This window comes from Pterocles gutturalis, unplaced genomic scaffold (genome assembly GCF_000699245.1).
Source record: "Pterocles gutturalis isolate BGI_N339 unplaced genomic scaffold, ASM69924v1 scaffold23462, whole genome shotgun sequence".
In the NCBI taxonomy this organism is placed as follows: domain Eukaryota; kingdom Metazoa; phylum Chordata; class Aves; order Pterocliformes; family Pteroclidae; genus Pterocles; species Pterocles gutturalis.
Genome location: NW_010110891.1, coordinates 34508 through 97183, shown reverse-complemented (window position 1 = coordinate 97183; position 62676 = coordinate 34508). Strand labels below are relative to the sequence as shown.

General features: G+C 37.6%; 1 protein-coding gene across 1 annotated transcript; it reads left to right on the top strand.

Moving 5' to 3' along the window:
- The first annotated feature begins 9274 nt into the window (after positions 1-9274).
- On the top strand, positions 9275-50784 carry PHF3 (PHD finger protein 3). The gene is made up of 15 exons (XM_010073575.1): positions 9275-9569; positions 19557-19718; positions 20895-22689; positions 33427-33754; positions 34785-34962; positions 37390-37540; positions 37666-37822; positions 38341-38457; positions 40706-40837; positions 41279-41411; positions 41881-42076; positions 44347-44494; positions 45907-45996; positions 47236-47431; positions 48608-50784. Exons 1-15 carry the CDS (start codon positions 9275-9277, stop codon positions 50782-50784), a joined length of 6255 nt encoding a protein of 2084 aa, XP_010071877.1.
- Positions 50785-62676: the final 11892 nt, after the last annotated feature.

The following is a 62676-nucleotide window of genomic DNA, read 5'->3' as shown; positions in this document are numbered from 1 at the left end:
TGCGGCGGCCTCTCCTGTCCCCGCCCCGGTGTGCTTGCGGGACCCTGCCGCAGGCTGCCCACCCGGGCCCATGCTGCTGCTCGCTTTTCCGCACCGCCTAACCTGCCCCGCGTTTACTAGGTCTTTCCCCTTCTTGGCAGTGCTCGTCCCTTCCCACCCCTCGAGCCGCTGGTGCCTTCTTGCCCCGTACAAACTTGAGGAACAAACACCAGTTTAGACCCGGCCGTTCTGCCTGCTATTGGTCTGACCTGTTCGGGCTCCTCCTCCCGTCTCTCCAGCTTAGCATCGTCAACAATTTTTGTGTTTAACTCTTGTGTATAATACCCACTGTAGGGAGTGCAGGAGAACATGTGGTCGTTGGCGGTACCTGGGGCGTTCAGTGGCCTGGTGGTGTTTCCAGATCCGATGTTTGGATTAGATAGCTGTACTTTCTGAGGCAGCGTGTCTATGCTTCTTTCTCACTGCTGGAGTGCAAATAACCCCTATCTATAAGGCTTTAGAAGAGCCATCGCTCATATGATTGTGAGTGTGCTTTCTGTATGGTCTGCACAGTGGAGACCTGTTGTACCCATGAGATAGGGGACTGGAAGGAGCACTCAGTGCAGTGTAGGTTGAGTTAGTAGAGCCAGCCTGCAGAGTGAAGCATAAGAGTAGGGAAGGGAAGACAGGAACATGCGATGACAACAGCTGTACCATACAAATTGTAATTGTGGTGTTGTCTTTGATGTGGCTGTTAATCCATTATGTAATTTCCATACGTTTGCCTTTATAGAAATGGATTATAACGTTGCTAAACAGTGGAAATGTTGTAGGATTACGTGTGAGGATGGTAAACGTGGCATCTCTTGAAAGCCACTAGTTTGTGGTTTGTTTTGCTTAATAAATTAATCTGTTGAGGTTCAGAACAAACGATAAGGCAGATCTTAAAAAACTGTATTTTGTATTTCTTGGAATAATTTAACTTTGAATGGTCTTTACACTTAGTGTGTAGCCCACAGTGAAACTCCTACTCAGCTTTCTTTTTGTTTTACCAAGTAGCTTCTGCTTTTCTTTTCTGTAGTTGGCTTTGGAGATTATACATATAAATTCAGAGTTCTGAACCCCTAGATTTTTTTCAGCTGCCATTGCCTGTTATTCAGTCATTCAGTTTTTATGTGTATTTTACATTTGCAAACCCTCAGGAATTTCAAGCAGCTGAAAGGGCACCTACTAACCATGTTGGCTAGATCTCATTCAGTATAGTTAACTGAAGTAATTCAACAGTGGTAAGGTGTTTGGAAGAATGCAAAAGTTCTAAAAAGTTTATAATTACCATCTGCCATACTTGTGTGACCTCCTCGTTTCAGAAGGCTTAGCTCTACCTCATGGAGTGAATACTACTCACATTGTGCAAAGAGCTGAGCTGGTGCATGCTGTATGAATTTTTTTAATCTGTTGTTTTGTTTTAATGGAAGTTTGTATTTAAAAAAAATATTATTCCCTCATCATCTTCAATATTGTTAAATCCTAGTCTTAAAAATACCAAGGGGGAACAAATTATTTGTAGGAAATAATAAACTTTAATTGTGTAATTATATTATTTGGGCATATTACGTCAAACTTTTTTTTTTTACAGCAAGGGAATATTTTTCAAAGGTAATATTATGAAGTAGTGATGACAAAGTCCACTGAATTGGGATATGAGTGTTCACTATGTAGCAGCAAAAAGTGAAAAGTATGGACAGCTTGTGACATTTGCCATAGTGGTGTCAGTGTAGCTACATGATGGATGGTATATTTTTGTGGAAAACTTCATGAGGCTTAGTGATTAAGCTTCTAACTATTTCTGAAAAAAACCCTAATTCTAATGTGTGTTTCTAAGTGAGTCTTTATCAGAGAGATACTGACAAATTCAAAAAGTATTACAAATGAAATTATTGTGTCTGGGGTGACTGACAAATAATCAGTGTAACGTGTTGCACAGTTTAGCATTCATACTGTGTTGAAGCTGAAAATACTTGAAACAATTATTGAGGAACTTGAGGGTGGAAAAGAAGAGCGTAGCAATAGTGATGGAGAAATGAGCCATCCTCATCTTTTTCTTTTCAGGGAAATGTCTCTTGGTAGTGACCTTACAAATTCTAGAGGTATATGTAGTGATGGAGAGATTAATAAAATTATATCTAATCTTTGATTATGCTTAATTTTTGTGGGATTGAAGAGTAGTCATTGATGGGAGAGTCCAGGAAAAGAAAACAGTGTACTTTCCAAAATACGTTTGAAAGATTTCACAATTGAAAGATATTTTTGTGACAGAGTACAACTTCTGATGCATCACTATGTGCCTCTTCTAGCTGTAAAGTGAGGGTAAGGAATGTATTTTTTTTTGAAAAGGTAATTGTAAGTTGATTTTCTGTGATATAGTAATTTGATCTCATATGATTAAGAAGATATTTCTCTGTACTTTTTCTGCATTTCTTTGTCTTCTAATTGAATCCTTTGTTTGAAATTTAGTTTTCTTTCCTGTTCACTGAAATGAGCTACAGTTCTGGCTAGCGACTCTAATTCTTTTGGATAGTGAAGGTTTAATAAAGAAAATATCTTGAGCTGTCTGCCCTTATTTAAAATACTGTGATGACAAGTAGTAAGGGATCTGCTGTGTCAGGGAGGGGAGCAGCAAATACCTTCAGATTATAGATAGATTTTGGGATGTGGTGGTCGTTTGTTGTGTCAGACTATTGAGATTTCAGTAGCAGGGTGATAAGATTCAGGTCAAGTGGTGTCTGAAGCCATGAGGGTGAGGAGAAACACAAAAATAGTATAGAAGAGCTGGTTAAGAATGAATGAAATGCTCAGGTGTACGTTTATTTGAGCTGTGACAGGGCTTTGATTTTGGTGCCACTAAAAGATCTTTAATTTTAAATGATGGATTAAAATAATAATAAGTAATAAATATGGGATTTAAATAAGGGAACAGGTGGCATGTGGATACTTGTGGGTTGATGTTTCTGCTGTACAACTTTGTCAGTGTACCTGGGCCTCCTTTACTGCAATACTAGTGCTTCAAATAAACATATTGCACATGTTGCTGTTAGGCAGGTCTTTGACAGGTCTTGACAGGTCCTGTTTGATGGGAGATGGCTGAACATGAAAGATCAAATCTGATTATTCTCAAAGGCCAAAACTCATCAAGCCATATTCCATGCAAGTGTTACATCTCTTTTGAGAGAGGACTCTGAAATTTTCTTTAACAGTTCTGAACACATTTTTGTGGCTATATTGCAGTTCATATGCTCATAAATCAGATTGCTTTGTCCTGTCAAAAATGTTTTGTCAGTTAATTTAATTCTTGAAGACTGCCCTAGATGATGGGATTTGAGACAATGTGAATACATTGGCACGAGAGTTGTAAAGGTGAGGTTTTCTGACCAACTCTGCCACTGATGCACTGTCTGGTATTGATTTCCTTTTTTATCCCATGATGCGTTTAGACTGTGAGCTCTGGCCAAAATCTGTTACTACAGAGGACTTAGGTCTCAGTTCTTGCTTTTGGTGCTGTAATATCCATAAATATAAGAATATTCGAATGCAGCTTCTAGTGCTTAAAACATGGACACATGGCAACTTAGAATGAATTTAGTTAGGTGCTTGTGACCTTAAAGTTTTGTATACAAGAAAGTGGCAGGATGATAGTAAAACTTGCCTGTGCTCAGCATCAGCACTTTGAAGCAACATGGATTGGTCGGTGGGTTGTAGATGTCAGGGTATCAGTGAGCACGTGGAGTGGCCAGACATCACAGCTCTGGTGAACAAAGATAGACATTTGATACCTTGAATGATGTTTTTGGGTACAGTAGTTACCAAAAGACTTGGGGGAGGGATTTTTTTTTTTTTTAATTGCCTGTGTTGTCAGCTAATGTCATGTCCATTAAGGTGCACTTCTTTTCCTGAAAAGTTGTTGTCAGTTACTGTTACTTACTGATTCCTCTGTGACAGTGCTCAGTCAGCTTTCCCCATTTGTTTTGACATCTAAGATGCTATTCATCCAGTAGCTCTGTTCCTTTTGTATACTTTTCTGAACAGCATTTACTACTACTACTTGAAGAAATAAATATAGTGTGAATTTTTTTTATGGAGTCTATTACTGTTGTTGTGACTAGGCCTTGCTCTCAGTCATTTGGTGTGTGTAAGCTGAAGGAAAGTGTTTACAGGACAAGAGATAAGCCTTTTATTTTGGGTGTTGCAATGTTTCCAACACAGTCCAGTTAATAACTAGATTTACAAAAGCTTTTAAAAGCACTAGACAGATTCAGTGAATTGGAAGCAACAGACACTATTCAGAAAGGTACATAAATGAAATGGAATAAATTTTAATGTTACTGTGCTATCTTCAGCAGCTTTGGACTCACTGATTCAGGCAGGTCAATAAAGTAGATAGGATCTTCAACATCTAGGATTTTTAGTGTCCTAAATAAGCAGTGTGAGCTTTTTTCCTTTTTTTTTTTTTTTTATTAGGTACCTTCTGATTTTTTCCCCCTTGCTCCCCATTTAGGCAATTTGTTTTGTTAAATTTCTTTGTTGAAATATTTTTCTGAAGTCCAGCTTATGACGACTTTCATAAATAATATTTCTTTTTAAATTGATGATCAATAAACATACAGGAACTTCTATTTTGTATGCTTAAGTTTAAAATATAGGCTAATATATGAAAGTCAGTTTAAAATGTAAGCTAGTATATGAAAGTCACCCTCTGGGCTTAGAGGGAAGGAGAGAAAGTAGTTATAGTGAATGTTATTTAAAAGTGTGAAACCCAACTTTTCGTTATTAAAATAAATGGTGTAGGAATACTGTTGAAACTGAATAAAACATATGTAAAGGAAAATATTAAAGTATCAAGACAAATATGTCTAATGAAAATCCAAAAATGTATTTGGAAAATTAAACACTTGAACATACCTGGTGTTTGATTTAGAATGCAGTCAAAGACAGAGTATACTTGGCTTGTATGTCAGATACGAAACACTCAGGACTTCTAGTGGTAGATAAAATTTGTGATTGCCTCTGCTTTAAGTGGATTTTTAGATAAGATGGTAGAGACATGCTGATGCAGTCGGATATCTCGATGAAACTGCTTTACTCTGTTCTGATAAGAAAATATAGTATAACAGGAACTGAAGTAATTTTTAACCTCGTTCACAGACAAGCTGAACAATGAGAAGCCTTAAAGATGTACAACATCTCTTGTCCAGATATTAGTCTTCCTTCCCCTGTAGGATTAGTCTGAAAGGATATGCTTGTTTGAGATCTCAGTTTCTTTCCTTAGCAAGTGATCATTCTGGCTATTTATCTTTGGATTTTTGAAAGTCATTTAAAGGAGCTTCTAGAGATGTAGTGAAAAAGTAGTAAATGGGGACAAGATAAAAAATCTGCCATGTCAGATCCTACGGCGTGTTTATTTCATGCCAGTATTTGTTGGGATTTGAGGCAATATTATGACATACCTAACAAACTAATTCAACAACTGAAGAAATGAGTTTTTAAACTCATTTTAGCTTTAACCAGAAGACTCAGACTGAAAAAGAAAATGACGTTGAGAGCATGAAGAGATTTTATGATAAACATAATGTGGGAGAAATTCTCTAAGTCATGTTTAACTGCCATGCCTTTTCTCTTTAAGAGGGTTGGTTTTAGTGATGGATCACTTAATGGAAGTTTTTAGTTGGTTGGTTACTTCTGTGGATACCTATTGTTGCAGTGGGGGGCTGATTGAAACAGTCTCAAAAGTATAATGTACTTTATTTAAGGAATTGATATAGGTAAGATAGGAGAATGCTCGCTCTACCTATCTCATTAGCTTTTCTGGGTGGTCAGATCTCATTGCACTCACACTCCTGTATCTTGCTGTGCTGTCTGCTGTAGCAGTCTCAGTACATGCCCTGATGCTTCAGGAGCCGGTGGGTGGGAGAAGTTTCATGTCTGGCCAGACTGAACCTGTCTGGGACTTCCTCCTCTGTCATTTACTCCTTTACCTTGTTCATGAACTCTCCTCACTGGTTCTCCATACATGAAACTCTTCATATTCTGTTCCTTCTGATTACCCAGTGGGAAGACACTTTGGAATTACTGTGTGATCAGAGTACACTTGGTATGCTCACTTCTGCTGTGAGGGATGCCAAGCCACTGGCCTTTAGGGTTCAAGGGGAGGACACAGCTGTGTTCCAGGGGAACAATGCATTCCTCCCTGGAGCTGTTAGAATTATCTTTGGACATAAGTGCCCATGAAAAACTTCACTGTGTTCTTACCTGTACCTTAGGCTTTGTTTCCTGGTGTTCAAAGTGTTTAAAATACAAAATCATTCAAAATTCATGCACTTCAGGTATTGTGTAAGGGAATTTTTTTTTGGTAGCAAATATTTCTAACAATTGGCTGTATAGCAAGAAGCGTCTTTTTCATTGTCAGTCGCCATAGATTTTACACTTCTTATGATAGCTAATGTAGTAGTGCTAGAAATAATTTTCTAAACTTGGTACTGTACAAGCTATGCAAGGAATTGAATAGTGGTTTCTTGAACCAGGTAAAGCAAAATTTTAATTTCATACACTTTACTGGGATAACCAAACTGTTTTAAAAATTGTAGAAAAAACTCTTTAATCTTAGATTTTGTGGTGGTAGGATTTTTATGCAAAACCACTTTGTTTAAATCCTTACAATGATTTTTGATGCAAAATATGGATAGAACTTGTACTTGATCATAGACTCATGCTCCAGAAACAAAGCTTTCAATAAAATTCCTCTTGAATTTTCTCTAATAGCTAGTTAGGTGTCATTGAAGGTGACTGTGGCCAGTGCATGTATAGTTGCTTTGATAGTTATTTTGCAGTGCTTTTAGTGTTCTGAATGGCTGCATGGTAGTCTTGCAGAACTGTAGGTATTCTTTTTTCCTCACCTTGCTGAAGACAGAGATTAATCTCTGTCAGCGGCTGTTTTTTGTAGCAAGAGCTCGAGGTTTACTACATAACACTGCTTGTAATGAAGTGGTCAGCACTGCTCTGGTAACAGCAATGTTTGAGTAACAGTTACCTAAGTGTTCTACTCCTATCCCCAAAAAAAACTTGAGATGTATTGTTGTAAATGTGTTCAAAGCCCCTGCCACTGTTTAATTTTGGGTACAATAGGTTTCTTAAAGTAATTCACAGGTGTTGTATTGCACTGTCATTGACACTTGTTAGTGTCAGGGTTCACCATCCTTTTATCCTGAGTCTGTTGCTCTTGTGCTTGTGTGATGCTAATATGAAGAAAACCCCTGTCATTACAGGAAGGTGTTTTAAAGTGCTGGATTGGGGCATTTATCATTGTTTTCTTACTTTGAGCCACTGCAGCTCATGTAGTTTATCCTCTGTAGTATCAGATTAGTTTAACTACATGGCGTGATAAAAATAGATCATGTAGTGCATCATAGCACTTCCTTTGTTAGTTTGCTGTTTTATTTGTTGCCAGATTTGGAAATTATTTTGACAGCTGTGAAAAGGATGTGGACTGCTGTAGGTGCTAGTTGGCATGGTGTGTGTGTAGATGCACTGCATTGCTTGATAAAATAGTCCATTTTTTTGATGTAGAGAGCTTTCAAATTGTAACATAGTTGCTGCTGTAGTACTGTTTTGTACTTGCACATACACCTGAGTTGGCCTGACCTCCTGCTGGTTATTTGGTCAGTAGGGTGCTGGGTATTAGACTGTTTTGCCATGGTTAGTGTGTGGACACTGTAAAGACACCACGCTGTGCAAAGGCACAGTGCCATACCTGACCATTGTCTTCTTCAGAGCTGCCCTGTGAGGGAAGGAAGAAAGACTGTCACAGTTTAAAAAAAAAAATAAAGAATTCATGCTCACCTGCAGTTTTTGTAAATTTGTGAAATTAAATAAATTGGATAAATAGGGTTGAAATTGTAGCAGAACTCTTACATGTGTATGGCTAGGGTTTTACCTATTGATTGCTAAAATAGAAATGTCCCGTTAATGTGTAAAAGGAAGTATACTTACTGTTCTAGCATGAGTAGGTACTGGATGTGTTCAGTGGCAAGTTACTGGAATAGGGATTTAGAAAGCCGTTCAAGTACTACAAACTCTAAATATCTCACTTCTCCTTTTTCTTTAATTACTGTGCTCATTCAAAAAAAAAAAAAAAATCCAACCTAGTGTGTGGGAGGAGGATGATGAAGGAAGGAGCAGAAGAGAATGTATGTCCTTTTTCTGTTCCCAGAAGCTCAAACAGCTTTGTGTGCCTAAACTAGTCTCCCAGAGTTTCCTATGTGCCAAATTAAGCACTACGGCACTGCTCCATTTTCCTTGTCACTGTGACCATATTTATTATAATTATGTCTCTCTACTCTATGTTTATGCTAAACTTCTAAAGAAACAGTTTGCTGACTTTTTTCCATTCTGTCGTGTAGTTATATGTTCTTATCAGTTCAATCTCTGCTGCAATAGTTACACTTCTGCTATACCTCAAAGAAGTGATCTTGCAAATAGGGAATCCCTTCTTGTAAAATGTAGTGGCCATCCTTGAATACCATTTCTTAAGCTTTACTTAAGCTTCTTCAAAATCAAAGTTTCCCAAAGGCTCCTGGCCCTTTTGAAGACAGCTCAGAATTCCCATGTACTTGATTGAGGTCAGATTTTCATATATAATTTCAGTAATTTTATTCAGTGTAATGATAGGTGAAAAATAATAGAGATGAGGCCTTGCTGCTTAAAAGTAGTTACTTGCTGTGACCTGCTGGGTAGTTCCTCTGTGAACAGAGATACAGTCCTTCTCAGTTTTGGGCCTAGTATGGCAGGCTCCTGAGCTTTCTCAGCTCCATTGATGGTAGAGGAAGCTGACCTTACATTTGTACATGGAAGAGTAAAGAAAGATGTGTGATCAAAGTGCTCTTAACCCAGTTCACTTGTTCTTGACTTCCTCCTCTCTCTGGTGTCCCACCCCCTTGGGTTGCCTAAGGTTTAAACAAATTTTAGAAAGGAGGTGTTTTAGTTAACCGTCGTTACATGCCATCTGTAGAAGTGGCAGCACTCTGCTGCTACTAGTGGAGTTAATATAAACTTAGCATGGGATTTCTTTTAAAAATAATCAGTCAGAGAATTGATTTTTTAGATATGCAGTGGGCCATACTAAGCCATAAGCAAATTTTTTTTTTTGTTATGGTTCTAAAATATCTTAAGCATTCTTTATAAAACACAACAGCCAAAACAATTTGCTGGTTTCCTAGGTGTTTTACAATTTGTAGCTTATTTTCTTATGGTATTTTTCTTGTCTTTCTATAGGGCTGAAAGACACACAGGAGTCTTCATGGATATAGTTGATACATTTAACCATTTAATTCCTACTGAACACTTAGATGATGCCCTATTTCTAGAATCCAACCTGGAGAATGAAGTCTGTGAGGATTTTAGTACAAGTCAAAATGTCTTAGAGGATTCGCTGAAGAACATGCTCAGCGATAAGGATCCTATGCTAGGATCTGCAAGTGCCCAGTTCTGTTTGCCTGTTTTGGATAGCAATGATCCCAATTGCCAGATGCCTTGTTCAACAGGTAAATGTTACAATTTTTTAAGATTGTAATTTAAAATACAGTTATACTCTAGTACCAACCCTTTTTCATAATGTAGAAATAATAATTTGAGATTTCTGTCTCCTTCCTGCCCTTTTTGTTGCGCTGCTTACATGCCTGGCATGTAAACCATGTGCAGTTCTTTTTAGCTTTGTCCCATAACAATAGAGGAAGGCTGCTAATCTGGATCAAAGTAATTCAGGATTTGTCTTCAGTATATGTAAATTATTCCCAATTAAAGTCTTGATGTGTTTAGTGTAAGTACTGTGTCTAATCAGTGAAGTTGCTAGTTGTCTTCAAAAACCGTAATAATTCTGGATTGGTGGTAGGCGTGTGGGAGTTGTACGGATTACTGCTCGGACCTCAGGGTTGTTCTGTTAGTGCTAGGCCTTCTAGTACTGGGCTGATACTGGATTCTGGGTGTTCTTTGCTTTGCTTCAGACAAAAGCCTGGAATGATAATACAGGGGTTTTTTTACTGTTTTGAAACAACTGATTTGGAAGCAATTTAGAGCAAAGTTTTAAATAAAAATAATCTTAGGAGTTGTGGAGTAGTTTTGGAAGGTCAAAATATAAAAAAAAAAGGTGATCCAGTCCCTAAAATTATTTATGTTGATGAATTGTTGGAATAATTACACTGAATTTGGTGTAAGAGACAAAAATATACTCTCTGCTTAATAGATTCTTTTTATTTGATTGGAAGTTTAAAATAGAAGTTTTTAGGTTCATTACTGAAAAATGTTGTAGATTACTGCATATAACTGATTGTATCAACATTTTTTTTTTAGTAACTTTTAGGAATGGTTTCTGAAAATCTTGATGATTTCCTGATATAATATGTGTTTTGTTTCTTCTGATAGACTAAATTTTCACCTTCACTAAATTAAGTGATATTACAGTATGGAAAATTGTAACTCAAAGGTGATATTGACAGAGACAATGAAAAAGTGAGATACAAAGCCAAAACAAGATATTTGATCTTTTTACTACTTTAGTAGAACATTATTTGAGGCCATCCTTAATGTTTTTGTTTGTTCTTGCTGTAGTCAGTATCCTAATACATTTTTGTCTCTAGCCCACCAAACAAAATTATGTCACTCTTGATGTGCATAAGACGGTACAGTGTACACAACTAAACCAAATTCCTCCCCTCTAAATTTTTTATTTCCTTTCAGTAAGACAGTGCTGCAGATTGTTGTTTCACACTGCGTGCTGTGCATCCTTCAGTAAACCTGTACTGCATTTAAAGTTTTTTCGTTAACTCATAGGGTACAGCTGGATATTTTGGAAATTATGGGAAGACTCCTGGGGGCTTTTAGGCACTTTTTTGTTTCTCCTAAAAGCGATAAGCAGTGCAATGATTAATACTACTGGTACTTAAATAATCACAGTTAATTTTTAAGATTACTGTCCATTAAAATAAGTGAGCTAACTCATGTACTTGGTGGCTACTATTTCAGGCTGCTTGCAGAGTAAGGGAATCAAAACTGATTTGATTTATGCTGTGTTAATGGATTTAATGTTTTGGTTTTTTTTAAATCTGAAAGCAAGAGCAGAGCCACATTTCAGTAAGTTAAAACATGCAATTTTGAATTAATGGAGTAGGTATGCAAAAGGACATGAAGTGTTCTTGCTGTTGTTTGTTCTTTGTAGGTCTTGATAAGAACTGTCCTTATTCTGAGATGGTAGGACCGCAGTATGTATTTACAGTTTTTAAGTTGAGAGCAATTATCAGTTTGAAGCAAAGTTTCTTTGTTTTTTTTTTTTCTTCCTTGAGTATTCGTATAGCTCATGATTTATTTTATTTGTCTGAGACTGTTGGTGATCTAACACAGCTTAGGTAGACTTTTGGTAAGAATGCAGTCGTGCAAGATGATAATACCCTTGTGAAGAATTACCCATATGAAGGCTGTTTTTTCCATAGAGTGTGTGAAAGCTCATCTCTACACCAACATCAATTTGCTGAAAAGGAAGAAAAGCATAGCTCTCACCACAAAACTTGCCTTACTTACATCCTTAGAGCTACAACAACATTGGTGTATCATACAGAATGATAGTTTACTGTATTCTGATCCTTCCATTTATTTTTTTTCCCCCCTCTGTGCAGGATATCACTATGGATCTATTCTGTAGTGCATTAAGCAGTATGGTGACAGAATGATTGGGTATTGGCTCTTCTCTTTACTTTTCACTAGGGCTAGAAGTGTACCTAGAAAATGTACTTTCAGTAAGGTTTTATGAGGTGCATTTGTTTTTAGGTACATTTGTTGTTATCTATTTATGTTAGGCAGGGCAAGACCTGGGAAATAGTGAAATGGCGGATGGTGGTGTTTCTGTGCTCTTGATTTCATTCCTGAAGAGTTAATTTTTTCCAGAGGCACAAATTTATTTACCACAGTTTATTTTAGACTTTCAAACAGTATTTTGCATAACCCATGCTTAGACCATGGAACAGTTTAAGAAAAGGAACAAAATGCTCATGGGAGTTAGTTCAGAGGGCCAGCAAAGGACAGATTTATCATGCTGCTTCATGAGTAACTGGAACATACTCTATTCTATCCACTTTTTAAAGTGGTGAAGATATCATGCTGCAGCTTATTTAATTGCTGTGAGCAAGCTGAAGAAATAAAGGTAAAAATAGTTGGAGGAGGTCATTTGACTAAAATGGTATTAGGTCTCATGGATAAAATGGAGGAGCAGAAAGCATGGCTCACTAATACTTCTTTGAAGGCCTTATTTGAGCAGAATTCAAGAGTATTTGTAAACCTGGGCATAAACCAAGATACTATCTTTCTATGCCTTCAACCCAAAGGACCCTGTTCTAAATACGAAATTTCTTATGGGAGCATGAGTATGTGTGAGTGGCAGAAGCTGTGAGAAATGCTATTTTCAGGCCTGCTTACCCACATACCAAGTTTCTGAGGATTGTGACATTTTCCCTGCTTTACTTCAGAGATCAGGTCTTTTTGTCTTAAGAACCTCTTGTCTCTTGCTCTTAAGTTGGTTTTGAGTATGGATTTGTTTTCCATTCTTTTTCTTACTGCTGCATGGACATTAGTTCTTGTTGGGTGTTATTTACAGGCCTAATCCAAAGTTACTACTCATCAACATTGCATCTGTCTTGCTCAGGTTTAGGGTGTTATAATTTATTATATTTAAGTCTATGTAATATATATAATATATATATTTAACCCTATATAAAGTTAAAAATATTGCACATGACTCACCATGAACTAAGCTTTTTGTTAATACTAAGTTATTTTTATAGTGAGTTACCAGTTATCTGACTGTATGTGATGGATACTAGTAGGAATTGGTTGTATGTCCTTTAAACAGTTCGAGTACTTGGCTATAAGACAGAAATGTAGATTTTTGTGAGTTTAAGTTCGATTTCCAATCACTGCTTTAACAAGGCATCTACCCAGAAAATGTAAGTTTTGTAAGTTGATTATAAATGCTTCTGTTGGGGAGGATAGTAGCATAAAACCATAGAATGGTTTGGGTTGGAAGAGACCTTTAAAAAGGTCATCTAGTCCAGCCACCCTGCAGTGAGCAGGGACATCTTCAACTAGATCAGGTTCCTCAGAGCCCCATCTAACCTGACCTTGAATGTTTCCAGGGATGGATCATTGACCACCTCTCTGGGCAACCTGCTCCAATGTTTCACCATCCTCATAGTAAAAAAATGTCATCTTTAATCTGAATCTACCCTCTTTTAGTTCAAAGCCATTACCCCTTGTCCTGTTGTTACAGGCTCTACTAAAAGTCTGTCCTTATCTTTCTTATATGCCCCCTTTAAAGTACTGAAAGGCCTCAATAAGGTCTCCCTGGAGCCTTCTCTTCTCCAAGCTGAAACAACCCCAACCTTTCTTTGTAGGAGAGGTGTTCTATCCCTCTGATCGTTTTTGTGGCCCTCCTCTGGACTTGCTCCAACAGGTCCATGTTAGTCTTGTACTGAGCGTCTCATAGTCACCAGTACTGGTATATGACAAATAGCAAGGAGCATGGGAATGGATGTCTGTTTCCTACCTGTTTATAGGAAGAACTATATCAGTACCAGGAAAGCAGTCTCATGTTCATGACTTGGCTGGAATCCACTGTGTGCTGGGTTTAACTGGTCTCTTCAGTTAGAGGACATAGTTGGTCTTTGTCTACTCAGTGAGCTTGCTCTGTAGTTGCCACTGAGTAATAGAATGGGGTTGTCGTGTTCAGCTTTGATTGAACAGTTACATGTTTGGAGAAGACGAGAAGATTCTTTCCAGGTGATCCTGGTAATGGCTTTGAGAAGAGGTAGAAGTAACTCTTTATGCCTCTCACAAGCTGGAAAGGGTATGGCTCAAATTAACAGATGTTATGCTGAAATCCTTTTAGGATGTGTTTGTGGAGTGGCTGCTAAACTGTAAAGATGTAGATGGGTTGCTGGCTTGTGGGATTAAACTGAGCAGGTTGCTGCTCTTACAGCACAGTTAGGAAGTTTTCTGTTATTTCAGTGAATCAAGGTACAGATTTTATTATTCATTGCAGCTCATAGGAGCTTAGCAGCAATGGAGGCCATTTACTGTCTTTTACTGGGTATTAGCAGAAAGTGTTGGTAGTGGAAGGTGATATAACTGCTCTCTTTGCCACTTGAAGGACAGAATTTGAGAAAAATGAGGCTTTTAAGAATTAAATGAAACCCAAGTCCTTGAAACAATCGGAAGTGTCTCATATCATGTTTTATGTGTCTCTGTGCTGCTGCTGTTCATCAGTGTGGTCAGGTGGCTGTTCTTCCAAGACCTGAGTGACCAACACAGAGTAGATTACATAGAACAGCTCTTGGAGCATCTTTAATGTTTGGGTGGTGTGGGTGGGTGTAGATGCGTGGTTTTGGGGTTGCTCCCCTCCCAAACTGCTTCTGAGCAGTTCCTTCATCAGAAGTGGAAACTGAAGTTTAGGATATGACATAACTGTTGAGAGCAACACCTTTTGTCAACTTTGCATAGTACCCTAATGGTAAGTTCCCTTTTTTGTTCTAATTTCTGGAAGACATGCTAGAAGCTTGTTCACTAATTGTATGAGCTTTTGAGCACAGCAGGTCAGAATGGTCACGTGCCAGTGAACTAAATAACAAGCATTCATACTAAATTGGTATTTCTCAGCTGTCATGAATTCTGTAGCTTTTCAGGATGTCATTTACTGGGAAAGTTTTATTTATTATAGATGTAGTAACAGGAATGTAATTTGAATTGCATATCATGTGGAGACATTTCTGGATTTCATAATAAAGTGAAACTTTTAACCAATTTAGTTTATGGGTATGTTTGTCAAATCGGGTATTTCTCATAAATGGTAAGGAAGACTGACCCTGTAAGAGTATACAAAGACTGTTGGGGACACCTTTTTAATTGCCCTTTTTTCCCTGTCCCTCTGGATTTCTGCTGGGAAAGTGTTTCGCCCAAGTGCAGTCTGTTCTTTCTAGTTTTAGCCTTTATTTTCATGAGTATTGTTGAAGGCAGCATTACCTCTGCTAAAGTCATGATCACCTACTGAATCTTTGGAGCCAAACCAATTGTTCTGACTGGAAATACTTCTTTTCTGTAGCTGGTGTCCTGTCTGGCTGTGTTAGCCATTTTGGGCTCTTTTCACTCAGGCCAAGTGTATGTGTGTTTTTCTTCCTGCATATGAAGAAATTTTGAATATAATCTTCAGATTGCAACCCAAAATTGGGTCTGCAGTTGTTTCTCTCATTTTTCTTACTTCTGTGCCTTCCTTCCTCCAAGCTGTCCATGTGAACAGTTGCACAGTGTCTTGTGACCAAGGTAGTAACTTTCCTGTAAAAAATTTAAATTGACTATATTGGTATTGTATTGAGAACCTGGAGAATGTTTATTTTGGATGCTTCTCTGTTTGTAGGTAACAAACTACCAGATTTCCCCATTTTAGGTCCTTCTGAAGACTTTAGTTATTTATTTCTTTGGATCAGTTTTATGGATGGAGAGAGGTTGGATCTGTAATAGGAATTGCAAGGCAGTTCATGTATTTACAGATCAGAGCTCATCTAAAGGCTCTCAGTAAAATAATTTGATTTAAAGTGCTTGGTTTGATGCTGTGTTTTTACTTTGTTGTTTGAATTTGTGCTTTACTACTCTTTATTTCCAAAGGAACAGGCTCCTGTCACTAAAGGACCATACATCAGTAGCCCTGTGATGTAACCCCATCGTTTTTGAAAATGGGGGTTCAGTCCTCTGTCAAGTTACATGCTGTATTATTAATACTAATTGATTTTCATATGTTTTTGTTCTAAACACAGAAAAAATCCCTATTTACAATTTAGAGATTAATGGAGAAGGGAGTAAATGTTAGTTAGTATTTCACATGGAACTTACTGTGTTTCTTTTCTTGCACTGGACAGTCAGCACAAGGTACTCTCAGGCAAATTCTCAGTTAAAAAGGTTACAAGCTTACAGGAAAACTTCTGTAAAACAGTTGGAATTTGGTGTTTTCTTAGAGAAGTTATATCATCAGTGACCTTGTTTCTCTGGAAAATATATTTTTTTCTAACAAAGCTTTTTAAATTCTATTTCTTGAACATATGCATCACAAATATCAATAGGAAAAAAGGTTTTCTTATATACCATCTTCATTTGCAGTCTTGAAACTTATTGATATTTTTTGAGTATCAATACATATGTTTCATTGCTTTACTAGAATTTATTAGCTCTCTTTAAGGCTTACCTAGACGTGTGTTAGTTACTGTTTTTCTGTTATCATCCACATACAGAAATTTTAAAATGTTCAACCATTTCCATATAATTTGTGATGCTTGTAGAATTGAATTATGGAATATGCCATGGACGTGCTCAGTCCTGCTGTTAGCATGATTCAGGTGAGCGTAGCATTTACAACAATGCAAAGCAGCAACATCGGTGGTGTTCTGTTCTGTGTGGTTAGCTAAGCAAATGAAAGTGAGGGCTAACATCTACAGAAAATAATTTTTTTTCTACACTTGAGGTTTATCTTGGCCACTGTGTCAAAAACCTGAATATTTCAGCCTAATTTTGGATGAAGATAATCGAGGGAAGACTTACGTTAATAAAAACAAAGATTTAAAAATTTCAAAGATGTTGATGATGTTTCAGGGATATTTTCTTCTTCTTCTCTCCTCTTCTTCCAGCAAGTAAGGCCTGTTTTCCTCAATTTTATATTGCTGAAGAATTGAAAAAGTCACACTTTTGTTTTAACACATTGAAAATTTTACTTTAATTTTGCAAGTAAACTATATTTACTGTACGTTATTCTATTATTGTATAACTTATATAAAAATGAAGTAGCACAGCACAGTAGTTTGGAAATGTAAGTTCTTTATAAGTAATGAAGACACTCAAAATACTAAGTTGAAGGCCAGTGGTGCCTTTTCCAGTATGAATGTGTCGAACATGATTTGTACTTTCCTTATTTGCAGCTTGTTCAGTTGTGCACTGGTATACAACTTTCCTGTTCAGATACGTTTTTTTCCTTATTTTTTCCTTCTATCTTTTATCCTTCTGTTTTAATTTCTGTATTTATTGCTGAGATAATATTAGGTATTTATTACTAAGGTTATCTATATTTCTTTCTTTTTAGTCCTGTCTGGTTTTGCTTTTGTTGGTTTACTTTTCCCGGTGCTGTTTCTCTATCTCCACTTCTGTTACATAATTCTGTTTCCTAGTCTCCTCTGTATCTGTTACTATTCTCTGTCACTTTTTCTCTTCCCAGCAGGGTCTGTGTGGAATGCTCCTCTTCCTGGGGGCCCTCATGGGTCTGTGCTAGCTGAGTTATAGCTCAGGCGGTTTGAAATTAGCAAGATTCTGTGCTTCAAATTCCTCTGTAAAGTTAAAGCTGCAGCACAGAGTCTTGTAAGTATGAAAATACTTTAATATTTCAAACTGTCTGTCAGTAGTAGACGGAATGTATCCCTTTTGTTATTAATAAAGGTGGGTGTGTAAATTCACTAACTTGAGCAGGTAGCTTGTAAAACCCGAGGCTCTATGGCAGCTCTGAAATCTGCTCCAGGCCTGTTTCAGTAAGTTACCCAAGTAGTTTTTACTTGTCATGTTATCTTCAGTAGCTTAGTAGTTTAGTTCTATACTGAAGAAACAGAAGAGGATCTGAAAGGAGTCTCCTTTGTCACGTTCTGTTCCCAAATACCAGTCCTGTATTTGGCAGGAACACTCTTAAATGAGAACGCTTATACCAAAGTGCAGAGCTGTTGGGAAGACATATTCTTTGAGAACACAAGAATGAGCAGCTGGAGTTAGGGTGAGGGTCCGTCTCGTTCAGTTTTCCGTTTTGGACAATGGCTAGTATTAGATATTTAGGGGAAAATAAAGTCTAACGGGGCAGTTACGGTGTCATCTTTTTGCCAGTGTGTCCTTTTTGCTAGTGTGTAGCTTATAGCAGATAAGGGATTAAGGAACATTTGGATGAGTGGAGTAAGACTGGCATTATCAGTGCTCTGCAGCTTGTGTGTGGTGTAAGGGTGGCTCTGTGGATTGGAAAGTGAAAACTTCCAGTAATTTCCGGAAACACACTTTTTCTGTCAGCTGAGGTATACAATGCTGTAACTAAAAATTGTGGTTGAAACAAAATGAGTAAGGATAAATCATCAGCTCAAGAAACCCCTAGCTTTCAGCTCCTGATGGCCATCTAATTACAGAGGTCTGGAGTGCCTGTTAGCTGGTGGCAAGGTCAGCCTTCCTTAAGAGGCTTTAAAAAATATTTCTAATATTTGAACTTCAAAATTAACAGGTTGTTTGTTTGCAGTTTTTAAATGCTTCATGACACGTGATTGTGGGTTGAAATACAGTCTTGATGGACTTGATTTTTCATCACTGGTTGGCCTTAGCAGTGTTTTACAACTTCACTTTTTTGCTATTTTAAAGTATGCTCATTATTGTTTTGCCTTCACAAGAGCATTAATTTATTCAAGTTGCAGTAACATCAGACTTGAAAAGGAGCAGGAATTGACAGATTTTCTGAGACAGCCTAAATATTCAACAGATTTATAATTTCTATTAATCCTTATTTTTATTTCTAAGATGATAATTAATTTAAAACAGGTTTAAGTAAGCAATAGTTAGAAATTTTTAGATATCCTATTTCTGTCATGTGAGTTAATTTATCTTAAACATACTTCTAGGTAGGTGCCTGAGTAGTGAAAAATAGGCATACTTGTTTGTTTGGAGTCTGTGTTGTATTTGTCAGACCCATGTTTTGTAAAATCACTTGGGTGTTTGGCTTGATCTCACATATTTCACGTCCCACAGGGACCAGAATTTGTTAATCACACATAGGCTCTTGGGGTAGGAGAGGCTACCATTGCACAACCAAACTTAGAGAAAGTGAGGAGAATGGCTGCTACAGTGACCTGACTGCCTCTTAGGAAACCTGTTTTCAGGAGCAGCCTCTGGGATCCTTCTCAGGTTAGTGGAGGATAGGAATTCAACAAAGACAATGTTCTCTGACTCTCCTGGGAGACTAGTCCATGCTGCACTCTGTGCTCTTCCAAAAAGAGGTTGCAAATGCAGACGTGATGTGGGTGGGATGTAGAGTTTTGAAATGATGTCCTATGAGAAAACTGTGATTTTAAACTCTTTGCACTTCTGGATCAGCTCTTTCTGCTGTTTACCTTTCTTCACTTTTTCTTAGGTGGGAAGGGAAAGTGAGGGACAGCTGATCCTCTAAGACTGGGGACCTTCCTGTGGCAAAAAAACAATAAAAATGTGAGTCCACCAAAAAGCTATAAGGACTATCTACAGAAATTTTAAGCTTTGGGTGGTAGCTTCTTCTACACTGAAACTGCCTCACATGGGAATTTTCTGTCTTGCCTTCCTTCATTTTTCCCCCCTTCTCTTTGTTTTTACCTGTCTCTTCCACTGTCTTGTGAGCATTACAGCTGCAACATTTTTTATAATTTTAAGTTTTAGGCTCTTGTTTGTTTTTTTTTTTCCAGTTATTGGTCTCGATGATATTATGGATGAAGAAGGAGTTAAAGAGAGTGGTCATGACACCATTGATGAAGATGAGCTTGTTTTACCTAACAGGAATTTGAGGAGCCGTTGTGAAGAAGCTTCAGTCACATCACCAAGAAAGTCACCACGTTTAATGGCACAAGGTGATCATTCAATTGATTGTGTGGTTTTGAACATTTGAAGTCAATTGAATTTTTATAATCTCCCCCTCCGCTACCAACATTTATAAACTTAAGTTAAAGCTTTGCTATTTGGTTAAGTGAATTCGAGTACAAACACTTCCTTTTGATAAACTGGAGCTAGAAGTTGGCATCCATAGGGTACTGCTCAATTTAAATTCCTCTTTGATAAATATTTGGTGTCTTGCTTATGGCCTGTGGTCCTTAAACTAATTTTTGAGATTCTGATGCTTTTACTTGCATCAGATTAGCACTGTGGTTCTTCACCAACAAAAGCACGTTCTATTGCAAACAGCATTGGACTTTTGGGTTAGCATGACTCTTTATTTCCAATTAAAATTTTAATTCTATTTATTTTTATTTGTGTATTTTATTTTTGTTTTAAATTAGGTTATAGTAATTGCAGTCATAAAGTCTTTCATCAAAATATCTCAATATGCTTAATAGATATTTAATTAAAATATTTAAATTCTGTGTGGTAGCTAATTGATTATGAATTGTTTTTTTGAAAATCTAACCTGTTGAACTGGTGGAGTTATTGACAGCTCTGCTTTTCCCCCTATAAAGTAGGCTAAGTTAAAAAGAAAATATTACTTAAGAGGGAAGTCAGAATTTATATAAGTGCCTGTGGTACAAAGCTGGTGAATATGCTTTTTAAAAAGGCACCAGAATGTTTTCTTGTTTAGAAAATGTAAGAGATGTTGTCAAATGAGAATCTGACTGGATCTCAGGTTCAAATACTGTGTTCTCTAAAAGCTTTGTAAACTTCACAGCTATAGGGTCACAATGTACCTTCTGCAGTTTTTACTTGTAGAAAAGGCTGGGTGGTAGAAAAATAGAGCAGGTTTTCATTGGCTTTTTGTCATCACTTCTGTTTTATATCTACTGTTCAGAACTTTCATAGCCATTGGAATAATGAGATTTTACATCCAAACTGTGGCACTGTAAAATTGGAATACAAGTAAATGATTACTTATTAAACTAGACAGCTGTGGGGTTTTTTTAACATCCAGTAAACAACTAAGTTTTAAGTTCTCTTTGTGTCCAGTAAGCTAAATTGGTTCTATTCTAGCTAGTCTTGTGTTTGCAAAGATGAGGACACAGTACAGCTAAGACTTTTTTTTTTTTTCCCCTTCTTAGAACCGGTACGGAGTTTGCGACAGAGTACACTAGCCAAGCGTTCGAATGTTGCACCTCTTGTTAGTACCAAGAAACCATCCGTAAAAAGTGTGTCTGCTCCAAAGACTGGACAGAAACAAGAGAGAAGTCCATCTAAAGAGACAGAGGTTGTGGCACCCTTGAAAACAGAACAACCTAAAGAAGTTAGGCGTAGTACAAGACGATCAGGGCAGACAGAAGGAACGACAACAGCAGTGATAGCATCCCAAAGTAGTACAAAATGTCTTCCTGGTCCCGAAGAGGTGAATGAAATAAAGTCTGAAACCCTCAAGCAGGCAGAAGTTGAGGAAACATCCCAAGAATTAAGTTGTGCTAATTTAGCAGGAACCTGTTCTCCTGAAGAAACAAAGGAAATAACAGAGATTGCAACAAGGACTGAATCTGGGAATGTTGAGTCAGTTTGTTTAGTATCTGCAGATACTGAAATTACTGCAGTTAAAAATGAAGCAAATGATGTGATTGATTCAATGGACTCTGAAACTTCTTCAGAAGAAAAGACTGAAAATGAAACAGAGGATTCAGAGAAGAAAACAGAAGAGCATGATCAAAGCAGGGTAACTGGAAAAGCTAATGATCCATCTAGTGTTTTTGTGAATCCAAGTGAAATTTGTGAGACCTTTTCAAATTTGTCCAGCTCTGTAGAAGAGGGGATTGTTTGTAGTTTCGGTTCCCATGATGTGGAAGTTCCTGATGCAAATATATTGTCAGCAAAGGAATGTGTAACAGAACCTGTACATGATGATAAAGGAGTGGAGAAAACTGTAACTTCATCTGAGAATGTACTGGACAGTACAGAGTTTGATAATAAAGACTTGAAAAATGAAGAGTTTGCTTCTACTGACCCAGGAAATACCATTTTAGAAAGCACTGTTCTTGACCAAACAAGCCAAAATGTACAGCAGCAGATGAGTAGTACTAGAGTAGGCAGCCTTGAGGCATCAAAATTTCAGGATTATGATAAACAAATTAGCATTTCATCAAAATGTGAAAAGAACGTTAGGCCCCGGCACAGTAAATCTATAATACAGAATAAGCAAAATCTGGCTCCAGGTGCTCAGCAGAAATCAGGAGCAGTGCAACAAGAAATGACGCGTTCAAGAACGAGAGCTGGTCTTTCTGTTTCAGGTCTTCACAGTCCATCTTCAGCAAGTCTGAAGCGGAATGCAGATGAGCAAGAGAGTCATCAGCATCCAAATAACCCAATTAAAATGAGGAAGAAACAATCTGATCTGGGTTTGAAAGCAAAGAGCTGTGTTTCAGGGGTGACAGTGAAAAAGCAGACCAATACAATGCTGAAGAAAATCCCCCGAGTCCAGGCTTCTGGGTCAGTACAGAAGTCATCAATTCAAAGAGCAAGTGAGAAATCTCGTACCCACCACTCCATGCACCCGTTATCAGGGAATGTTTCAAGTCCTGGTCAGAAGCAAGTCCAGAGTCAGAAACAGCAGTTTGCAGCTGTGCTAAAAACAAATAGCTCCACAAAGGATGAGGTAGAGACAAAAGATCCTCCTGTTGTAGAACACCTGAAGGAGGATGATAAAGAAAAAAACAGATCAAGAAGAGTTGATAAGAATCTCCAGCCTCGCCAGAGAAGAAGTAGCAAAAGTCTATCACTTGATGAACCTCCGTTGTTCATTCCAGATAACATTTCAACTGTTAAACGAGAGGGCTTGGAACATACTTCTGCTAGTGAAAGCAAATATGTTTGGGTGCCCAGCAAGCAGTGTGGCTTTTGCAAAAAGCCGCATGGCAACAGGTGTGTGTGGCTTTGTGTCTGGAGAATTTATTGTTGGTCTCGGAAGATAATTTTTTTCCTCTCTTACTGAATTTTTCGTACTGCTGGTGCCAGAACAAACAGGCATAGCCTTATGATGGAAGCCTGTCTGTTATACTGTCAATTAGTTTCTTGTGCACTCATACACTTTTTTGTTTGTCTTTTAAATAGAGCATTCAAAACTGGTTTGGCCAAAAATTTTTACTAGAAATATTTTATTATACGTATACATTTTTTGAGGGATGTGTAATTCTCCTGTGCCATTAAAATATATACTTTAAATTTTAATTTTTTCATAGAAAAGAAATAAGCTGTCTCTGTTCCAGACTATAATTTCCTTCTTTCCAGAGACCTCTTAAGTTGAAGGATCACCATCAACAAAAAAATCATATAGTTGTTTGCATGTGACTTTTTACCTAGTAGAAGCGTGGTTGTAATACCAAGAGATTCAGAGGGTTTTTTTCAATTTGTATAATCATTTAATGTGACAGGATTAATGGAGTAGTTGTGGGGGGTGAGCAGAGAACATCAGTTTAACATCAAAAAAACCCTGTAAAACGTCCATGTGGGCATATCTGAAATTGCGTTTAACTGAACCTAATGATGAGGTTGCATCTGAAGTTGATAATATCCCTCTGTGACAGAAGTTATTCTTCTACACTGTAAGTGAACTGGAAAAGGCCATTGGGTTCCACTAATGACCTGTCAATAAGAATTCCTTTATTGCCACTTCTTATTTTCTGAATTTACTGTTGAAGTATTTTTTCGTAGTTACAGTTTTACCTGCCAGCCTTTTTTTTTATTGATTTCAAACTGAAGATGATTCTGATTAGTCCTTTGCTTATGTGAGAGAAACTTTTAATAGTAATTTTCAGTGAGTGTGATCACTGTATATCAGAGTGAAATATGGAACAATTACCTTTGGTGTCTGAGGTTTTTAGAGCATTCATTTGTATCTAAGAAGAGCCCTTGTCAGTTTTATTGACTTATATCATATTTGAAAAACAAATACATAAACTTCCTTAACTGCAGCTATAGTAACTGCATCCATCTGGCCTATTAAAAGAGTTAACGCTGGGTTTGTTTTGCCTGCTTGGTGAGAATTACGTGGTTGAAGGGGCAGTCAAACTTAGTTCCTTGTGTTTTTATTTTTTTTAATTCTTTTACAGTTAGGACTGTCTCTTCACCATTTATGCCTCTATAATGGTGTTTAATTTTATGCAGTTTGCATTTCCTTAGTTTTTATCTCCTGTATTACCACAATGGAAGAAGTACGTGGGTAGCCTGTATTTCAGTGAAATATTTAAATTCAGAACGGCACTTTCATGATATGAAAATGCTTCTGTGGATAATTTTAAAGTGAAATATGCTTATTTGGGGTTTAAACTGCTTGATATCTCTTAAAAATTCATCTTTGAGCTGAACTCTTCCTGGTTTCTTTGTATTTTTGATAACATTTTAAACATTGTGAGGGTTTTCGTGTTCTAAATGTCTTCTTAGAGTTCAGAAAATCTTGATTTTGAATACTAAATGGATCTAACCAATACTGGGAAGATACAGCAGTGAGACAGAACTAAATCCACTTAGTTTATAAAGTCAAAGTAATGGTGCAGAAGATATACATACTATACATTGATATAGGATTAAATGCAACAAACCAGTTTTGCATTGCCAGCTCTACTGCTGCTAGATGAATAGTATAATGTATGGATCACCAGCTGAGGTTGGGTTGAGAGAGCCCGTGAGTTGCCACAGATGGTGATTACGGGTACCCTCAGCTTCATAATGTCAGTCTTGTGAAGTTTGGGGTTTTTTTGGTATGTCCGTATTACAAAACTCTTGACACAACCAGCAGTTCCCGTGGGAAAAGATCAGATTCGCTAAAGGTCGCTTAGTACATAAACACAGAATTGTTGTATATAGAAAGTGAGGGAGACACACTAGTGGAGTGAGGAAGCTTGCCGTATTGAACCCAGTGTTTAAGAATAGAAGAATTAAGCCTGTCAGTCCAGCACTCTTTATCATCAATATTCTAAGTAATGAAGTTTTAATTTGTTAGAATGTTTTATTTTGTAGTTGTATGCTGTAAGGAAGAACTCTTAAACCTTTCATATTCACTTGTTGTTGCTAAGATACAAGAGCAAACAAAACTTGTACCTCGAGAGCGTTGGCATTTTTTTACTCGTTTAATTATTGTGGAAGAACAAGAAAATATGTTCAGTACTGTGCAAAAAAAAAAAAAAAACAAACTTGATAAATTTCACTTTTATCACTTGTAAAAACATGAAAACTATCAAAGTTGACTACAGATGATACAGTCTAGTTCATTCGCTTGGTGGATTGCTTTTCAAGGAATTTTTGTTTCCTTGTTGTAATAGCCTAGCTGGCCAGCCTGTTTCCTTTTTTTCCCCGCTCTGTTCGTTGTGAGAAAAGGAGAAAGTGTGAGACAAAAATACTGTCAAATGACAGCAAGTTCGACAAATGTCAAGTGCAGAGCTAAGATCTGAAACAATATTTGTGTTTATATCCTCCTCTATGTTTATTTAAACTTTGGAAACTTTTATCAATGCTACTGTACAAATTGCTTGTAGAAAAAGAAGTTAAACTGAAGTTGCAGCCCCAAGTTGGGAAATAATGTGCATAAGAGCTTTGCAGTATGTCTTGTTCATGAAACACATGTAGAATTCAGGCTACAAAATAGTAGTCACTTGAACCTTTTTGTACTCCCTACAATAAATACAAAGCCATTAACTTGTTAATGCAATACTAAGCTTGGAAAATTGATTCAAGTCAAAGGTAACGCATGGAGATCGTTTCATCAGCCTTGTCTGTGTACAGAATCCCCAAAGGCAGATGCTTACATAGGCCTTTCACAGCCCCAGAGAAATCTTACCATGCCTGCTAGAAGAACAGCAGAAGGATGAAGGATGGTAATTGTGTGTTGTTTTATTTCTGAATCAGCACCTGGCAAATGGAGTCAGTTTATATCTTTAAGATTACATGCAATAATTTGCTAACCACATCGAAAATCGAAGTGTACTTCCCTGGCAGTGCAAATACAACAGATTTGGCTGGGAAAGGAGAGATCCTTTTTTACAAACATGTGATTTACAAGATCAAAAAAGTTAACAAGTTACAACTTGTCTTGCTTTATAAGAGACATGCCTATTTTTTTCTGTTAATAGATTGTCACTGTTTGGCACCTGAGCTTTGAACAGTGACTCTTCACGCTCAGTTTTCCACTTACCTTGGTGCTTATAAACTGGGACCAATGTAACTGTTTTGTATTTTATATCTTCATTACCCATAGAGTGGGTGGTCAATGTTAGGCTTTAGGACTAATTGTTTCAGTCAGTTTGCTTGATGTATTGTGTTGGTTCCCATTCAGAGATTTACCTTTGCAATATAATCAAAAAATATCTGTTCTTTCATATGAAAATGGAACCCTATGTTTCTGGGCAAGTCAGATAATTACTGTGTAATTTAGTAATTTTCAGCACATCTGAAATAGGTTTTTTTCAGTGCGAAGTTTGAATTATTGTTATTCCTCATTATAGGATTGTTTTCAATTTAACTTTGCCATTCTTTTCCCATATTGCTGTCAGATGTTTTCTCGTCAGCTCGTAACATAAATCATACACATACATTTTCATTCATCGGTCTATAGATGAAACGTGTGTATGTGTATGGAAAGGCATATCACATAGAAAAATATTATGGGTTGAAGTTACTACCTGAACTTCTTAATGAGTTCGAGTGATGTTAAGAATATTAAGCTTTGTCACAAACAGTAGTTATTTTTCCTGAAGACAGATTGAAGATCTCTAAAGATAGTTGAAGAAAAAAAAAGTATTTAATTTCTTGGCATAGAGCTAGATGAAAATGGTAGCTCTGCAGACATTGAGAAATCTGCTAACGTAAGATTTCTTAACACTTCATATGCATCCTTCTGATGTAAGGGCTCATATTATGAATTTCTTCAGTTTTCAGTGCAGGTGTACAAGTTCTCTGCATGCTGGATGGCTGAACTCATTCTTTTCTTATACAGATAGACAAAACCTAACTGACCTTTTGCAGATTGTCTCCCTTGTCTTCACTCTATCTTTTGTAATGGAAGAAGTACTACCTATTTCTGAGTAATAATTCATAGTGCATAACTTGACATATGCTGGTTTTGAGCAAATTTTCTAGAAAGCATTACATCACAAGGGAAGTCTGTAGTGTTTGTTGCTTTTGACTTCGTCTTTGATTTCTACAATTCTGGTAAGGTTTTTTTAATATGCTGTGGTAGTTTGTGTTCTCTGTTGTTTTGTGGGGTTTTTTTTTTCTGTTTTGTTTTTTTGTTTTGTTGTTCCTTGGGATTTGATCATGCAGTTTGTGTGGTCAGACACAAACTGGCTGCCTCAGAGCTCACTGTAAAATTAAGTGATGCAGGTCCAGAGTTTTACTTAGGGTCTTCTTTTCCCCCACATTTCAACTCTGCTTTAATATAGAAGTTAATAATATTGTAAAAGGCAAGTAATGGAAAGTGTAGGAGTTGATTTAGCAAAGATAAAGTATTCTTCATCTCTTACATACACATAGTTACTAAAAAGATTCTGCAAAACTGTAATACAGAAAATTGCTCTGGCTGATGGATAAAGTTTAAAAAAAATCTGAAAAGTGTGTTTTCCTGTAGCAAAGTTTATTAGGACATTTGTTTTTTGAAAAAAATGCTGATTCTTCAGTAAATTATTTTGGAACCAGGTGATCACATAATTTGTACAGCCAATACAAAGAGCATGGTTGAGGAAGGAGATTAAAGCTCTGGATTTACAACCATCCTTAAATTACATGTGCATATTTCTTTTAAGGGTGGATCCATATACGGTAAATGAATCGTTGTTGAGACAACATTCTTCACAAGAAACTAATTAAAATAATCATGATGCCTTAGTTCTCATTGATGTTCATGGGCTAGTGTATGTTAAACTGCAGATTATGCAAGGTGTCATCAATTTAGTCATGGATGATGCTTTTAGGTTTTCTGTCACTGCTTTCTTCCACTGTGAAAAGCCTTGCAACATTAAAAGCTGTCATTCATGTCCAGCCAAAGCTGTTGAAAAACTGAATGACAGTATAAACAAAATAGCATTGTGGTGTATAATTAACAAATAGAAAGAATCCAGTGTATTTTATATTTACAGCTGTACCATTTTATTAGTATTTTTATATGGATTATATTATTATGCTGCAGTATTGGTGGGACTGTTATTAATACCAGTAACATTAGGGAATTGGGCAAATAGATAGCATGAGTTGTCCAAAATACATAGTTTTATCAAGTATGTGTATATGTGCCATTTATAGAAGGTACGATCCTGATCCTGCAAGATGAAGTGTGGGTAGAATCCACTGATAATAGAGGTTCCCTTAATGATTTTTTTGAATTTATTTTATTTTTTTTTACAGATTTGTGATTAATATTAGGAGATGTTTTGTACCTATTGTTTTCAGGATTTTGGGAAGTTCAGCGATTTAAGTTTTCCTGTTTTGTTGTTGGGCACGTTTCATGCGTTCACCTTTAGTTCAAAGAGCGTAGGGTTGCTTGTCTCCCAACTTGCTTCCTTTTTGGAGAGGTTTGTGCAACATGAAAAACAAACCAACTTATGCCTATAAGGAAAAAAGAAACTTATATTACATAAAAGATGGGTTATTGAAATTTAATATGTACTAAGTAGGTTCGCAGTGCCTTTTTCCTGTGCTGCAAATTTGTTGTGAAGACATCTGCTGATAGTGTTTCTTTGAAGATAGGTTGTTCTTGTTTCCAGAAAATGAAAACCTAAAAAGTCATGTCACCTGTGTTATTCTTGTATGAAAAGTAAACAAGAGAAACTGCACATGTATACGTGCTCTGGCAAGGTAGTCCAGATTTTTTGACAAACAGTTGTTTCACTTGAGCTTTGGATTGAGCCCTTCCTACTTCACTGACGTGCAACCTAGGCTCTGCTAAAGCTGCAGTATCTTCTCAGCCTGTAACATCTGTGTTAGCTGGAGGAAAAACAGTTGCCTCTTTGAAGTGTCTCTGCTTTAGCATTGACTGGTCTGTAGCATCAATGCATCTGAGACATTGATGTCATGTTAACGCAAATTTACTACAGATTTTATAGAAGACTGGTGAACAGTGCCATTAAGGGAGGGAAAATGTGGATGTGGGAGAGACATGCTTTAAATACCTAAGTCCATAAAAAGTGTGTGAACAGTGGTTTTACTCCTAGGTGAGTTTGGGGTTAGGGTTTCATTTGGAATTGTTTTGCAATTATTTTTTTGTTAAGATTTGAGTCCTGTTGCAGTGTTTTACCTATGCTATGTACCACAAATGCAAAGGACTAAACAGAGGCAATTATTTCTGAAGTAAATTAGTTTGTGTGGTACGATGCACCTTACATTATTAATTAATCTTAAAATGCTGATTACTGGCCCACACTGAACTATTCTGATAGATCCCATTTTTTTGTCTTTTATTCATAAGTATAGCTTTACAACAAACAATTTTTCTATGAATAAGTTGGTTTCTGCCTATTTTACTTGTGAAATCTCATTTCACAGTAATGGAATCTCTGGAAACTTGCTTTTCTTGCATAAATTGAATGTACGTAAATTAATTTTAAAACATGGCCTATATATTTTGAAAATAAATTGACGAAGCCTGAGTTTTTAATCTAACAGGTTAATTTAATTTACTACAAATAAAATCTCCCACTCTTGAGAGAGATTGTGAAAGGTTTGCATTAATTGTTATCTCTGTCTTTTAATTTATCATCTATTACTTTCTGATTTTAAGGTGCATCTTTTCATGCCGATGTGTGGACTACAGGAGGATTCTTTAAAAGGAATGAAAACAATAAAATACCCTATGCAAAGGTCCCAATGAACTATAGTACTGTCTGCTGTCACCCAGCAGCGCTTTTTACATTTTTCATAAAGAAAATTTTGGTTTTATATGAAAGTCTAGTGAAAGCAGTTCTGTTACTGAATGTGGCTTGATTTAATATTTTAAAACACATTTTTCTTTCTCTTTCAGCTTTACATCTTCCAATCCAGCCTTACAACATGGGTAAAACTCCTGCATCTCAAACTTGAAGCAATCTACAGTCAGGAACTTTGGTGTTTTAATAGTCCAAGATATCAGAACCTCTTCAGTAACAACTCTGACAGCTGTGCAAGAGGACATCCTTGATCCTTCAAGCCAGGCTTCAGTTTCCCTTGACTGCCCTTTTTAGTCTTTGAGCATTGCCCGTTAACCCAATTATAATTGCTGTTACAAATAATATTTGTGTTTTGTGTTCAGTTGAGTGAAACAGATAAAGATGTAAAAGTGGCCTTATGGCGAAAAGGATTATGTACATTACTGGTATAAAAATCAGTGTGTTCTCTCACAGCCTCAGAAGTCGCGTTCTTGCAGTTGACTAATGCCAGTAGAAATTGTGGATTTTTTAGGCAGGCAGCACTACTATTTTTATTACCATTCTGTGTAACTAGGTTTAAGCAAGACAATTGTAAATACTACATTCTGTTTTATAGTACAGGCTTCATGGACATTTCCAGTTTCTTGTGGTCTTAGTTTCTGAATCCTGAATTCTGAAGTTTTACTGTGTGTGTTTAAATATAGTGTAATTGAAACCTTATTGTAAAGGCTGCAGTGAAGCCACATGGGTATCCCATTTTCGGTAGTTTAAGATGGCTTGAATGACATCTGTCCATCTCGGTGTCGTCTTCTTAGTGAAGATTGATCTGTTTCTGAGCTGAATTCATTATAGGGTTTTCTTACCTTTTTTTTTTCATTTTTTTTTCATTTTTTCTTTTTTTTTTTTTTTTTGTTTTGTTTTGTTAGACTTGAAAATAAAGATGTAAGACTGGATGCCTATCCTGGTGCTTTACTTATATCATACACCATCTCTGTTGACCACTTACTAATGTGTGAGCGAAGCTGAAAAATTCCCTGTGCTGTCAATTTAATGTTAAAGTTGTGCAGCATCTTGTGTATTTTAGTCTCCAGAGTTAATCTCCTTTTCTGCAAATTAATTTTCTAAATATTAATCAAAATTTTGTTTTGGTTGCTAAAGGTTGCAATCTGCCTTGCTCATTTAACAAGTTAGACTCCAATGCCTGAATTTACAAAATGGGGCAAAACAAACATTTATTTTTAATAAAAATTCAAGTAGTTGCAGTTGGGGCTTCAAGACGGTATGTTCTTGGTTTCCTTCTATTTTTAACCAAAGCCATTCATTCATTACTACACTAAAATGTTGTTTAATCAAGGAGCACTTGACTGTATGCTTTGATCTAATTTCAGCTCAGAAGAAAATCTTAAGTTTGGAATTTTTGTAATCAGTTTTGGTAATCCCAAAGCTTTACTATTTTTCTTGCTGTGGTGAGAGATGTATTGTATGTAGAGCATCCTTTTGTGGATCCTTGCAGTTGTGAAACAGGCACTCACTCTGCATTTTCTGCCATCATGTGTTTGGCTCTAGATTTTCAGAAGGGAGCAATCATCTTTGTCTTAAAGTCCCTTTGCTTCTCTCTTGTTTTCCTGTTGTGTTTATGGATGTTACGGTATTACTCTGGTAAGACCAACAGAAGCAGTTGTCCCTTGATGTTGCCTTTCTTGTTTCTTCACTTTACTGGAACATGGATCTGAAAAGATTGACAAAACATGAAGGAACCTCAGCCTTTCTAAATGAAACTGCTATATAGATGGGCAGATACTGTTTGATAGTTGTGACTAATACCAAAAATGTACTTGCAGCTCAGAAAAAAGAAAATTAAAAAAGAGGAAATAGTTTTCTTCACAAACCAGATTAAAAACTGGTTTCTAAAAATCTAGCAAACAGCATCATAGGTTAGTGAAGCTGGAAATTGCCTTTTTGTTACAGTGCCAGTGCTTTAAAGCTTCTCACACTCATTTTGCATCAGAATGCTATTTACTTCAGCAGAATTTCATCCTGATTTATTTTGGGTAAACAAGGACAGAACATAAAGTCACAACATTTTCTTCTTTCTTTCTCTTGTGTGTCAAACATCTGTTGTTAAATAGATATTTCATCTCTTAAGATCCCTGTAGTTTCTTGAGTATAGTACCTACATCCAAACCATCTGGAGTGTGTTCATCTACAGCTCTGGGGAATGCGAGTTCTTCTGAGCATGTTCTGTAATATTTACGTGGTTTTGCAAAGTAGGTAAGTCAGTGGATAGCAGATCCTAGCCTTAATAGGAACATACATACGTTAGGAATAATTTTCCTTTGTATCATTGTACAAAGGAGATCTATAGGATATTAGACTAAAGAAACAGGCTTTGCGGGCCAGTGTATTTGACTTGCTGAATGTTACTGAAACTACCACCGTTTCATTGAATTAGTTTTTAAATCAGATCTGCCTTCTATGGAATTTAAAAACGAATAATTCAGTAAATTTTTCAGTATTAATAAAGCATTCACACTTTTCATAATACACTTGCAGTCTTTCTGGATTTTTTTCATCCAGACAATATATATCGTGCTACATATATTTAATATCTTTTATGTTGGTATAAAACAAAGGTATAAAAGGGGAAGAGAACTTGAGTAGATAATGTAAGAGATTTTCCTATGTCATTTGAAAGCAGAACTTTAGTAATGATGCTAGATTCATTATTATAAGACAGGATTGTAAGAAATAATTATTACCAGTTAAGTCTCCTGAAAGGGATTTATTGAGGTGTTTAATCTGTTCAATTTTGAAATTCCATATCCTTCCAAAAATAGTTCCACTGGGAATTGTACCTTTCAGTGCAATAAGGTATAGTGATACCTAATGAAATTTTCAAAATGATTCTGCAAAATAGTCAGAAATTATGGTTTTATTTTAGACCAAGTGATTTTTATAACACTTTGAAAATACTGTTACTTGTATTTTCAAATAATGATACAGTTTGAGATGGAAAAGTGTCCTTTCAATTTTATTAATTTTAGTGCTTGAAACATTCTTTAAATAGCTACTAGCTCTGAATAAACTAGGTGAGCAGCACAAAAGTGACATGTACCTTATTGAAAACTAGCAAATCAGTTACTGCAGGCTAGCCAGATGTAATTGAAAGCTGAGCTCCTTGCCCCATATTCACTACTGAAGTGTCAGCTTTCTAGAAGTAATTCACTAGTAAAGCTCTAAGGAATGTGATGCAAAATGCCAACTCTGTGCTGATCATATTTATCAAAATGCTCAGACATCTCTTACTACTGCGGAAGGTTGCAGCTGATACATTTCTACTGTAAGGATGATCATATTTGAAGGAAAGCAAGGATAATATGCCCTTTCAAGAAAACTGTCTTTTCAAGTTTTTTTCAAACAAAAGTTTACTGGTTTTGAGAGTTGTAGATTTTTAGGGTTTTTTTCTTATCAGTTTTCTTTTTTAACTATAGTCTGAAAAAAGCCTGTTGGTAGCATTTGGGGGTAGGTTACAAAAAACATAATGAGGTTATGATATTCTCTTGGACTATTGCACAAGGCAAAAACCCTGTTTCTTAGGAATATCATACCATGTCGTAAGGCTGGAGATGGATGTAAAGCTACAGAGAAAATCGTTTATCAGGTAAGAAGGAATTGTTGAGATGTATAAATCATAACAAGTGTGGTACGTTCTGCTTAAGTTGCTATATCTTTTGTAGTCTGTGCACTGACTTATATCTTATTTTGTTTTCAGATTTATGGTAGGCTGTGGTAGATGTGATGATTGGTTTCACGGTGATTGTGTTGGACTGAGTCTTTCTCAAGCGCAGCAGATGGGTGAAGAAGATAAAGAATACGTGTGTGTGAAATGCTGTGCTGAAGAAGACAAAAAAATGGAGTGTGTTGATCAAAGTGTACCAGATACTCAAGTGAGACCTGAAATCCCTAGAGAAGAAAAAGCAAATGAGTGTGAAAAACCAGGGATGTCGAAGCAAGCACCTACTTGTAGTCTAAACGTAACAGCTGAAAAACCAAAGCAAGCAGAGGACGCTGGGAAGCACAAAGTCAAAATCTTCAGACGGGTGAGTCTTAATGCTTAAAGTGCTGTTAATTATTGGAAGTAGAAGGGATTTACTCCTAACGCCCTGACATTTAAAATACTATGTTTCAAACAGTTTTGTGAATCTAATATAAAACTTATACATTATTATTTTCAGGGTTACTTCATTTTCTAACTGGCTTGACTTTTCGAGGTGATATTGCTAAACTCTTGCACTGAGCAGGGTTATGTGCGTGTCATGTATGTGTATGTACACCTATACATGTAGGTGCACATAGAAGTGGTGAGGAACTTAGTGCATTTTTCTTTCAGATTTCTAAACACACTTACAGGACATCTGTGAATTTGCTGTATGATGTAAACCACAGATCTTTTAAATATCTGTAAAACAATATGAAAACAGTATTTTAGTTTTGGTTGTTTTGACTTCAGATTGTATGTAGAAGAAAATGCACAACATTTTAATCGGGGCCTTTTTGCTTGCTTTGTGTCTCATTTTACTGACCAAAGGATAATCTGCAAGAGCAGTGAGATGTTTTATTCCAATTCCTTAGAGTCTTTTAGTATATGGCATCTAACCCTAACCATTCTATGATTCTATGATATCCATCATAACTTTATAATCAGTAATCCTTTTAATTTCTGAATAGTAGTATTGTAATTGTGACATGTAGGCTGTTCTGTTTAATTTTGGTTTACCATGTGCTTTCTAATTCTTCTTCCTATGGCTACGTGGCTAAAACTGGTTAAGGGGGTGTTCGTTGGTATCCCTGACCTTTTAAAGCAGCTGAAAACACAGTGATTTTCAACATAGAGCTTAACTGCAAATTGCCTGTGATGTATCTTCAGCCAGTGTTTCGAAGAGATTGTTAAGCAATACTTGGCAGATATTGTTCAGTAACTTTTTAGAAAATATTTATACGATGGTGCATACATCCAGGGAATTCATTATACAGTACACTTGAAAAAAAAATTGTGGAAAATGTGTGGTAATTACTTAGTGGTTCATTATACCATTAAGTAGTGTGCTAACATGTAAATTTTCATTTCAGGAATCTGGTGATGGGAAGAACTTGTCTGAGTCCAGAGACCTGGATGCTAAAAAAGGGCAACATGTTCCTGCTCGAAAAGGATCACAAACTGCTCTAATTTCTCGGCGGTCTCCTGAAGATAAAAATGAAAAAACAAGTAAAGAATCCCTTAGTGTGGTTGAAAGGTCCACTAAATCAGGTAATGAGGTTTGGCGGAGTACTCCGTATTGTAACACACGTGTACGTTCAGTGAAGGTTGATGACTTTCTTTATAGTATCGTTTTTCAAACCACATTTCATAGTGCAAGTGATGATGATCTGAAGAGCTGTTTGTTCCTGTGATGTTTGTGATCTCATTTCTCATTTCTTTTAAAATTTGATTAGCAGATGAATGTTTCCTGTGTAGATGTGTGAATATTTCCTGCTTGAATAGTAGAGGATGCTCACATTATTAAGTAGAAGAGAAAAAGTACACAAAGACACCTCTGTATTAAACTTTATTTCACATTGCAGAAAACTTTGAAATACTCTTCCATAAAATACTATGAAATATTTCATGTACGTAAGTGTTTTAATTGCTATATAAATTATACTTTGACTTACTGATGTCTTTTACACAAATTGACAAATAATTGTATCAACTCGTTTCAAAGGGGAACGTTATATTGCACACTGAGTCATCAGATTTTAATCTAAATTTTATTTTAAAGGTTAAAGGGACATATTTCCCCTCCCAGCAGCCTCTGTCCCCTCCCCAGCTCCCATCCAGGGAGCATTATTCTTCTAAGATCGTGGTAATATGAAATTGTTGTCATTTGGGTCTGAAATCTCAGCAGCAAAGGTAGTGAGATTTTGTGTGAGAGCTGTGTGGTTAACTCCAAAACCCAAGCTTTGAATTCTTGGCTTAAAAAAAAAGAAATCTACTCTCCTGGTCTTTTGCCAATACTGATACATTCTAGAAGCTCTTTTTGGTGGAAGAAAACAATTGAAAATGTTGGTATTAAATGTAAATATAAATTTAAGTATTTTATACTGAATGGTATCTTTTAGACTTTGTTGTTCAACTTTGAAATTCTGAGTCACAAAATAATTGGCATCGTTTTTAACTGCAAATTGCAAGAGTCTTTGTCACCTGTGAAATAATTGCATTGTTCTAAAACTTATTAATTGAACTGGGAGATGACAAAAAGATTTCTACAGTGAGTATTTCAGAATAGAAGTTAATCTAAAAATAATTTTTAAACAGAAGGGAGGCTTGGCAGTCTCATTTAGGACAATTAGCATAAAATTATTAAGCAGCACATTTGTCTTAATCTCTTAACTGCTTTGAATTATGCTTATAGTGGCATTGTTTATTGCTGATCTTGCCCGTCACTTCCCTGTTACAGGGCTGTGTTTTCAGGTGGTTAAAACTTTGCCAAAATGTTGCTGATGTGTGGAGGTTTTCCATTTCCCCTGACCCCCCAAAGCTACATTTTTGGAAAGGTTTTAGTTCAGTTCTTCATCCTCCTTCTGAGGGGGAGATGAGCAAAAAAAAGTATGGAGCAAATAAAAGCATTTTTAGAGCTGCTTTACTTACCAAGCCTAGCGTATGAGTATTTGAGATCACAGCGCAGAATGGCATACAGCTGTCTCAGCTCTGTACCACCTTGCTGGTGAGGAAGGGGAAATCGGTAATTTTGGCAGGAATCATAGTCACATTAATGAGAGAGTTGATGGTCTAAGCACACAGTCTGTCCAGTGGAAAAGAAAATCAGTCTTTTTATAGCTACTTGAAAATGTAGTTAGCTTGCTTCTGGTATTAATGCATTTTAAGTTGCACTCAATATAAAGAAATATTTCTTTTTACCATCAAACACTCAAGTTAGATCTTCATCGGTCTTCAGTTTGTTTCTTTTTTCAGAGTAGAAAGTGAATAAATTGATATTGTTTATTTCCCATTGCTTTTATAAATAGGAGGCTACCACTCTACATCAGCGACATGCTTGCATGCTGAGAAGAATGAGCTTTCAGTTGACAATCTGAAAATTAAAGTTTGAGGGAATTTGGGGCTTTTGCTTTAATGATTTTAATTTGACTAGAAATTTCCATTATTTGCATTATTTATGATGCAAACCTTATAAAGGCCTTAAGAGTGTCTGTTACCTGAATCAGAAGCTGAAATTATTATAATTTAAATAATTTTGATGACTACCAGATACAGAAATGCTAAGTTTAATGAAAAATGCTATTTTGAAGTAAAGTTTAATATTCTTGTAATAAGTGCTTCCCAGTATATTGTTTCTTAGTTTACTCATTGAAAAATTAATCTGTGCTATTGTAAAAGTTCATCAAGCTAATAAGCACCGGTCATCTTGGTTCAGTGTAGAAGACAATACCTTAAGTCAAAGGGCAAAAGTTCTGTTTCTGCAGTTTCTGTTTTCTGTTTCTGGATGAGTCAATGTAATACAAAATCTAAACCAAATAAGAGAAAAAAAACCCAACAAACAACCCTGTGAGTCCATTCCTTCTCCTTGAAAATCAATTCTTATCAGTTTAAAAAGAAAACTTCGTAATATGCAGCAACAGTAAAAGTTCATAGCAGAGTCTTGAGTAGCTTACAGTTTTTAACTGTGTGTTTTGATAGGTGTTCATGAGAAACAAGAAATTAAGAAAAAGAAAAATGAGAAAGGATCCCTTAGTGCAACACACCTGCCAGCTGTGCCAGCTTCCAAACCTTCTGCTGATCAGATAAGGCAAAGTGTCAAGCAGTCTCTTAAGGAAATCCTGATGAAAAGGTAAAGATATATTATTAAATTACATCATTAATTTGTGTTTGTAATTGTTTTATTTTGGAAGGCAGATTAAAAAATATTACTTATTTGGAAGCATTTGTTAATTTTGCCCTTGTGTTCTCTCACAGATTGACAGATTCCAGTTTAAAGATTCCTGAAGAGAGAGCAGCAAAAGTTGCCACAAGAATCGAAAGAGAGCTATTTTCTTTTTTTCGGGACACTGACTCAAAGTATAAGAACAAATACAGAAGTTTAATGTTCAATCTGAAAGATCCTAAGAATAATGTATGTATTATTTGTCTCTTGTCCTTCAGAGAAATCCTTTATTTGCTGTAGATTAAAGGAAAAGTCTTCTTTAGATACATTATTAATCCTTTCACAATGTATCCCTGTTTGTTATCCCACTCTTAAGCTATGTGGGGTTTTTTTGCCTTGGGAATTCAGTCAAGAAGCATAGGCATTGTCTTTATTACTGGCGTCTTTCTACTGGGTAATACAGGGGATTTGCACCTTGAGTTGCTGCTGCAATGGGCATAAACTCACTTTCTGCTTTGAAACAGTTGATTATACATCCGATCATTAAGGGTATATGTAGATACATTCTGTTATGTAGAATAAATGGAGCTTTGGAATTCAGCTTTTTATCTTATAAAATCTAGTACCACTTCCTACAGTGGAAAATACAAAACCACATAATCCATATCGCTGTGCAGAGTATGCTGTTTGTTACTTCTCTGCTTTATTTCCTGCTGCTTGCTGCTTTTGTCTTGATAGCAGTAGTTAACTTTTCTTCTTTCTTCTAGATATTATTTAAGAAAGTGCTGAAAGGAGAGGTTACTCCAGACCATCTAATAAAAATGAGCCCTGAAGAACTGGCTTCCAAAGAACTGGCTGCTTGGAGACAGAGAGAAAACAGACACGTGAGATTTGTTGTATTATGCTGTTTAGTTGACTGCCTAAGCATATTGAACCTTTTTTTTTGAGGTTAAGTGTATGGAGCAAGAACAGAATAAATGTTGCACAAAGCAACCCTGACTAATCAGGAGGATCTCTATAATTATATTTACTTAGTATTCAAAACCCAGCAGGGTTGTCAAGACAGAAGTGAAAGAAGCGTAGTAAATTCCTGAAGGGGGGAAACCATGCATTTTTCTTTGCTGTGCAGCTTTGTTGCTGCTTGCTCTTTCTTTTATCTCAAGAGTGAAGGCTGCTTTGTGCTTATTTCCAACAAGATTTTAAGGCTCTAGCTGGAGCCTTATAAACACCAGTTTCTTAAAAAGGGAGAGAAGTCTCTTGGGTAAAAACCAAACCAAACTGGTGTTGTTTATAACTTACATACTGATGGAGCGTGACAATTCACCCCCTAGGAAGTAAACCTGAAGCTGAAAACTTGATCTGCCAGTCTGAAAAGCAACCTAAAGGGGGAAAAAAAACCCAGCCAAAACCAACCAAACAAAAAAACCTACCACCAACAAAGTGGAGGAAGCTTATTAGGTTAGTTTTGGGGTTACTTTTCTTGAAACAGAAAGTCACACTATATATAGCTGTGTTGACAGTTTAGAAGAAGCGTGAATATAAGGAGCTGTATTTTTTTTTTTAATAGAAAATGCCTTTTTCTTAGATATTACCCTGTTAATTGGGCAGTTAGTCCAATGATGGTTAACTGCAGCTGCTTAAAAATGCTTGGTTTACAGCATCAAGCTTTCTAGTTTACAAAATCTGGATTTATGTTGGCAGAATGTTTGGTGTTTATATGCCACTTCATAGAACTGAAAGGCACAAAATTTGGGTAGTGTTAACTCGTATGCATTTTGTATTTGGGTTTTATGATACTAGGAATTGTGGGTTATATCAGATGACTTCCAATAAGAAATTAATGAGTAGGTACTCTAACATAGATTAGATGGAAATTCATCCTCTTGAAATCTGTGTGCTTAGAACGTTCAGTGCTGACTGATGCAGTACAGTAGGATGCTGTTTCAGAGACTCTGATTTGTACTGCAATGTTAATTATTCCTCAGGTTTTTTTGTTTTCTTTATATATTGTGACTAGACTTGTTTATGAGCCATGACAACATTTTGCTAGTTCCTGGGCAAAAACAGTTGCTGAATTAATGTATTATCTCAAAGTTGCTTTGAGGGACTAGAAAGGCATGAGAAGTTTGTTTATTGCTTCTGAAGCTGTGTAAAGCCCATCTTTTATATTGCATCTTCCTTACTTTTATTTTATTGTCATAAACATCAAGAAAATACTGAAAGCAGAGCATACATAACAATATTCCACTGTTGTGAGGCACAGCTTCAAAACAAAAGCATATGCTGCTCAGAAATTACTGAAGGGTCCTAAAATATTTTGGAGAAATACTTCAACATTTCTAGAAGTTGAAATGGAATACATGTAAAATAGCAGTACCTCATGTGACTGTATTGCAAGACTTTGAGACTGCTGCTTACTAATTTTTCTTGAAGTTTTCCCAATGTGTTTGAAAATCACTATTATAGGAATTTGGGAGACAGATAAAGGAATCCTAGAATCCTTGTTTCCTTATGAAACTAGGCTTAAAATATTGGAGACAGCCAATACAAACTGTTTCTGGTTTAAAAATTAGAAATATGCTTTAAGAAGCAATTTTTAAAATAATGATTTATGTTTTATTTATATATATTTGTATAACAGAGCAAAGAAGCAGTGCTGATCAGAATTAGCATATCCATTACTTTGAAAATAGATTTAAATGGTTTTTTGAGGTAGAGCGTTAGGTTTATGTACTCAAAAACAGGCTCTGGAAAAATCATACAAATCTATATGTGTTTATGTCCTACATTCTCCCTATTATTATGGGAAAAGAGTTGATGCATTTTTTTTCTTTAGCTCTTGGAAAATCAAAATTACTTATCTTTAAATTCAGTGATGAAGGTCTGCTTTATAACTTATTTAAGTACATGCCCTATAATTACTCACTACACTGTCAGGTGAGACACTGTGAAGTTAGACCAGCTGCTTCTGTATTTGCTCTATGGAACTACCTGATGCTTGCAAAATAAAAGTGTAGTCTTTTTTTCCCCCAGAGAGTTTCCTAATTGCAATCACATTTTCTGTTGTAATATTTGTGGATTTTCAAATTTTATTGTATGGAGGTAAATATACATGATTTCTTGTTTTTACAGACCATTGAAATGATTGAGAAAGAACAGAGGGAAGTTGAAAGAAGACCTATCACAAAAATTACTCACAAAGGAGAAATAGAAATTGAAAGTGAAACACCAATGAAAGAACAAGAGGAAGTAATGGAAATTCAGGTAGAAAAGAAAACATGGCAACACACTGTATTTAGTTCATAGACAATATGCTTGTAAAGTGCTTTGTTTATGATTTTGTCATTCATATCTGTAATTATACGTTAGGTCTGTTCTGAGTTTAATTTTTCTTTTATCCTCACTGACTTTCAGTTCTGGGCCTGGTGGTTTCTTGTTTTTTCCATGCTGTGTCCATGACTGTATGATGAATTCTGGCAATAGTAGAAAATACTCTAAATCTTACCCAAAAGATATTTAGGAATACCAATTAATACTTTTAACACATTTGTAGATTTTGTGATAGCCTTTTAGGCAATACAGCTGAAGAGTTTTAAGTCTGAAGGGAAGAAAATACCATAAAATATTTAAGCAATATGAATAGCAATATTAGGAGTATTAACAGAGGAACAAAAGGCTAACTGAAATGTGTTTGACTTTTCTTAGGAACTTAATACGAAGTTGTTTGAGAAGGCAGAGGAGGCTGAAAAAGATAAAGAAGTAAATGAATCTGCATCTCCAGACACCACAAGTCAACATAAAAATCATCTCTTTGATCTTAATTGCAAAATCTGCATAGGTAATTTTGAACAGCATATCAAAATAAATGCATCATGCTTCATAAAATGCTTTTCAGTCATAAACCTCAATATACCTCAAGAATGTGAATAAATGGGTTTTTTTTTTCCCCCCTAGTTTGACAGTGATGTGGAAGCAATGTTTTACTTCCTAATTTGCGGAAAAGACTGTTAAAATGATAAGCTATTGGCATAAAGTTGTCTAGTATTTAAAAGAAAAAAAAAAAGGCTCCAGAGGAAGAAATAACTTTAATGGCTGTCCATGCTATTGTTGGTTCCTCATTTATTTATCCTATTCTATTACAGTAGCAATATTTAGGTATAATATTGTATAAATATATATATTTCTTTATCCTATCCCACTTCAATGGCAATATATAGTATTTTTGGTGCATCTTCAATGTCTTCAGAGGAAGTCCTCTTTTGATTCTTTAACAAAAAATAAAAAGCATTGCAATTCATTCTCTGCAGGCCGAATGGCACCACCTACTGATGATCTTTCTGCAAAAAAAGTGAAAGTGTCTGTTGGAGTTGCCCGGAAGCAGTCAGACAATGAAGCCGAGAGCATTGCAGATGCGCTTTCTTCAACATCAAGTATTTTAGCTTCAGAATTACTGGAAGACGATAAGCAAGACTCATCAAAATCATCATTCACACCTCTCCCAAAGTAATATAAACTGTAGAAACAGTATTTTTAAATGAAAGACTTTATTAATCTTGTTAAGCTACTATGACTAAAGCTAATTTTTTTAACAGCATTTCATTAATCTGTTTGTGTACTTGAAGTTGTACTCTTCTTAGGAGTGGGGTTCTCTGCTGGAGTAAACGATGCTGTGCATTTGTATAAATAATACTACATATATTGTTGTGGTTGCAAACTTTTAATTACCACATTTTCTTTTTGGGGAGGAGTACACTACCTTACGTTTTCTGGTGCAACAAGGTCTAAAAAGGCATGTGAGCTCATATTAAAAAAGTCAGGATATAGATTCTGTATTGTATTTTGCTATTAAGGAACTTGGTATGTACAGTGCTACAGCTGAATTTTGGTGTGTGTTTGTGTATGTAGAAAGTGAGGGAATTTGAGATCACTCTAAACAGAGCATTTACACTGGGAAATCAGGCTGCTTTCACATCTCAAGGTAACAGGAAACAGTTAACAGCAGCTTGTTTGATATCCTGCTTTATTTGCTGGCAGCTCTCTTCATTTTCTTCTACACGCTGCTACCCACTGGAGAGGGAACTGCTGTTTATGAGGCTGTTTTTTTTCTGATTTGAGGGAGGGCTTTCTAGACAAACTTTGACTCAGAGTTATTTAGAATTGGCCAGAGTTTGTGCTGAAATTCTGCCTTTACCAGGACACTGGGATCCTTTACCTAGGACAGTGGATTTGTTTTTTGAATGGCTTGCTGAAGGTTGAAGAAGCAGTTTCTAGTGTAGGCAGAAAGAAGCATTGTGTTACTGGAACAGCACAGCATCTGGTGCTGCTGGGCAGCTGGCGTAAAACTGCTAATAGCATCTCTAGGATATCTCGATAACGTGGTGGAAGCTGTTGAAATGCGGCTGTAACCTTTTCCATGAGGAAACTGTGGAGTTGCCCTGTGGAGAAGGACTTGGGGGTACTGGTGGATGAGAAGCTGGATATGAGCTGTCAGTGCCTGCTTGCAGCCCACAAAGCCAACTGTGTCCTGGGCTGCATTAAAAAAGGGGTGGCCAGCAGGGAGAGGGAGGTGATTGTGCCCCTCTGCTCGGCTCTTGTGAGGCCCCATCTGGAGTACTGTGTCCAGGCCTGGGGCCCCCAGCACAGGAAGGACGTGGAGCTCTTGGAGCGGGTGCAGAGGAGGGCCACTAAGATGATCAGAGGGCTGGAGCACCTCTCCTGTGAGGAAAGGTTGAGGGAACTGGGCTTGTTTAGCTTGGAGAAGAGAAGGCTCCGACCTCATTGCAGTGCTTGAAGGGAGCCTATAAACAGGAGGGGGAGCGACTGTTTACGAGGGTGGATAGTGATAGGACAAGGGGGAATGGTTTTAAACTAAGACAGGGGAGGTTTAGGTTAGAGATCAGGAGAAAGTTTTTCACCCAAAGGGTGGTGGCACACTGGAACAGGTTGCCCAGGGAGGTCGTGGGTGCCCCATCCCTGGAGGCATTCAAGGCCAGGCTGGATGTGGCTCTGAGCAGCCTGCTCTCGTGATTGGCGGCCCTGCATATGGCAGGGGGGTTGAAACTCGATGATCTTCGAGGTCCTTTTCAACCCAGGCCATTCTATGGAACTCCCAGGTTGAGAAACACTCTCTTGTGAACTTAAGTCTTTCTGTTTATTCTTTGCAGCTGCTTTATTCACAAAACCGAGGCTTGTTTTTTTGAGAGGGGGAAACATGCTGTTTTGTGCAGGTGATGATACTGCAGTTTGGAGGAGTTGCTCAGAGGCTGTGGAAGTCATGCATGAATGGGATGAGGAGCCAGCTGTGGGGCGAGAGAAGGGAAGGGGGACGCAGGTATTCAGGTGGTGGGCAGACAGTGTTGCAACGAAACGTAGGAGCTAGGAAAGCAGGGTGAAGATAGGCCAGCGGGCAGTGTGTCATCTTCTCCCCTCCCCGGCTCCCTGTGGCAGGGGAAGAGCTTACTAGGTCTGTAGCACCTATATGTGTTTGTGTGTCCTCTTCAGTAGCATTTAATAGCTCTTGGACTAAATTTCTCCGTTTTCAAAAGATACAATAGTGACTTCATGTGCTCCTTGACTGACAGCCTTTCATGTAACATGTCTTCTCCACTGGAAGATGAAACGTTGTTGTCTGGTTTTCTCTTCACTGACCCTCAAGCATGCTTAACTGAAAAAGAAAATTCTTAATGACATGTCATTTCTTTTGCAAAGAAAAATATGATTTACATTGTCTTGTGTGATAGATCATGTTCTAAACAAAGTGGTTTGTTTTTTAGGTCAGAAACACCTGGTACTGTGGAATGTGAAAGTCTCTTTCTGGCACGCCTGAATTTCATCTGGAAGGGTTTTATCAACATGCCTTCAGTGGCAAAGTTTGTTATTAAGGCTTATCCAGTTTCTGGCTCTTTTGATTATTTAACAGAGGTATTTATATTTTCTGCAAAGAATGAACAGTTCATTTCTTAACTGTAGTGACTTGTTTACCTTGTAGGCTAATAGTTGTATAGTGATGAAAGATAATGAGGCAAGACCATTGCACTATTTATAGGAGGACATAGGGTAGGGTATGTATTTGTAAGTAAAGTATTTTTCAGTTTGTCCTACATGGAGCCATGGTACATCAGGATTCAAGTTTTTTTGATATGTTTTAAGATGTTTTGTTGTCATCTCGCTGTAAAATGTTTCTTGATGATGAGCAGCCAAAGTTCCAGAGCGGTTTTATAGAAGTTGAACTGTTTTTTGTTTATTATGGACCATCTTCTATAGTATAAAGTAGTGGGGAAAGATAGGAGGAAATTCGCTGCTGAAATAACTACCTTGGTGGGATCTACTTTCTGAATTAGAGGTGAGAAAATTGTAGCTCCATTTTGAATTCAAAGCATTAAACAAGTTGATACCAATTTTTGGAAGGGAAGTGTCCAGTGGTGGTTTCTGTTGACTGTGCAAGAAGTCTTCAGGTCTGCAACAGAAACCTGTGTAACAGGGTTTCTTTTTTTGCTTTTCTGGTGACAATTCTGGTCCTAACCTTCCATTGTAAGAGTAAATTATCCCTAAAAAAAAAAAAAAAAAAAAAAGTTTCTGTAATGTTCTCTTAGTGTCTGAGAGGCAGGAAAAGGTTGCAACTGTCTTTGTGTCATAAAATGAAGATCGGAGAGCTCATAAGGCTCAGTGTTATTTCTTGCCAGTGACACAGGATGCATCAGCTTTCTAATCAAAAGCACTTAGGTCTTCTATTCATGTGATTGTCTTAACTTCTGCTTTAAATCTTCAGTAAAGATTTAGTACCTTTAATACTAAAGGATTGTTTGATGAATATGATGTGCTTTTCAAAACTCTTCCGCTTTATTTCAAAAGACTGTTTTTCCTTAAATGTTCCTAAATGATTCTGAAAGTCTGTTTTTGTTACTTGTGAATAGTGAATTCAATAATACACATGAACAAATTTATGTCTGTATATATGTGTGTGTGGGTTATGATTTTCCCTCATGATTAAGGTTCTGCCAGTTTTATTATATTCCTTCATAGGTGTGGGGCTCTCACAGCAGCTATTTGCAGTTAATGTTACTGGAATAAATAATTTTGGGGAAGGTATAGATGAACAGTGTTGAGTGTAACTAATTTAGTACAGATCATTAACTTTGCACTGAAAATCCTAATTTAGATATCCAAAATTTAAATGAATTTGTTCCTACTGTTCTAACTTCTACTGATTTTTAAAATTATAATTTAAGAACTATAAGAATAAAGTATGTTTTGAATATATGAAATAGATACTGTATGAAGGATTTACCACAGTTTTTACATTGAATTCAGATGTCTGGTGTCCTTTCTTGTAGGATTTACCTGATAGTATTCAAGTAGGTGGCAGGATATCTCCTCACACTGTCTGGGAGTATGTAGAAAAAATCAAAGCTTCGGGGACCAAGGTAAGAATTTATCTTGGGGACCAAGGGTTGCTGTTTAACATACATCCTATTCACCCTAAAGTTCCTTTTTCTTTTTTTTTTTTTTTTAACCTTCCTCTCTCCTGGAAAGTTTGTGAAGTACATGACACTTTCAACGTAACCGTCAGTTATCCTTGATGGGATGGATGGCACCTGATAGCATTTCTTTTCTTACTAGCTAACCTTACCCAGTCATTTGCTGTTTGAGAATACCTGTATTCCTTTGTGACAGTAACTCGTCATGAATGTTTGGACACCACTCCACATGTCTCAAGTGTTACTCTTCAGTTTTGGTACCATGACAGTACGCAAAACTATCTTGGTGGTCCTCTGCTGGACTTCTCTCAGTGCATGCAGGTTGTCCTTGTGCCAAGGAACCCAGAACTAGATAGTGTCCAGATACTGTCTCACAAGTGCTGGATAGAAAGGAACAATCGTTTCCCTTGGCCTGCTGGGGCAGCATGCGGTTTGCCTTCTTGACATGGATGTGTTGCTGATTGGACACTTGACTCGTCCACCAGGATGCCCGTGTCCTTTTATGCCAAGTTGCTTTCCAGCCGGTCAGTCCCCCAGCCTGTCCTGGTGGATGGGGTTACTCCATCTCAATGTGCAAGATTTTGCATTTGCTTTTGCTGACCCTCACAAAGGTGAGCCTGTTTTGTGAGCCGGATGAGGTCCCTCTGAATGGCAGCCCACTCTTTTCAACATATCACCCCCTGCCCCTAATTAGGTGTCATCTCAGTTTTGCAGAGTATCCTGTCCTGTTTTCCAGGTTAAGCAGCATCAGCACCAGCATTGACTCCTGAGCTGGGCTTTGATCATGGTACTGCCATCTGAACACTGGTCTTCCCCTAGTATTGATGGGTATCTCAGACACAATAGACTGCAAAATAAAGCTTTCTAGTGATGTTAAGGGTGGGGAAGGAGTAATTACTTGGAAGCTGGCATGCTTGTTATTTGGCTGGCTGATAAAATGTTGGCTTTTCTGTTGTGCACTGTAGTTCATTTTTTATTCTAAATGGTTTTTATTTGTTTTCTCCAGCTTTACTTAATTATTTTTGGCTCTGTTTCTGCTCCTTCTGTCTCCTGCTGTTCTCTGCCTTCTTGGGAAGGCTTTTTCTACTCTGAATTGTGCTTTTTAAACAAAGAGCAGTCACTAAAACAATTAAAATTTTGTTAAAAGATGTATCTGACCATCCTTTTCTCTCTTTTTGTAAACAGGAGATCTGTGTAGTTCGCTTTACCCCTGTAACTGAAGAGGATCAGATATCCTATGCATTGTTGTTTGCCTATTTCAGCAGTAGAAAACGTTATGGTGTAGCGGCCAATAACATGAAGCTAGTGAAAGATTTGTACCTCATCCCTTTAGGTTCCTCAGACAAAGTCCCACATCATCTTGTGCCTTTTGATGGGCCTGGTAAGTACAGCTTGGAATTGTGAACTTGATTATCAAAATGCTACTTGAAGAAATTTGCAACAGAAAAATAAGAGAAAACTAAATTTAAGAATGCCAGCTATTCTGTTTGAAAATATCAGGAGTTTTCCATAGTATTATATTAGCTTCCTTGAAAAGACATTAATTTCCCAGTGTAAGATTATTCTGTTACTTTAAGTACTGTTGTTGAAAAAATTACTGTGCAGAAGTTTGCTTCATGTTCACTGCATTCTTCTTCTGACCCAGCTGGCTTTGTAGGTTACAAGCTTAGTAACCGCAGTGATGCAAGTGAACTATGAAAGCAGTCATGCTGAGTTCCAAATTGATACTGTAACTTTAAAATAGTGTTTTTCATTATTTGAAATGTACTAATTCCTTTTTTCTCAAGTGTTACAAAATTGCTTTAAAAAAAAAAGGACATAGAAAGTTTAGAAAACAAATGGGCAAGGAAGAAAAGGTCCTGAAATGGCTCTCAGCTGTTCTGCTTACACCTGAGTTATTTTGCATCAATTGTTTTTGGTTATAAAAATTTCTGGATTATTTCTTTTTTTGAGATAGCCAAGGCCAAAAATGAAGAGAAGATGAGCTACAATTTTTTTTTTTTCAAGAACCTAAATCATACAGAACAAAATACATAGTGAAGAGATAGCTAATAGTAAACCTTGAAACACTGTGCCTTCCTGGAATGAGGGAAGCATTTTGGAAAGCCACTCTTGGTAAATCTTTGTAGAAGTATGTCTAACAACAAGTGATTAGGAGACTTTGTGGTTGCAAGTGTGCTATTATTTCCCCCCCCCTTGTACTTTGCTACCACTCTCAGCAGGCTGTAGCTGTGGTAGACTCACATGCTGTTCAGCTTCTGTGCTTTTTCTTATGTGACTAGATATCCTATATCACTGTCTCGTATTCTGTATTTGGACATTATAGTACTTAAAGCAATTTTAATTTGCAGTGTTTGAAGTCATAGTTTTTATGTTGGAAATACGTTTTTGATTACTTTAAATATTGTTTGTTGTGTTTCAGGATGGACATTTTAAATGTCATAAAATGAATGCTTTCTATGCTATACTGTAAGAGTATGGGAGTTATTTTTGTTAAAATGATTGCCTTTAACCGAAACACAAGGAGATGGTAAATTGCTGTTACAATTTTGTACAGGAATTGAAATACATCGACCAAATTTATTACTGGGATTGATAATTCGCCAGAAAATGAAGAGGCAGATTACTGCTGTTGCAAGCGGTACTAGTAGCTTTGTGGATGAAGCTTCTGAAAGTACCTTGAGTAACTTGCCACCAGAGAAGAAAAGCAAGCCAAGCAAACCTGAAGTCTCTCATCATGAGTTGACACTGGAAGAAGAAGAGGAAAATGATTTTTTTAATTCCTTCGCAACTGTGCTACACAAGCAGAGAAATAAACCTCAGCAGTCTAATACAGAAGATGTTCCAGCAGTTATTGAACCGTTGGTGGAAAGTACCAAACATGAACCACCAAAGCCTCTCAGATTCCTTCCTGGAGTCCTGGTTGGATGGGAAAATCAGCCTTCTACTCTGGAGCTAGCAAATAAACCGTTGCCAGTGGATGATATTCTTCAAAGCCTGTTGGGTAGCACAGGGCAGGTGTATGAACGCAGCAAGTTGGAAGCGAGTCCCAGTGAAGACATACCATTGATAAATGAACAAGCAACCTTAAAAGAAGAAAAGATGGATGTTGTAACTACTGAAGTTAGCGAAGCAAAGACTGGTTTGAATGATCTCCAAGAATCCACTAATGCTGCTGTAACCGCAGATGTGGCAGCTGTAGGGACCTCAAGTTCTGCAAGAAGTGCTGGATCTTTGACAGGGCTGAGTCTTAAGGGCAAACCTCCAGATGTCTCCACAGAAGCGTTTTTAGCAAATTTATCTGCTCAGTCACAGAATAAAGAAACTGAAGAAAGTGCAGAAAATGACCCAAAGCGGCAGTTACCTGACAAGGATAACATTGCACAGGAAGTCAAAAGGACCACAAATTCCAGCTTTTCTTCTTCCTCATCAAATGCGGGGAAAAAACCCAATGAGAACAACGCTAATGTAGGCTCTGCTGAAGGTACCGCTGCTAATACCTCTAAATCACCACCTTTTATTAATCTTAAAAGAGACCCACGACAGGCAGCTGGACGAAGCCAGCAGACTAATGCTTCAGAAAGCAAGGAAGGCGATGTTAGCAGAAATGAAGACCGACAGAATGCTTCAGGAAATGATCAAAAGGAACCAGAGAATAAACAGTCTTCTGGAGAAGTGGGCTTAAACCCATATCAAAGCGATGCACAAACCAAGGAAACACAGTACAGTTCAACTGCAGCAAAAGCAGAGAACGCAGGCGCATCGCAAGCAGAAGATACCAGGCGCTCACAGGAAGATGCACTGATGCAGAACATTGAGACAGTGAACTCTTTCAGAAGAGGACCAGCAGCAACTTCATCTCATTTTGAAACTGAAAACTCTTCTCGTCCTGAATTTATTTCCAAAGTCCCAAGCCCTATTACAGGTGCCAGCTTCTCATCTGTTAGACCTCCACAGCAGAATTTTCAGCATCCTAAATCTAATCCACCTGGGTTTCAGTTTCAAGCTCCTACACCTCATAACTTCCCTCCGCAAAACAACCCTATGTTTGGATTTCCTCCTCATTTACCACCTCCGCTTCTTCCTCTTCCAGGCTTTGGCTTTCCTCAAAATCCAATGATGCCATGGCCACCAGTTCCTCATTTATCAGGTCAGCCACCACACTATGCCGGACCCATTGCCCAAGGGCTACCGGTGGCTCACAAACAATCGAGATTTTTGGGGCCAGAAAATTTTTTTCAGAGTAAAGACAGTAGGAGACCAGAAAGACGCCACAGTGACCCTTGGGGCAGACAAGAACAGCAATTGGAGAGAGGGTTCAGTAGAGGGAAAAATGATCAACATAGACAAAGATTTTACAGTGAATCCCCTCACCAAAAGAAAGACAGACAAGAGAAAGAGTGGAACAACGAAAAATACTGGGAACAAGATTCTGAAAGAAACAGACGCAGAGATAGAAACCAGGAAAAAGAGAGAGAGAAGAAGAGTAGAGAGGAAGGACAGAGAGACAAAGAAAGATTGCGGTCTCCACACAGTGACAGGGCTGCTGATGGAAAAAGCCCCAGAGAGACTAGAAATCCAGAAAAAAAGACAGAGAAGCCTAAAAGTGAAGAGCAGGCTCATGAAAAAGATAAGGAGAGGGAGAAAAGCAAAGAGAAGCATAGAGAAAAAGAAAGTGAAAAAAACAGAGAGAGACACAGGGACCACAGTGACAGAACTAAAAGCAAAAGGTAAAAAGATGCAGGCAGTCTTTTAAAATCCTATTTAAAGAAACTGTTATAGTAATGTCATGAAACTTTGTATTAAAAAAAAAAAAAAAAGCCTGCTAGGATTGTGCCATCTTTTTTATTCAGTGCTGGTGTTTTGCAGAAACAAGTCTGTGTTTTGGTACCACTCAAGGTACCAATACTCATCCTTTTTTTCATTATACCAACTATTGCTAGAAGTAGGAGTTTAATATTTTTAAAAATTTTACATTGCTGTATATTGAAAATATTAAAGATTTCTTTTATTAATATGCAATAAAGGCTTAGAAATTTTCTTAGCTGATGAAGTTGGCTTTAGTCAAGTCTACAATATATAGTTGCTGCCTTTGGTAATTTGTGCTCTCTTCTGTTTTAAGATGCTCTGATAATTTTAAAGGTGAATTTCATACAATAACCTTCTTTTTAAATTGCACTGTTTTTAAAGACTGTGGCAAAGCCTCAGAATCCACACACATTACAACAAAATGTAATATGCTCGGTGGTGTGAAGAGTTTTTTTTTTTTTAATTATTCAGTAGTACGATAACATAATTCAAGTGTATTTCATTAGTTTTTCAAGTATTTCCTAAGCATCTGAAACAGTTTGTGACCAGAAATTGGAAGGCTGAGCTGCTCGAATGTTATTGCTTTAAACGGCACTTGTTTTAATAAGAAAGCATTTTTAACCTAAAATCTTGAAAATATGATTTGTAGTAGTAAATTCATTTCTCCCACCATTTTCCATGCTTCAAAAACTTGAATATCTAAGCTTGTACATTACTTTGTGTTTTGCTATCCTTTTTACTGTAAAATGTAAATATTTTAAGGGATATTTTGATTCTAAAATGATAAAACTTTCTCACATACTGTGTGTGTTTGATTTCATAGGTGTGAAACTGTAGGCTGCATGAATATAGCAGGCTGGTTGCAGAATGCCACACTTCATGGCTGAGTCGTTTTGAGTTTTGGGGGGAAGGGAGGGTGGGAGAAGGGCAGAAGGGTGTTTGTACCATTGGGACTTGTAGTAAATTGATACTTTGTAGAGACTGCCATGCACTGATGCAAAACAAAAAGCCAAAAAATTGCAAACCTGAAAACAAACTACAATCTCCTGCTGTTATACTTCGTTAAATACACTGGCCATTTTGTTGATTCTGTCGGAAACAACAAAAATATTCCACCATATAAAGAAGAATTTAGGTTTATTGTTCTGTTTTTCAGTGTTTTGCTTTTCTCTTTGAGTACATGACCTTATGTACTGATGTAGTATTTTGCAGTTTGCTGTAGAAAAGCCTCTTCTTTTCAGAAAGGTCTTTGCAGTTTAACAACACACAGTTCCAATTATTGATATATTTTAAGGCAAAATATCATTTTGGTATGTTGCAGGTAGCTTCATGGTGAAATTGACAAAAATGAAAAATCTTGCACCAAATACAGGGGGTGGTAAACTTTTAAGTCATGTTTCTTGCACCCGTAGCTGAGAAGATTCAGAAGGAAAAATCCTCAGTTTATTAGTAATTAGAAGCAATATTTAAACTCTTATAGCATGGTAACATGACATGATTAAATTGGTCTGTTCCAAATTAAATCCATGGTCTGTACAGCAGTAGTGCCATTGAGTAGATGTGATTGTATGTTGTTTAAATATTGACATCATTGGTCTGTAAGTTTTGAGTTAGCTGCTCCGCTTGTGGAGATGTTCTTGTGACCAGTTCAGAAGTAGTCTCCTCCCAGTCCACTGGCCATTGATCCATCTCTCACTTTCACATCCATTTGTGCTCTGAAATTAACTGGGAGCAATGAAAATTGCAACTGTACAGAAGGGACGGGAATGCTTTCTGCCAGAACTACCAGAAATAATTTGTTTGGAAAGAATATGTAAACGTTTTCCAGGTTTGCCAAGTGCTTTATGACCTGCCTCTTGTCTGTGGAACCTGAAGAGAGCCACAGTAAAACAGCTCTGGAGGGAGAGCTTTGTTAAGAGTTTAAATTAACAAACAGCGACAGTTTCGAGGGTTTGGTCCTGGAGTCTGAGGTAGTGTACTGGCAATAAATCCCGCTGCTGCAGGATTAAAGGATGTTGTTTTCTGCATTGCATTCAGTCCCTTTCCTTCCAACCCTCGTGTTAGCTGGAACTGCTCCGATGACTTGTTTTACTCTGAATTGCTGTGCAGGCCACAAAAGCAGGAACTGGCAGTACACCAGGAGCCCAGAGAGAACAGGATAACTCCTAAATACGCTCCCTTCCCCAGCCGTAAAAGGCCCTCCTCAGAGAAGCTGGAAGGAGAAGAACCTGGAGCCAGCTCAAATGCTCAGGAGGCTTCATGAGCTGCTTGCTGGGAAGAGGGGAAGAACTTCTGTTGTGTCAGGCTGATAGCTTGAGGGTTTGGAGCAGCTGAAGAAGCTAGGAAGAACCTCACAAAGATGTTCACAGATCCTTATTAAAACAGCTTGGGGTAGTTCCATCACCCCTCTGTCCTCCCTTTAATTATCTTCAAGTCATCTGTAACTGACTTGGCAGTGCGTTCGTTACTACACACGCATTGTGGTGGTGTGGAAAGTAATGTGTCACCTGGTTTTACTGTGCTTATTGTCTCTGCTCCATGTCTGCTCTATGGAAAGGCAAAAAAAACCCAGTCAGAAATAGTTACTTGTTTCTGATAGGTACCCGCTGGAGACTTGGATTCAGAGAATTTCCATGCAAGGATGTGATAGTGTATTATGTGCTTTTGAGCAACAGTAAAGTGAAAAAGGAAAAGATAGGAATTGATCACTATTATTTTTATTTAAGTGTTTTACTTATACAGTCAGCCAGCAGTCATAGAATCACAGAATGGTTAGGGTTGGAAGGGAGCTTAAAGATCAAAGGCAAATGAGAAATGTAGATACCATCATAAATAATTTGCTTAAGCACATTAAAATATAACTCGACTGTTTGTATTGCTCACTAAAGTGTAGAATGTAACTGAGCTTTTTCAGAAGGAATATAGTTTTTGCACTTGTGTATGAAGAGCTCTGTTTACTTTTTACATTATAAATTAATGAAAAATATAGTAATGGGAATTCGATTTACTGAGGCCCAAACCTTTGTCTAGTAACTAAATTGCAAAATCTCATTTTAGGGCCATACAAGCCAGAAAGGTACACAGCTAAAGCAAAGCAGTTCTTAGACTTTCTACTTTTTAAGCTGTTAGAAGCAGAAGTCATTTGTAGGCAGACTGCCATGTTCCCACATTCCAGCTGTGAATGGTTAAAATAATGTCAAATAGGGGAGACCTCTGCTGCAGAAAACCAGCAGGCATATTTTTATATCTCCTCAGTAATTAGGTAAACTACCTTTTCTGCTCTTAAAATCATTTTTTTTAAGTATAATATTTTACCGTGAAGACAGGCTTAAGTTCCATCCATTGTGTATGCATTTCTGTGAAAGGGTAGAGACTTAGAAGGGAGGGAGAACAGCTTCATGACCTTTGTGGACTTCACAAATGTTATGATGTAAAAAATTCTCATTACAATCAATAGACACTTTTTTCCCCAAGTACACCTTTTCTCCCTCCCCCCCAATTTCAGTTGTGACGCTTGACCTTAATATTACATAATTATAAAAGAGAGACTCTGTGTTCTAATAAAATTTAAAAGTTTTGGAGAAACAGGTAAGTCGTCTGTTCTCATAAAACAACAAACAATACTGGAGTGACAGTTGGCTTTATAAGCGAATTACTATCTATTTGTCCACAAACCTATTTCCAGCACAATAATAAAAAAACCTGCAGACTTTCCCATTATTTTGAAGTAAATACTAAAAAGTATGTATGAGTGATTTTATGAGTAAAACATCTGATCACATTTTATAAATGCTATTAATACTCAACATTAAAAAAAGAAAAGGAATTAGGGACAATTTTGCTAACATTATTATGTTGGTTACCGAGTCTTAAACTGGCAGCTAACACAAGAAACAGAAAAAGGAAATTCATCACTTTTAAAGAGTCTTAAACAGTTTTTCAATTAATTTCCATCATTTCCATTGTAAACATTATACCCTTCAGCTTTCATTAGCGGAATCTTCTTAGAATCTTGGAAGAGCACAACATCTTTAATTTTACCGATGAATTCCTTCTGAAAAAGCCCTGTAGTGACTATACTGACTTTCCTGCCAATTTCAAACCCACCAAAATAACAAATGCCACCGTAGTTTAAAGCAGTGTATTTTTTGTGTGGATCAATATCTTCAAAAAGAATTAGCTCCTCATCAAGATACACCTTAATACAAGTTTGGTTCTGAACTACAGTAACGAAATGCCATCTTTCATCACAACAGGTGGAGTATTGGCTGTGGATTAGAGGAACAGAGATTCTTTCTCCAAGGTTAATCACAACTTTTAATGTTCCATTGGTAAGACCAATGGCAAGGAAATCATTATCTTCGTCTTCACCTTTTCCCATCCATACTATTAAGCCTTCAGTTTGGTTGGTAGTAAAATTTAAAGAAATGCGGCTGTGCTGGAGGTCTCTTTTTCCATAATAAGGATCCATGTATTTGATGTAGGAGTTGCCAACAAACTTTGCTATGAAAAATGTGATTTTGCTGTCGCAGTACTTACCTGACCAGCCTAGTCCACATACACAGATATATGAAAGCAAAGCAGGCTCAGGAATGCAAAGAGCTTGAGACCCACACCTGTTTTGTGAACAGTGAATAGATTGTTCGCAGGTGCTCCCTGTCCACTCTTGGGGGCAAGAACAAGAAAAGCCTGAGTTCTCTACCCGACACGTGCCGTTATTTTTGCACACTGTGTAACCACAAACTGTTCCATCACAGTCACCGACATTGGCTCCCCCCTTGGGGTCAGTCACGGTAAGCTTCAGCTCCCTATCGTTTATAACAATTTCTTGTATACAGCCAGTGAAGCCTGTGGGTTCATTTTCTACTGCCATTGGATTTACAAGGTTTAAGGAGGACACTCCTCCAACAAAAAAATCGGTGTGTGTGTCTAGCGCGTTCATTCCAGGACTAGCTTTTTGAGTAATGCTGGTACCATCCAGGTCCAGGTAGCCTTCATTACCAACTCTTCCTGCTTTGAGTGAATGCCATGTATTTCCATTCGCATGGACCCTCTGAAAGGTCTGTAGGATGACTGTCTTGTCTCCGAGATTGTAGCGTAACTGTATAAATCCGTTTGCTAATGATATACATAGAAAGTCACCTGTAAAAAAAAACCAGTATAAAATGGTTTTACTTTTTAGAAGCACCACACTGAAGAGCAGCATATTCATAATACTGATGCTTTCATGCATGCACTTCCCCAGGCCAGTAACTTATTTTTAGTACCTTGTACCATCATCATGTATAAATCACACAAAGGGAAATGTTTCCTGATGAGCTTCTCATGGCCTCCCCGCCCCCCGCATTATTTGGAACTAAGCTTGTGTTTGCTTCAAAGTAAGAAGCCCAACCTTCTGAAAAGCTCTTCTTTGGTACAGAGACTAGACAGCTGTGAGCTAGGAGGAAACAGGATGACTTTGGCATTCAGGGAATGTGAGCTGGTGTTCCCATGAAGAGTCAATTTTGGGCCAAATTAAAAATGCCAGAATGCTCTCAGTTTCCACATGCTGAAAAAAGATATTGATGGATTTGTCAGCTTAATGCATGGAAGGTGTGTCCACACCAAACGTGCTCGGCTTTCCCTGAAGCTGCTTTCTGCAACAGGGATTGTTTTGCGTTTAATAATCTGACAGCTGCAGGAACAGATTGAGTTGTTCTTCTGGAGGCCTCCGTGATAGGAAGCATTAGGAGGGAGTTATCCTTTCTTGTACTATCAGTGTTTCTGGCCTTACAGGCAATATAAAAGGAGAGAGAATACCACTTTGAACTGTACTTACAAACATGAGGAAGAAAAGCTGGGAAAGGTTAGGAAATGGGATCTGGAAGGAAGGTATGTAAGGGCAGAGCTGGAGTCTCTTTGGGGAAGGTTACAGGGAGGCAGAAGAGGACAGCAGAGGAGTCTGCAAATGAAAGTCGCATTTTCAAACTTTTTGATGTTTGCCTTTGCAATTTAACTTATATTGCTTTCAGAATTTGAAGGTATAAGGCTGTTTTAAAGTAAGTTAATCAGTTAAATTGATAAATATGTTTTTAAAATTTGAATGTAAGCTTTCTCTCCCAACTGTTACCAGTAAAACTTAAGTTTCATGTAGTATTTCACTAATGAAAAAATACTTTTAAATTTGGAATGTACACTTTTTTTAAAGATTCAGCATTCTTAGGGGTGGACCTGTTGGTAGAATGATAAAGTTTGCTTTCTTGGGGGTTTATTTTTTTGAGTATTTCTAATCCTTGAATTACATTGCCTTTAGTGAAGTTAAAAATGATTGGCTTCATTTACTGGCTTGTGAAATTTACTAAAATTATACCTCTCTTTTCAGCAATTGTTCAGGTTCCCTTTCAGGCAGGATGGAGATGTTTCGGTTTTATTAGTGGCTGTAGAGAACATGCTTCGTGCCTCATCTTCCCTGCCCCAGACACCCCATGGGAAGAGCAAGAAGAAGGGTCTCCCTTCTTTCAACTCCAGTCCAGCGATGGCAGAGCACTTCCTTCTAGCTTGCTAGTTCCAGTGGTGATGATCTGTTTTACTTCCCTGCATTTCATATTCTTTTTGAGTACCTTGTTTGTTTCTATTTTTCTCAGAAAATTAATATAATTCTCTTAACTTGTGATTTCTCTTGCTCAGTGATGTGGCTTTAAGCTTTATTTTTTCAGTGCATAGTCTGAATGCACTCATCTTGTTTATTTTAGCAATGTGTGTAACCTGCTTGTCTATTTCTTTTATCAAGACCTCAATCGCAGGGTAAGAAAGGAGCTTCAAAAAAGGTTTTTGAACTACCTTTTTGGCAGCCTTCAATCCCTTCTCCTATGCAGACATGCAGACTTGCATAAGGACATGAGTACTCATTCTTTGCTGTCTAGGAAGAAGGCAAACATCTGACCAGGGTTTCTTGCTCATCTGTTTTGTAATCAAGAGCTGGAGAAGCTGGAATATGTCCAGGACTTCCTGGCCTGCAGGGAAGTTTTTTGGTAGCTTTGCATATTTGGCAGCGATCTCTCTTGAGATGACATTAGAGAATAGTGCTTCGGTGATGTCTAGGAAAACGTGGACACAGTTTCAGCAGTCATAGTGCTTCTGACTCAAGCCTAACAACGTCTGTTGCTAATGTACTTGCAGTGAGTTTTGGAGCCTTATTTAGTTTTAGTACAAGATTAAATCTGTGTTACTGCATCTACTATCTACAGTGAAAAGAGAGGTTATGGCAGAGTACTCAGCCATAACACAGCTTGGTGTCGTCAGCAAACTTGCTGAGGGTGCACTCAATCCCACTGTCCACGCCTCCAACAAAGATGTTAAATGCCACCGGTCCCCGTATCAACCCCTGTGGAATACCACTCCTCACTGGTCTCCACTTGGACATTGAGATGTTGACCACAACTCTTTGAGTGTGACCATCCAGCCAGTTCCTTGTTCACCGAGTGCTCCATCCGTCAAATCCATGTCCCTCCACTTTAGAGACCAGGATGTTGTCCGTGCCAATGGAATTGCATCACCACTTTAAACAGCATTCTTACCACTGAATTTCTCATCTCAGCACTCTCGGTATGGAGAAGTAGTTTCTACTGTTTCAGTCTGAGCATTACTCAAATCTGTCCTATACAATCCTAACTGGGGCCAGAGACCTTTCTGAGGAAGTTTGCTTTTGTTAAGCATGAAGGAGATTACATCCTCAGTTTTTCCAGGAGTAGTCTTTATAGCTGGTCCCTACTTTCTAGAAAATACAATCTACACACAGGATACTCAACTTTGCTTCCAGCTTTTGAGATTAGCATCTCATCTAATATGGACTATTTATCCAGATCAGTAACTGTAGGGTGATCTGTATCAATAAGGTTGAATCCTCTTTAGAAACAGGCTATTGTATCTTAACAGTGGCTTGAAACTGCAACATGTCAAGACCCTGGGTGTAGAACATTATCTTCAATGGTTACAGCATTCAGTTCTGTTCTGATGCACTTCCCTGCCCCTGTCATCTTCCCTGTTTCAGTACAATAATAAGAAGACGGGTTTTTTATAGCCCAAATGGTAAAAGATTGTTTCCATGTCTTCTCAGGGAAAGGGGATTTTGTGGCAGATGTTGCCTTAAGGAAGGAACTGTTCTGGAGTTGAAATAGCACTTTTACTTGCAAACCCTTGAAGGTCAAAGTTGCTCGACCTCAGGGTGGATTGTCTCTATTCCATAGTAGAAGGCAGCACTCAGAAACAGGTACCAATTTTTCCTCATCACTTTGATTTTCAGGTTTTCGTTATGTGCACAAGTCTCACCTGCTCCCAGTACCAGATGTCAGCATTCCCAGAAGCCAAGTCAACTCTGTGTCCTAAGCAGTCAGTTCCTGAAACTGGGGGTTAATGAAAAATCTCCTTTAAGTACTCCTGACTACTATTGTGAGATATGGATTATCCATGATGATATCTGCTTATAGGACTTCTTATCATGAGTTCTGAATGCATCACTAAAATTTTCAGCTTTCTACTACTCTGAATAAGCATGTAAGTCTGTAAGCAAGTTAGTTACAATCACACAGTCAAGTTTTAAATTCTCCCAGATGGTGACAATGTCCTTTCACGTTCAGCCTTTATCTAGACATGCAGGTGTGTCTGTGTATCCGCATCTTTAGAGGGGATCATGCTTTAAGCAGTATCAGGTCACCATGTTTTTATGTTACCACAGGAAACTCATCTACATCATAATGTGTCAAAACTTTGTACAGTTGGAAACGCATGCGAGGAATGCTGCACTCTATTTTGAGATGTCCAGTTCATGCCAGAAGTATTACCATGCGTAACAAATGCAATAGTATTAAATGTACACAACTGTGTTGGACAAAGATCTCTGCAGTTACTGCCTTTCACCACCAAATTTTCCTAATGCTGATGTATTTCCTAGGAGGATACAATGTCAGAGGATGTTAGGCTGACAGACCATAGTCAGGGAGGGTATCCTGGATGGTATTTTTAACTTTTGTCTTTCTGGGTCTCTTCCCCAAAGTGACTCAAAGTCTACCCCTGTGCTCCGTGTCTACATGTGTAAGGCAAAACCTTGATTACTCGTTAAAAGTACCTGAATATATTCCTATACTTCGCTGCAAATTTACAATAAGAAGGATTTCCCAATAGTTTTTAAGGCCAAAGGAGCTTCTAGAACATCCTTTTAAGTAACTTTGGAAGCAGTGGATGCAGTCTTGATGCAAGTCTCTCTGAAGGCTCCCTGTCTCAAAGCTCACTGATTAGTTCCTGGACTACTGAAGGTCTAGATTCCTTTACAAAGACTCCTAAGGCACTTGTCCTTTTTCTCATTCTGTGCTGCTAAGCAGAAGCCTCAATGGTATGCTAGGGACAGAGGCTTTGATGAGCTTAGTGCTCCAGCAGCTTCTGCAGGGTAGGTGTCTCTACATCTACAGTCTTGGTTCCTTCAGCTGTTTTGGAGCTCTGGGATGGCATCTCTTGATGTGCGTTCGCTGGCCTCAGCCTATGCCTTCTGTTGCTTTTACCTTGCCTTTCTGTCCTCTAGCTCAAGGCCAGAATGTCAGTTTCTATCATTGTGGTATCAAGTAACGTTTCTCCCCACCTCCTCTCCGTCCACCTCCTTTTTCAGAAACCTTTATATATCATTGGCACTGTCTCAGTGACAGTGAACATTTGAACCTCATATTCTCATAAGCAGTAACAGTTCCAGTTAATGCAAGGGAACTCTCTTACTGTAGGTTGGTTTAAGTATATGCTCATTTTCACTTGAAGTTGACCTCAAGCCATGACAATAAAGTGCCTGGGACTCCAACAGTATTATTGCTTCTGGTTGGTATGATGCATTCCATAACTATCACAGTTTCAGATGTATCCTTTTCTCACTGCTGTTTCCTGCCTTGCTGAACTATAGGGAGGGCTATAAACGGGTAAAACAAGGGAACAAAGGACAGAGAGAAGAGAGAAGCATTATTTCCACCCTTCTGCAGCTTCTGCTGCTAATTGCTAGCCCACAATACGTCAGCATGGTTGAAGTTTGTTACCCTCAGCTTAATCTCTACCTTTTGTTGCCTTCCTTGTCTGTAGAGGTTTGTTGACCTTGGCTGTGTCTTTGCCATGGTCTGAGTGCGCGGTCACAGCTGGGTATCAGTCAGCTGATGGGCTGCAGCTGTTGTAATTTCATCTCTTACCTGGTGATGACCTGGGCAGTGCTCTGATGCACACTTGTAGGAGCTACCCATGGATATACTTTCATGGGTTATTACGGAGCTGCGTCTCACAGCTAATGCAAAGCTGAGAATAGCTATCAAGCCAAGCCTATAAATCTCTTGAACCATGTAAAAAATCACTGTGGCAACAGGCAGATTCCAGCTTCCACCTGGAGCACCATCCCAGAGCAGAAGGGCATAGCTAGGGTCCAGAACAACCCTGCAGACAGAGCGATCGTGCATCTAGAAGGGGTGAACGAGTATCTGGTTGTAGGTTAGACGGTTCAGATTCCCCTTTCAAAAATGCTGCTCTCTTTCGGGAAGAAATGACTTCTGCTTCCATCAGTCACCGCGGTCACCTTGGCATATTTCAGCAGCTAGAAGGAGCCACCTTCCTTGAGCAACCTCGGTTTGCCTGCCTCGGTTTTGGTTTGCTTGCCAGTGGCAAACAGGTAGCAACAGCACTTCCTATGCAACAGATTTCAGGACAATAGGGATGTCTGTTCTGTCCCACAGGTACCTGCAGTGTAGGCAGTTCTGCTTCCTACGCTGCTAATGTAGTCCATGGAAATGATCCCAAAGCTAGTGACAAAGCAGGAGTGATGTCCCTGTCAGCTAAGGAGACATGGCTGCCAAGAGAGAAGGCTTAACCACTCTACGTTTCTGTTCTAAAAGTGGGTGAATAATCAGTTTGTTTCTGATTAGGAAAACAGCACTTTTCCCTTGTGGGTATTCTAGAAATTCTGAGTATTTCAAAAAAATTTTAGTCCAATTCCATGATTCAGTTTTCACCATAAACAATGTCTTAGAAAACCATGCAGACACCACACACCTGTTATTTTCATGCTCTAGGTTTTTAAACAAAAATGCCTTAAATATCAGAAGTGTAGAGGTTTTTCAGACCAGGTAGGTAACATAATCCTGTTAAAGAGACAGAGCACTGGTGTTGCAACTGTTGAGCATTAAATTTAGTGTGAGTCATCCCATCCTGTTTGTTAACCTGACTTCCTTCTTAGTCACCCAGCAGAACTGGTCTTTCTCATTTCATCAGGGAGCAAATCTTTCCATCGCTCTGGCCCGAACTCTGGAATAGTGCAGACAGTCTACAGCATATGCCACCTTCACAAACAAAGGTAAAGCCTCAGTGATGCTATGACTCAACAGCAAAGTCATGCTGCTTACTGCCTTTTACCAAGGCTTTCAAGTACATGGAGTGGTGGCTGTGTAAAGGGACTGCATTATACATTGTTCAAGCAGCTGATGGGCACCCAGCACACCCTGTCTGAATTAAAAGCTATTTATTGAGTGGGTGGTCTCACACTTTCAATGGTAAAAATAGAATACACTGCACTTGTGAAAATGTGAAAGTGGGCTGGCCTTCTGCTGATGCTCTGCTCAATTCCACAGGAATGCTGTGTGATTTGCAGAGACCCCACTCAGCACCAGTGCATACAACTGCCTGCGTCTCCCGCGTTTTTACCCCACTGGCATAAAATAAGTAATCAAAGAGGGAGGAAAAAATCCCCTTCTCATTCTATCTGCAACTTTCCAAACTAAAATATGCAAACACAGCTCACTTGTTTGGTTGTTTTGGGTTGGGTTT

Bases quoted from the DNA above. Each gene is read 5' to 3' on its own strand.
- PHF3 (XM_010073575.1), top strand. From the start codon at position 9,275: ATGGTATTTTTCTTGTCTTTCTATAGGGCTGAAAGACACACAGGAGTC. The intron at 37,541-37,665 runs GTAAAGATATAT...GTTCTCTCACAG, and splicing joins AAGGAAATCCTGATGAAAAG to ATTGACAGATTCCAGTTTAA. The intron at 40,838-41,278 runs GTAGAAAAGAAA...GACTTTTCTTAG, and splicing joins AGGAAGTAATGGAAATTCAG to GAACTTAATACGAAGTTGTT.